We start from the raw sequence: 70,819 nt of genomic DNA on the forward strand, positions 1-70,819 counted from the left end.
ATTCATTGTTATGGGATTATGCTAAATGTTGCTAAATTAGCTGAAGTAATCCATCTCATCTGGTAATGAAAAACAATAGAGTGTTTACATTCCAATTATGAAGAAATTTCTATCCTTATAATGTTGATGGAAGTTTGCTTGATAATTTGTTTGAGAAATCCTTTTTTTTACACAAGAAGGCTGTTTGAGAAATGCTTTGGGATAGAATATCACCAAGTCATCCAAAAAAATAAAATCACTAATAGTGTTGTTGTCGATCGTTTAAAAAAATAAATGACTTTTTCATATAAAAACAAGATAAATAAATTGCACCCCACCCCACCCAAAAAAAAAAAAAAGATAAATTAAATACCTTGTTTGAAATTTTAAATCACTTTTTTTCTTCATATAAAAACTTTATATTTAGTCAAAAGACTTCTGGTGCTAGTGCAGTTTTCTGAACTTCTAGTGTAGTTTTGCATAAAATGTTCATATTCAAATGGACCTAAAATAAAACAGTTAAATGATCTAAAAAAATCTAAGACTAACACAATTTTTTTTTTAGAGGAAACAAAAAATGAATATTATTGAATGTTATTGGATGTCTTTTTGAGAAAATCACTTGGATCTAATTTTGAATATACATAAATTTAATTACTTTTTTTTTTGTTGTGACAAATACTTATTTTTTTTATCAGTATGGATGGAATACTGCATTAATCTATTAATTGTTGATTTTATGCTTTCACCTGGGTTCTCAATTATAAGAAAAAATTATTAGTAATTTTTCAAATATTTTATTTCCATTTTTTATTTTTCATGTTTTAATAGGGTTTAAAAATATATGTTAATTATATTGTGAATCAAAAGTAGAGAAAAAAAATGCATTTGAACTTTTATTATACTAAAATGGACCCATATTTTTCTTCACGTTTTGTGTGTTAGATTTTTGTTACTAGATTATTAGAACTAAAAAAATTATTAAGGGGGAAAATGTAGATTTTAACATAAGAGGAGTGAAGAATGTAATTTAAGCTTTTCTCAGGTGAGGAGAGAGTAATTGTTTCTAATATGTTTTGCATAAGAGGGGAGTATGTATTTTAACATAAGCGGATAAGCGAGTGTAATTTAAACATCTTTCAAGAGGAAGAGAGTGTAATTTACTCAAATAAAAGTAACTAGCTGACGAGTTGACAGGCTGGCCTGTCCAGTTAATATCTCACCTCATTTTTATGCGATTTAAGCGGGACAAACCAACTAAAAAAAAGAGTTTTAAATTTCAATTCAACTCGTCAAAATTAATGAGCTAAATGAATCGGTTTATCGGGTTGAACCCCCATTATACCACTCTTACAATTGATCCACAAATCCACCATCCATCAACCTAACAACACAGTTAGTTGGTGGATTGGATTGAATTCCATCTATTTCTTAATATGGATTGATCACAATCCATCCATTTATATTTTTTCAATCCAATGGATCAACTAAATCTTTTTTGACCAAATAATAATTAATTCCATAAAAAAAAAACTACATATTTTTAAATTAATTTAATTTTCTAATATTAATAATATGTTAAAACAAAAAATATATATTATAATGTTGGTCAACATTGGTGATCAATAGTCTCTTGTTAACTAAAAATGTATTAAAAACTGATTTTTTAGCAACAAAAAAAAACGAATATTTATTTTTCCCTAAAAAACCAAATATTAATTTAATTATTATTTATTTTTATTTGGGAAAAATATAAAAGGGACTGCAGGCGGTCAGTGTTGGAGCTCCGTCGCATGTCACCCGAAGACCATGGTGCACTGGTGTGGGATCGGCTCCATTAATATTCATAAATTATTTAATTTATTAATTTTTATTGACATCAATTTATTTAAAAAATTATAATATTTAACTATTTTCTAAAAATTTGGAAATACTATTTCGGGCCTAGTAAAAAAAATATGATAATTAATGTATCATTTCATAATTAAAGGTCTGATACATTAGTAATTTAATGTATATAAAAATTAGTTTTTTTTTTACTTATAAATGTAACTAAAAGAAGTATAATAGTAGCAATGAATAGATTCCCTAAAAAAAGTTGTAATGAATAGATTAGTTGAATGAATTTTATGTTTAACAATGTACTGGATTGAATCTTTTAAAAGAATTTTTAGTGGATTGTTATTGAATTAATTGATTGTTTTCATCCATCCATTACCATTGTATCCATCCATTTTTTTCACTCTAGTGGGGATTTGGAGAATCAGTCACTTTTTCACTGTCCAGTTTTTGTTGGAAATGAAACAAATCAGATTTAAGGAGTCATGTTCCTTAAAAAGGTAAATATTTGCACTCACAAATTTATCACATTGAACACATTCGCAATAGTTAGGTAAAGATCAAACGATCCAAATTTTAATCATTTTTAATTTATTTTAAAATAAAAAAAAACTTAAACAAAATATAAATCATCTGATCTTAATTTAACCATTGCGATGAGTAGATGCATTTAAGTTTCTATCCTAAACAAACCCTTTCGTGTTACAAAAGACTGAGAATATTACTACTACAAACAAACAAAAGTACCAACATAAATCATTGCACAATCCAAACATTTTTACAAAAGAAACCCTAACGTCTTCTGTCACCTTTTTTTGTTTATACGCGCGTGAGCTCACGCTTTCTTCACACTGAAACAATTCCTTTTTCATCTTCTTCTTTGCTTTGAAGAAGAAGAAGACCAACGTAACAATGGATTCAAATGGTTCCATCAAACCCTCTAGGGTAATACCTGGACCCACAAATCCAATGGTCACACCTTTACTCACAGATCACTATCAATTCACAATGGCTTATGCATACTGGAAAGCCAACAAACATCAAGAACGTGCTGTGTAAGTCATCATCATCATTCATCATTTTCATCCAAATTATTATATTACATGATTTAAATATTATTATTATTATCATTGAATTCTAATAATGTTTTAATTTATGATATGAATTTTCATACGTGGTTTTGGTTTATAATAATACAAGGAGATGATATTTGATTTATAATAATGATAATGTTTTTATTTTTCAGGTTTGATTTGTATTTTCGTAAGAATCCATTTGGAGGGGAGTATACAATCTTTGCTGGTTTAGAAGAATGTGTGAGGTTCATTTCTAATTACAAGATATCTGAGGAGGAGATTCATTTTCTTAAGGATAATTTGCCTGGTTCATGTGAGGTAGCTAACTAAACCATTATCTTAATTACATGTTGTTTTGTGGTTTCATTATGTGTTGGGAAGGGTGATTTAAACTCTGCAAAGAATTGAATTAAAGTCTATAGAAAAAATTTCAATAACAAGATGTAATTAATGTAATTGTAAAGACCGTGTATAGTAAGATTTTAGTTGTTACATAGGGGATTGAAACAAAAGTATAAGATAGATATAGGCAATTTTTGGATTAATAACTTAATCAAGTGATTATGATTATGTATATGCTATTCTATAATAAAAGATAAAAATTCAAGTATTTTCATGTAAGCTATAAGCTGTATTCATAAGCTGTTTTGGAGAGCTTATGGAAATAAGCTGAAAACTATTTGTAGACATGTTATGAGCTGTTTTCAAGAGCTCTTTCAACCACTCTCACAATTGTTTATGTTAACAAATAGTACGTCAGTCCAACATAATTGTATGAAATGTGCAACTTGGCTAAGATAAGCCCTACTCATCTAAATTCCATTTTGTTTTCCACAACCCTATACAACAACTACTAGATAAGCTTGTTAGCTACCTTGAATGTTGAAGCTGCTTTTGTAGTTTTTGTACTCCAGCTTTCAACACTATTTGTTTCTTTTACGTTTTTGTGTTTTAAGTTGTCGGTGACACCGCTTCTGTTAACACTAGTGTCTGCTTTATCTTCGGAACCAGAAGAGAAATTTAAATGAAACTGATGTATACAACAAGAAATCAAGGAACTCGGTTGTTGGTAAATTTTATTATGTTTCTTACAAATAGCTAAGGGCCAAACTACGGATGGTGATATTGTTAACTGTGATTTTGGCGAAGTTTGATGCTGCTGGCATTTTTATAATAGATTATCCCTTCAAAAGTATAATTTGAATTTGCTAATTATGGATTAAATTTAAATCATAGGATGGTTTCTTTGACTATCTTAGAGGAATTGACTGTTCCGATGTTGAGGTGTATGCTATTCCCGAAGGGACTGTTGTTTTTCCTAAGGTTCCCCTGATGAGAATTGAAGGTCCAGTGGCTGTGAGTACTTGCTACCATTAAATACTCTCAATTAGTTCATACACTTGTTACTTTTAGTCTTATTTCTCTCCACATCTTACGTTGAATCGATGTTTCTATTTTTCAGGTTGTTCAATTGCTGGAAACACCTTTTGTCAATCTAATTAATTATGCATCGTTAGTTGCTACCAATGCTGCAAGGCACCGTTTTGTTGCTGGAAAATCTAAAACTTTACTCGAGTTTGGACTACGAAGGGCTCAGGTTACTAACTCTTACTTAAAAAAATGATGAGTTAGTTACGGAAGACTTCTGTTTCTCAATATTCATCAAAAGAATGTTATTTCAATGCAGGGGCCTGATGGTGGAGTAAGCGCGTCAAAGTACTGTTATATTGGAGGATTTGATGGAACAAGGTATTATCTGTTAAACAACTTCAATTCCGGTTTGTTTGTCACTGTAATACGAAGGACATTTTGATAATATTATGTGTATATCTAGAAGTAATCTGGCTTGAGATTTTTTATGGACTATGCTTTTTACAGTGCCGATATTCTGCTGTGTTAGTTTTGGTTTCAATTTAAAATAATTCTAACTAGATTTTTTAATACCTTGCAAAGATTAGAGAATATTTAGTTACTTTCAATTTAAGATGGCAGGGCATGATTTTGGTATGATGGCATGTAAACTAGGCCCTATTAGTTTGTACTTCGTAATTAAGTTAGGTTAAATTGCTTCCAAAAATCTAGATTCTTTTGGGTTTTGTTCAAAAAGTTCTAGTAAATCCTGGATCACATAGCTTGGAGTATGGTAGGATATAAATAAATTCATTGGAAGCAATTAGTATCTGTTACCACATACCGTATTCAGCCATACATATTAATGCATCCTGTTGCAAGAAATGACGGAAATCTGATTTTGAGAGAGTAATTAGAGAAGAGGCAGACTTGCCGGGATAAAGAGTAAGGTTCAAACATTGATTGCCAACTCTTGATTAAAATATCAGCATATTTATTGTGCCATAATCATCAAATTATCATGACATCCTTCAACATTTTGTTTTGCTTTAGTAAACTTTAATTGCTTCTTGTTGCTTGTGTATAATAACTTGTTTTTTCATGTGGCACTTTCTAGCAATGTTGCAGCAGGAAGGTTATTCGGGATCCCCCTTCGTGGCACTCATTCACATGCCTTCGTTAGCTCATATATGGTGAGTTTTCAACCATTTCATCGAATTTTTGATATATTTAGGGAATATTTATGAAGATAATTTCAACGAGTTGTGCTCAATATTTCATTTATAATACATAACCATTTATCGTCTAAAGGGAAAAATTTCGGTTTGATCTATCCATTCCATTCAAAATGCCAAAAGGGACAACAAAAAATGTAATTAACTATTTCCAATAACTATGTTTTTCAAAGGAGAGTTCGAATTTTTATAATGGAAGAAAGTGATGAGGCATGCTATTTAGTGGGAAGATAGAGTATATCCCCTCCTTTTATAATAATAAAAAACCAGTCAAGAATTTGTTGATTCATATTCTTATCTGATTGATCATGTTATGCTTTATTATGATATTATGATCTGAGTCATTTCCTTTGCTTACTTTTGTATGTCCTGCAGAGCCTTGGTGACATTTCAGACAAATCACTGCTTAAAAAAGATGGTTCAAGTACATGTAAAGATTTTGTTGTTTTGGTTCAAAATTGGCTGAACAAAATTAAGGTAGCATCCATAATGATATATTCTCGTGGTACTTAGCTGAATTTTTTGGGGGACTACGGATTTTGTTTGACGTAATCCTGATAGCACTTACTTCTATAACCACGTAACAACAATGATGTTCTATCGAGTTGATGATGGTATACCTATTAGGATTGTCTTATCATGAAAGATGGAAACTTCAATTTATGTCAAAGTTGTAAACTATTACCATCTGATGGAACATGGAATATGAATAGCAGGATATAAAATATGAATACAACATACAAGGATTATTAGGGTTATGAGAATTTATTGTTATTTTGGAATTGGTAATTTTAGGGCTATTAAGGTGTTTTAAAGAAATTTAGGACCATATGAGGTTTTTACTTATTAGTAACTTAGATTGTTGTGTACTTAGATTTCTACATCGAATTATGTTATGGTTTACGCATCACTGTATTGTTTGTCCCTTGTAGGCCTATTACATAGCTTGTTACACTCCCCAATTTCTTCCATATGTGACCATTCTTATTGCATATATGTATGATCTGTGTTGTGTTTCCACTATGCAGTGGTCAAATTCGCTATGCGGCATTTTTTCTGAGACCAATCAAAGTGAGCTGACAGCATTCATATCATATGCATTGGCATTTCCTAATAACTTTCTTGCCCTTGTAGACACTTATGATGTAAGTATTTAATATTATATTAGTTACTTTATATTTCTTACAATAAACACATAATCTTTGCTAGACTGTAACCTGCAATGTCCGATGGTTGTGGCTTAGGCTCAGTTTAGATTAGCTTCTAGCTTATGGGAGCTTATCAATTAAAATAAATTAATGGTTCTTCACTTATAGAAAGTCCTACATTCATGGAGAAATTAAATGAAATGACATTTAAAAAAAAATTGAGATGCAGAAGTTAATTGCAACTTATACGAGAAGCAATTAATTGAAGAATTCATTGCAAGATTCTTTCAATATTTCTTAATTCTTAACCGGAGGGTAAAGACCAAGAAAAAAGTTTATCTGTTTCTGCATTTAATTACATTTGCGTCTCTTGACAGGTCATGAGAAGTGGAATTCCTAACTTCTGTGCAGTTGCATTAGCTCTCAGTGATCTAGGGTATGTCGAAATGTTTTTCATGTTTACCAATATAACTTTGAGTATATGGTTTACGTAGCTATTTGAACTCTTTCGCTTTCTCATTTTGCTTCTATGAGCTGCTTCCATGTTCCTAAGAGTCTACTTTTTTCGCGTATCCTTAGCAGTCTTTCTGTGGCATGCCTGTTTTTTTAAGCAAATGTTTCTTATACTGAGAAGCCTTTACCTATGCAGATACAAAGCAGTTGGTATTAGACTGGACTCTGGTGACCTTGCATATTTGTCTTGTGAGTCGAGGAAGTTCTTTCGTTGCATTGAGGAGGAATTTGGATTGCCTGGTTTCGGGAAGATGAGTATCACAGCTAGTAATGACCTTAATGAGGAAACATTAGATGCTTTAAATAAACAGGTAAAAAAAATTTGGAAGCTGAAACTTTTAGCTTTTTTTCTTATATCAAAATTATAAAAAACTATTTTTTGGTTATTCATTATACTAATTTTAATTGCTTGTTCAATTCAAGCATATACTAATTTTAAATGTAAGAATAATAGTTACATTTAGTTTCTCATAATATCCTTCTTTTTTTGTATTGGATTGGATTTTTCCCTGTAGGGTCATGAGGTTGATGCCTATGGAATTGGAACCTATCTAGTTACATGTTATGCTCAAGCAGCTTTAGGTGTTGTTTTCAAGCTGGTTGAGATAGACAATCATCCGCGTATCAAACTTTCCGAAGATGTCTCAAAGGTTTGAACACATCTAACACAAATGGAATCGTCTATTCGCATTTAATTATAAATCAATAATCTTTCTGTCCTTTTTTTCTTCTGTTTTGCAGGTCTCTATTCCTTGTAAGAAGCGAATTTATAGATTGTATGGGAAAGAAACTTACCCCTTGGTTGACATAATGACCAGAGAAAATGAACCCCCTCCAAAGGTAGTTTTTGACTTGGTTTGTGTGACCCTCTTCAAATGGATTAATAAATTTTGAACTCGTTTGATTATGCGTTGGTGCTTCTAAACTCACGTCTGCATTGTCACTTCTAAATCTTTTTTTTGCATACAACGTGAAAGCTACTATGTAGTAGCATCTCCAAAATCAAGTCCGTGTCCCATGTGACGCACCACCACACACATGCTTAATCCACGTCAATTTGCCATTATGCTGGCTAGTTAAGATTACCAGTCACGTCCGCATAATTTAATCACGGGATTAATCTCTAAACTGAGAGTGACTTTAAAAGGATAAGAGACAATTATATCGATTAACTACCACTATTTTTTTTTTAATTTTAAATTTAATCATTACTCTTTCAATCAATTAATGTAAAATGAATTTTTCGGAAATCAAATCCTTATAAATGTTGCACATATTTGACTTTGCTTTACTACTGTAGGTAGGACAAAGAATATTGTGTCGCCATCCCTTTCAAGAATCTAAAAGAGCATATGTAGTGCCACAGCATGTTGAGGAGCTTCTAAAATGTTATTGTGATGGGAGTTCAGGTAAAAACTAGGACTTAATTGACATAAAGATAAACAGAAGCTTATTGTAACTTTACATGCATTTATCAGTAATTCTGATATACTCAGTAAGTGTAGCTGACAGTAAAAAAATTGTTTTTCCTTTTATAACATGGTTTTTATTTATTGAAGGTAAAAAGAGTGAAACCTTACCACCTTTGAAAGACATAAGAGAGAGATGCATCAAGCAACTTGAACAAATGCGATGTGACCACATGAGGAGACTTAATCCAACTCCATACAAGGTCTGTAGCTTTAAATTATTCTGTAATTTTAATTTTAAACAATTTTTTTTGATATTTTTACTTCAAACTTTGTCCAGGTTAGTGTCAGTGCAAAATTGTATGACTTCATTCATCACCTGTGGCTCAACGAGGCACCTGTTGGGGAGCTGCAGTAACTAGTGAATTGAAATGGCATTGCTCTTTGTGATTTGGGCTAAAAGAATTACAATAGAATTTCGTACAGTCGGAGTATATACACATTGGAGTAATCATTATTCTGTCAAGAATCATGCGCGATAAATTATCTTGGCTCTTAAGGAAATGGCCTGCTTTTTGCAACTTTTTTATTAGATTACATGTAATATTGATTATAGAACTAACTTGTCACAGTAGATGTAGGAGATGCCAACGGTTTAACTCATATGTTACAGAATAATGCTTACAAGATAATGCTGTGTCTGTTAGAACAACACAATTCTTGATTGTGCGCATACACACACGGTGTGTTAAGATTTTGAAAGAAAGAGATAGATGATGGGATTGAAAGAAGAGAATAGAGAGAGTATTTCACTTGAATGAGGTATATAATTATTATTGATCATCACTAGGTATTTATACACTTGCACAAATCCACACACAATTGGATCTCAACCAAAAGGGTTGTAACTAACTAACTAACTAAAAATTGAACTTTGAAACTAACTATGGTTACTTGCACGTCAAGTCATCGACTCTAACTAACTTGAATTGCTCATTTCTCAACATACCACCTTAATTCATGTTAGTCAATGATTCGATTCCCATTAAAAATATCTCAGTTTCTTAAACACTTCGATTGCAACTCCTTTGGTCAACAAATCTGCCACTTGATCTTCACAATGCTCTAGTCTTAGCGTTTATTTGCTTACTTGCTCTATCAAGTAATTACACCTCATCTCTATGTGCTTACTCCTACCATGTGCAATGGATTTTTTTGCTAGTGCATCAATATGATTCTACCAACAAAATAACTAGAACAATAGGAGTCTGATGATGAACAAGTGGCATGTTCAACTTACTCACATTTATAATCAGACAATTCAGATCGCAAATTAACTTTTGGGTTGCACGCTCATTTTACCTGCGGATACTCATTTGCTTTTTCATCCTTATCTGGGTTGTGTTGACTTTTTATTGTAGGATGTTGCCAATATTTTTTATTTTGACCACCATATTCATTTGTAATTTGACATAACGGCCTCCATTTTATAAAATAAACCAGACATACTTCCCAATTTTCTAGAATAAAAACCATAGCTCTTTGGCAAAGACACAGTCCCTGAAAATGTGGATGGAATTTTTTTTCACGAGTTGTGCATCTTTTCGAAATAAAAATGTTTTGTTTTTGTCTGCACAATTGTCGACAACTGACATCGTATATGAATACAGTTTTTTTTTTATTAATTTTTTATCCTTTTTAAATTTGTGCACATATTCATTCTACTTGTATTTTATACAATGTCGACGAATCAGATATATAAATAACACATCTCTTTTTGTAAACATAAGAGTTAGAAATACCTCTCTATGTAGGAGGAAGAATAGAGTAGGCATTGAGTAGTGCAGAGCAAGCCAAACAAAGTGTGTGACATTTTCTGAAACTAGAAGCTTCAAAACCCAACTCCAAGTTGTTGGAGTACTATCTCCCCTCATATTAAGCAACCACTGAAAATTATTTCATAGAACTTCATGATATAGTAGAGAAGGTCCTATATGAAGAGAAATGTAGTTTTGATCATCAACACACTGCAATTGAGAGAAGACAACACAACTCTTGTGTGCAGACCTGCCAGCACAAAGAGATGTTGTCTCTATTAGAAAATTTGTGTTCATTAAGGCTGTCTACGGTTTGGTTTGGATATATTGTGGAAAAAAAAAAAAATCATCTAATTGGTGTTCCTTAAGGTTGTACAAATTTATTTGGGTAAATTACACAAGGGTCCTTAAAGTTTGAGGTTTGTAACAGATGGGTCCTTTAAGTTTGAGGGACAAAAACGGGTTCACATGATGGATCAGATTTTGTACACGCCTAGTTAATTGATTGATAAAATCTTTGTTACTAACTTGTTGATCTTCGGTAAGTAAGGAAAAACGTGTTAATTTTCAAAAGTTTATATTGAAGATTCCTTAAAAAAAAAAAAAAATATTTTTGAAACAAAATAAATATCAACCTTAAAACTTATAGAATTTAATGAAGATCACTAATGCAGAAAGAAGAGTATTGAGCCTGCAGTTAAATTAAAGAGTTAAATATGTTTTTAATCCCCTATAAATATATTAATTTTTTGTTTTAACCCCTCTAAAAAATTTAACTTTCCAATAAAATTTTCAATCACTACTTTTGATCCCTATTTTTATATCAATTTTTGATTTTTTTTTTTTAAATGAAATAGTGCAAAAATGTGTATAATATTGTAAAAATCTTTCCAAAAAAAAAATAGAATTTTTTAACAAAACAAAATAAATATTTTATTAAAAAAATGGAGATTATTATAAATTTTTTATGAATTTTTTTATTCAAAAATATGAATTCTACATGAGTTTACTTTAAAGGAAGGATCGAAAGTGAAGATGAAAAACTTTTGGATAAGTTAACTTATATCAACTACTTTGACATGGTTTGGATAAAACATTTACAAATATTTGTATTGTTCTATGATAATTACACAATCGAGAACAAAAGTCATTTCTGCTCTAATGAACCAAGGATGTGGCTGTAACACTTCACATTCTTTATAATAAGACCATAACTTCACTTGCAAGCTACAACCCCCTTGCTGGTGTGGATTCATATATGAGCATCTGGACAAACTGAATTTGGCATCAAACCTGCAATTTAAATTGCAACAACTAGATCCTGCAGCTTCACCCACCCAAAGGCACAACGGTCCCTGATCTTTTGTATTGTTGATGCAGCAAGATCAACTATTGGCCTGATTTTGATCAACTCCTTCTCTATCGGTATCCTAGACTTTGCCTCCATCTGGAGTAATAAAAACATGAAGTAGCAAAAATAATTAGTGATTAATCAAGCTGAATAATCAGTTGATTCTTATTCATTTATTTAACTTCAATAACATGATTAACAAAAAATTTATAAATTTACAGGTTTACATCAGGTTTTATAAAATATTATCTCCATTAAGCATGTCCTAGAACCCTAGTGACATACCTTTTCTATATAACAAACAGTATCAAACACATGACAAAAATATGAGAGCTGCTTGTACAAGTCCGCTTCAGTGTACTGAAAAATCAAAGAAATATTTCGTTAGTTAATTCAAAAAACCAAAGCATTAAAACCTAACTATTATAGATCGTATATATGAAAAAGCTGTTCATATTTAAAAGGTTTGTGGAGTGAAACCTTTCTATTAAGATGCCCGTTGCAACGAGGATAATTTGGACAAACAGTTCCTCGCTCAGAATCACCAACCAAACGAAAGCTGACACTTCGAGTTGTATGCTTACACGTTTCATCGTCACACTGGGTACAAAAACAGATAAGCACAGCAACATCTAATTTTGCAGGCTATTAATATTCACAATATACTTCAGAGAGGTGACTTACCATTAGTAAACCTCTATAATACATTAAAACAAACTTCTCTGCTTGCCGTTTGACCTGACATGAAACAATAAGCAGATGATCAGAAATACTATTCTATGCTAAATCAAAACAATCATGTTATTAAATGTCAGCCTGATAATCTGCTAAGATCCATGATGTGATATCTGCGTAAAAACCTTCATATAGCTGAAATGGCAGCTGAACACATTTTTAGAGAAGCCTCAACCTTAAATTAATAATACCTGATTGGCTATCATTGCAGCAGAAATTCTACCAGCACCATTTTCAAAGCATTTGGGACAGCAAAGCTTGCGCCAGAAATTGTAGTCAGATTCATCCGTGCCTGAGCTGGTTGGCTTTTCATTTCCCAGCATGCAAATAGATTTAAACACAGGAGGGCAGTCAAATACACTAGAGCAGCTGGGGCATGATAAGACCAACGACTCACATCCCCGATACCTGCATTTAATTTTATATCAATCCAATCTGTTAATTATTTACAGCTAGAGAAACCTCTAATCAAAATGAATCTGGAAATACAAATAGATAAAGAAGCTCAAAAACAGAATTTATAACTACTATAACTTCGAATCTCCACAAAAAAAAAAAAAAAAAAGGTAAGTAGTGACAGGTCAACAAAAAGAAAGCAGCCCCATGTCAAAATTAGCATCATAACAATTAACTCAAATTTTGGAAACAAGATGTACCTCTCCTCATCATCACCAGCAAATAAAAGTGAGCTTGTAGGATCATCACTTGCTTCACTTGATTTATGTTGAAACTGCAAACGCCAATGCAAAAGAACGGTTGATATAAAAAATAATTAAAATAAATTAGCTGCCTCTGAATGCTGACACAAACCAAGAAGTTTTACCTTTGATGTGTCAAGCCCTAAACAATCAGCCAGTCTTTCAGGGCTTGTGCCCTGAATTGATGCACAAAGACGTGATATCACAGGATGAATCTGCAAGAGGAAAAGAAAATACTTGAGCAGATCAGTACAGTACTTGGTAATCAAACACACGCACACAAACACACACATAAAATTAGGCACTGAACTACAATGCACCTGTTGTGACAAATAGTAATCAATATCAATTAGCCATGTCCCCTGTTCTTGTTTCAATTCATCTGGATGTCTGGCACGTAGAGCAATTCCAGTCGCACTGCCTGAACTACCACCCTACTCAAAGAACATAATAATTAAATACAAAGCTGACTAAACTTCAAATACCCAATGCAACATATTTCAAAGTAATCCCAGTCGTACTTCAATTGAGAGCACTAAATGACAAACCTGCTCACAGCAAATTACATAAGGGATTGTATCGCCAACAGAGCAACCAGATGTGTAACCTTGTTGCTTCAATCTTTGTGCCACCTGTATGTTAATCAAGATAGCTATCCTCAGAATTGAGCAGATCAGAATAAATGAAACACAGATCGGATCATTAAGTAAAATAAAATAAAAAATGACTGTACTTACAAGAACATGTGGCTGGTTTTTGGCATCAGGATATGCTTCAGGTGGTTTGGTCAATGTCTTTGTGATGACGTATTTTTCCAATGCTACTTGTCCGTTCCTCATTTCTTCTTGTACCTGTATTAAAACTAGCATTCAATGGTTGGCTGGAAAAATAAACCTCATACTGCAATTTTATGAAAAATTAGAAGGTAGGGAAAGTCTACTAGAACAAAATCTCCAACAAACTCCAACGCCTTCTCCTATGATTAATAATTAGACCAATATACGAAGTGCCATCCGCTAATGACAACCCAATCAAAATTGGATATGCATCAAGGCATCTGGGCAACAAACCACCATGCTATAGCATTTGAGCCCAAAGATCCAAGAAGTTTCTTCCTTTTAAATTCTCAAATCATATGGTAGGTTACTAAAAGCAAATATCTGATACTATAAGACATCACAATTTACCTTCATGAGAGAGTTGTGAATTGATTCGACGACATCTTCGCATGACCTGTAAGCACAGGGCAATATTAAGTTACCACATAAATGAGTAAATATTGCATCCAGAATAGACAGAGTGTGCAATGGTAACATACCCTCCCGACAAAATTTGAGTCAAGCAAAAATCTCCTAAATCTTTTGCTAACAAGCTCCAGTCACGGCGGACAATATCAAGACCTTTGCGTTCAATAACCTGCACCATATGTTAATCCTACAGGCATGTTCTTCTAAAATGTTAGATGATGCAAAATAATAAGATAGACATACCTCATATGGGGTGCCATCTTTAAACTGCACCTTAACAGCTGCATATTTCTTTTTCTTGAGAAGTAGCATCCTCTTGTACAAACCATCAAGATCAATTTCTAAGCACCGATATTTCTTATTGACCTAATGACAAATTAAAGGAGAAATCACAGATCATTCGATCAAAAACGAAAACTAAAATATGGTAAAAAATAACTGTTAACATATATTCTTGAAACATGCCAAAATTATCTGTAATAGCAAACTCGCCGATGGCAAGAAACAGGAAATACAAACATTTTAAACATCAAATGCTCTTTATAATTTTAAGTCTAGAAAAAATCAATAATGTAGTCTATTTCATGGGAGGGATAAAAGGCTGGAAAACTTTGGCTCTAACATACTATGCTGCAAAAGAAAAGAAAGTTGAGGTAAATATCAACCCAATCACCACGAGTTCATCATATAGGTTCAAAGGAACTTAACACAGCTAATAGTCAATTCTTACCTCTTGAATAACTTTCTTAGATATTGAAGTTGCTTTTGCAATATCATCTAGCCCACTGTAAATCATTATTGAATCAGTATCACCATAGATCACCTATAAGACAGTGCAATATTAAGAGCTAATACCACACACAACCAGTCAAATCAAATGACCTTGTATACATAATAAATCATACAATACTTCAAGAAACAGTGTAGTGGAAATAACCTCTAAATTCAAGTTATTTTGAACAAGATCAACAGTACTTTGCAGTATCTCCCTTCCCTGTATGACATCAAACATGTAAGTCAAAATGAACGTGTCTGAGACTATACTGAGAGTATGGTAATGAATAATGACTGGTTTTGTAGAAACAAGCCAGCATATTCTTCTTACTTGTAGGGTAATGAGCTCTGCCAGTGGTTTTGCATAAAATCTTGAATTGGAAAATCCAAGGCATCCATACATACTGCATCATACACCATAACATTTTTTGATTGCAGAAGGAAGACTAAAACGTCAATTTTGAGCACTCGGAACTAGAGGCTAGGAAAAACCAAGGTAAAAACCTGTTGGCCGTAAGCTTCAGTGCTTGCTGCTCAATGTCCAGTTGCTGACGTTTAAGACCAGATGCAGTTTTCATCCATGTCTTTTTTTCTCGCCTCAACTTAACCAGCTTTTTCAGCAACTAGCACAACAAATAAAAAAAAATGAGCATATGCAACTAATATCTGCAATCTTCAGGAGGGGGAAGAAAATCACCATATATAGGTTAAAAGTATCTCAATTTTTAATGCATTAAAAAATGAGCGCAAAACAGACATGTTATTATGTTGACCGGTGTAAATCCTTTCAAATAAATATTCAAGGACCTTGATTGTGCCATTCTTGGTCAATGTAATCAACAAAGGTGCATTCTGACAGAATTCTAAAACGGCATTTAGAGAATTTAAAATGTTTATCATAAAATGCTTTGTTTGAGATGTTACAAGAAAAAATTAAAATTTTAGGGTTCTTTATCATCTCTCTTGGCCCAAAATCATGAATGTGAATTACAGCTCGCTATTTGTAGGTGAAATTTCTAAAACATCCCTCTTACCTCTCCAACTCTAACCCAGACAGCCATGGTTTTACCTTACTTATAGTGCTATACCGTGAAGTGTCTTTCTTTGTTTCTATCTGATTCAATTGTATTCTCTACTTGAATAGTGAGGTAATACATGTATAAAAGATGGGCAAATCCCATTTTGATGCAGAAAAACATCCACCATGGTACTCGAAAATAGTAAAATAGAGATGTCGTTATAAATAGTCTTTCTCTGATCAATTTTTCACCACCTTTTATGACCATTGTAACAATCATGGCAACTAGATTTTGAATCCTTTCCTAATTTTGTGGTATTTCAAACACTAAAAGTTCTACAAATTCTCACTAAAAAGCTGGTCACAAGACTAAGAACAACAGCTAAGATGGAAAAAAAAAAACTAGATGGAGACAACTTGAGAAAATATAATTTCATGCGCAATTATCCAAACATCAAAACTGTAAATCTCAAAATATCATTTCCAAACACAAAACACAAGATACTTCAGCATAGAAGCAACACTAAATCAAACTTAATTGGACCTCGTTAACAAGTACTACTTCCATGCCCCCAAAAAAAGACAAACAAATTGTGAAAGCTGTCATCAAACACGATAACATGGCAGCAGTTGGACACATCAAACTTGAAGTTCAAAAGAATCTGAGAAGTCATATAATACAAAATTATTTTAGAGATAATCTTTGTTTGTGTCTGTGCTTTTTACCTCTGGCAAGACTCCAGTTGTTTTACTAGATGGCAGACGAGGAAAAGAATCATCTGAAGATCTTTCAACAGTTGTGAAGCAGATATTATATTCCTGCGATGCAGTTCAGTAAGTTGCAAAAGAAGAAACTGCCATAAATTACACCATAGAGGTGAAGCAGATAAGTAAATAAAATAGCCAAAATGCCAAAGGAGAGTGAAAGTGTCACAGGAACCAGAAGCACATTTTCAAAGAGAATATTATCAACCTGAATGATGGAAGGGTATAGACTGTTGAAGTCCAGAAGTAATATGTATTTGTCATATAGACCCTTCTTTGGCTCTAAAACCAGCCCTCCAGCATAGGAAGCAGCCTTTTTGTTTTTCTTATGATCACTTTCAGAAGCATCGTTATGATAGTTTGCATCATTGATATCTGCATCGTCAAAGTTGCCATCATCGACACCATGAGTTACTCTGCGCTTCGTCAATTTTGTTTCTTTTGCGTAGTTAGAAAACTTGTCTGGAACAATATATTTCTTTTTATGGAATTCATGCAACAGAAGATACTCCACCCTCTGTGCCCGGGCACCCTGAAATAGAAAACAGTAGATGTCGACCTCTAACTGCTACATCGTATACAATACCAAATTAAGGCAGCAAATAAATGCTGCAAGGGCTCACCTGAAGAGTTTTCCCCCATAGATTGCCACTTAGATTAGTCAACTGGCGTGTGAGAGGAAGGACACTCAAATAAAACATGAGTTCCATAGACAACCATGCATCCGTTTCACCATATTCAATCTGACCAAATCAAGAATACTATAAAAACCAGGATAGAAGCATTTAAGAGAATTCATGTTTGATTAATCAAGTGTCTCAAATGAAAGCATTTAATATATTGTTTATCATGTTTGATCAATCAAGTATGTCAAATGGAAGTAATAAGTTGCACAACTGACACCAATTCTTCAAAACAATTAGTTGAGAAGATCCCTTACTTAACCAACTTAAATTCTCCACTGTACATGATAGTCATTAGACTCTGCAGAATAACTATAAACTACTTCCAACAACTTAAATAATAATAATTGGCCAGATGCATTATCAAGTTCAAGGCTTCAAGCAACTGCTGACATCAACAATAGTACAAAGCAAGGCAAGAGAAAATAAAGTGCTAACATCAACAACCATGACAACTGCCATACTTTTATATCTATGAGTGCAGCATATTGCATAATGTATCTAGATGTTGTGATACAGAAAATCAGAAATGAAAAAAAGTTCCATGTGCAGTAAATCAGAAATGAAAGAAAGTTCTGTAACAATGAAATGTTAATCATTGGAAAAGCAACCCAAGTTTAACCTGCACAATGAGCACCTCCAATAGCTCATTGATTACTTTTTGATATATAAAAAAAAAAAAAAAAAACAAAAAGAAAAAGAAAAAAAAAGGAGATAAAACTGTTCTGGGACAGTGGCACCTACTAGCTCCATCAGGGATTTTGCAGTTTGGAACATTTTTGGAACTTCATGTGGAGCAACTTCCTTCCGAGACTGGTTTAGCTGTGTTTTTGCAAGGTGGGTTAAAGAATAGCTAACCTGGAAGAACCAATGAAGGTAGTTAGTAAGAAATAAAAAGCAGGGTGGTTAGTAAGAAATAAAAAGCAAAACCAAAATTATTGCTTGGCAAGATTTCTCAACAAGAGAAATGCTAACAACAATCTCTTTTCAACACTCTCCAACAATCACTCGTTTATGGGATGAAATCCATATGAATCTCACGACTTTATGTGGAACCCATTTTCAAAGTGTGGGACCCACATCGATTTCACCCAATAAATGAGTGAGTGTGGTGTTGAAAAAAGAGTGTTCCTAGCACTCCTCTCAACAAATATTTTACCTCCTTCAATAGGTCACGAGAACATAAATATGTATCACAAAGAAGCCGACCGGCAACACAAGACATGATAGCAGGATCAGCTCCAAAACCAAATGTTTTGCCTCTTCTATCGAGCTTAGGCATCGTAGAACGGTTGAGACGGCCCAGTTTAGACCACATGCTGCTTGGTACTCTACAAGCCTGCACAAGGTTTTATATGGCTTTAAGGTGCAGCATCTTCGTAGTGTAAAATGCAAGTTGAATATATGATGAAAAGGATCTGATAAGTCCTATAATACTTAATTTAATAATTGTCTGAAGTTGCATAAGTATTCAATTAGCTACCTTCCCTGTATATCCATCATAATCTTTGGTCTTACGTGATTTTCATACTACTTTCAGCCTAGTCGAAACAATTTGAACCAACTGTTTATCATTGAGATATCATCCACTTGAAAACAAAGAATATTTAATAAGGCTATAAACTGAAAGAAGCTATAAACAGAAAGAAACAATTGAGTTAATTTCCTTTTCCTTTTAGACAAAATTCAGTTAATTATTTCTATTCAATGAGAAAGGTCATATAATTGGACACGAAAATGTTACAGAGAAGCAGCCAAATTCCTACCTGAGATCTGTGGAGAAGAACATCGAGGTCGAATCCAGAAATATTATGTCCAACAAGAACGTCACTGTCCATCTTGTGTAATTGTAACATTAGACGATTTAACAAAGCTCTTTCACTGAAAACAAAGTAAATAAATGTGTCAATCCTGAAAGCAAGCATATGATATTCAAGAAATATCTTGCTATTTACCGATAGCATAGTATTTGAATTCATAGGACGGCGTGTGGCTTTGCATAAAAGTAAAATGCTGAAACTATTAACAAATATTTAAGTTTCCACCTGCTTTCAACACACAGAACATTTGACCCAGCTTTTATGTTTCTGTCCGTGACCTCCGTATTGAATCCCATTGGAAATATATTCCCATCAAGTTTGCGAATAACAGTAAAATGGGTCAGCATTCCAGGTCTCTTCCACTCTGAAGCCAGCATAGGAGTGTCAATCTAAAAAGTCAAACAGGAAAGGTTACTGTTGATCATATTTCAACTTTAACTACACTTATACAGTATAGAAAACAACTTTAACTACACTTATATAGTATAGAAAAACTAGTACGTATCTTTAAAATTGATAATAATATTCAAGCTGTCAAAGTATTTACACACAAAATCTTTACAGGTATTAAGTTCATGCATTAATTTGTTTTAAGCTTCAAGGAATACAACGAAAAATTCAGCCTAGTGCCTATTGTATCAGCTAGATGATTATGCACAAGCACAGTCAAGCCAACTATTTGACTCTGTAAGCAGAAGTATGTTAGATTATTAAGAATTTTTTTAGGGCCAAGATTATTAAGAATTTAGTATATATGCAATCATCATAAATTCCAACATATCGTGAAAGGTTCAAAAGAAATAATTAAATATGTATTCTTCTGGTTTGGTGAATATTCCTTACAACAAACAATACTGCATCAGCCTGAATATTTAAACATATGAAACTGAGTATAATTGCCTGAAGCTTAAAGCTCTGTATTGGTATAAGTTCATGTTACAACAAGAGAAAATGATATTTAAATTGAGTCAATAGCCACATTAACTGAATAAAAGATTGTGGGTTTTAAGAAAGTAAATGTGTTTGTAAAAGTTGTTAGTGAACCCTAGTTTGGTAGTTTATTCACCAAGTATGCATCATTACCAATCAAAAGATACCAAATCTATTCAAATCTGAGTCTGAAATGTATGTATGTAGCTCTCGGTATTCTTATCACGTGAAAAGAAATATAGCATATAGAAGTGGCAAAGCAATGATAACTTCGCCAGCCATAACAGACTCAAGAAGCATATTGACAGTAAATCAAGCCTTCCTGAAAAATATATTTGCATATAGAAAGATCTACGCAGAAGGGCTGGTACGCATGTGCAGATATATCAATGCACTTTGAGAAGTGATGGCAAGAAATCTAAACACTAATAAAAGAATTGTAAACAACCTTAACCATATTGCAACTGACAACAGATGCAGATACAATTTCATTTATGTTCTGTTTCTCATTTATGGTGGTCTTCAAGTTTATTGCTGTGACAACCACAGGGGGATTCACTAGAGTGATTTTTGAAGAAGATGGAGAAGAAGCCCTGATGTCTTTAGGAGAGTCAACAATCACTTCAAATTTGCACCAGCTAACCTGTAAGCAAAAGAAGCTGCTAAGACTTCAAAAAAGAAAAGGAGGCCTGTGTATAGAAATAAACTATATCATGTACGTTACTCATAATAGATGTCGATAATAAAATCTCACCCTTTGGGATGCTGAGCAGGTAGAAAAGTTTGAAACTTGTAGCCATGAAGGCCCCTTAATCTTTCTTTTAATCAGAAATAGCTCAAGTGCACTGCATGTGGGGATACAGTCAGTTCATATGTTTTTCTGACAGAAATTAATGTTCAATTTAAGGACACTTTTCAACACAAGTTTGGGAATTTTAGCCCAAAAAATCATTTTGGAAAGCTTGGAATTACTGAACAGAAAATGCTTCATTGAAACAAATTTTTTAAGTACCATGACAGACAAAATAAACACACCCGAAAAATATATTGAGTTTCAAAGTTTCAGAAAGGCTGATTGAATAATCTTCCTTCAATATTGTATACTTTTGTTATAACCAAAAACATCAAAGGATGGCAATACCTGTTTCGAGCTCCAAGAAGAGCACAGAAACTTTTTCCTTTGAGGTCTACTGGAAGTGCTGTATCCTGTAATGGTTAAAATGTTGTAAACATTGAAACAAATTACACACACGTAACAAGCTTGTCGGGAAATAATGAAAGAAATACTTTGACATTTTTAATTTAAATTGAGTATGTTAATAGATTTAACATGTACCTTGAACAGATAATTTATTTTCACCACATAATTTTCACCTGCAGGAATGTCTGTCCTTTCAAATGCATATTTCCTCTGCAAAATGAGCACAGGGTCAAAATAGAAAGATGAACAAGAAATATATGTGGCACGATGGCATCACATGACCCATTTATGATTTGTGGCATCAGAATTTGCTAAGCAGCAAACCTTGACAGGTGCCATGCTAAAGGAAGAAACGCCCAGATCCACCAGATGTTTTGCTATCTCATTCTTTGTATCAGATACTGCGTCCTACAATTTTAAAGAGAGGTGGGACAAAATATACTTTATCAACTCTAGCCAACAGAAATTAAGCAAGAAATTCAAACTAACATAACATAAGAACAAAAATTATATAAATGATGATGTCAAAGAAAGTAAAAACTTACTTGCAGCTTTTTACGGAAATCTGCAGGAGAAATTCGAGACTCTTGGACATCTTTCTCAAGCTGTATCATCTCATTGGTGGAATGCAAAGGATGACTTGGAATTGCATAGACACACCTCTGCATGTTCTTCACAACAACACAGCAACTCTGATACAAAGTCCCTGTTTTGACCTAATTATCAACAAAGAAAACTAATAGTCAAAATCATTTTCTTTATTCAAGTTATACTAATTGGCAGAAATTATAAACTGACTGTTTAATGCAACCCGGCTTTCGGTTGGCCAAGTCCCAAAAACAAAGCTAAAAAATTCAACTTCACAATATGCCTCAACAACTAGCAATGTTGACGAGACCTTGGCACCAGAAAACTATGTTATAGGTGAATAAAAACACACGCCGTATCATGCATCATCATGAACAAAAAGGTTCCTACTTTAATATTATATTCTTGCTCACTAAGGATGGGTGTTAGGAACAGTGTTGTTAAATAACGGCTATGGTTGCGCTGTAGTGCTATTGCATAGCAGAATTTTAACAAATCGCTATTGCTATGTGATATGCTATTTAGTACAAAACAATGTGAAATAGCAGCCATAGCAGCGCTTTAAAGCATTGTTACGAAGCGGAATTTGAACAAGCTGATATTATCAGCGATCCACATAACACCATATGATAGACAATCTGTGAATGTGAAAAATAAAATCTTGCACACTTTATATCAAACAACTAACAGTATTACTTCAAACACATATCTACAGGAGAAGTCATAAAATGTCACAATCTTCTCAAGAGAACCAACAAAAATTGTAATGATATAAGAACTTGAAAACTGAAATTATTCAAATTAACAGAACACTTAAATTCAAATCCAAAAAAATTACCTTGCCAAACAAATAAAGAGTACCCATATTAGCTCCATAATACTCCTCATAAGCATCAAGTATGTAAAAAGGCAACGACCCCTCTGGCTCCAAATTAAACTCCGTCTGTTGTTGATTATTCGTATCAGCAACATTTACCTCCCCACCTCCACCTCCACCACTCCTAGCCGCCTGCCATCCAGCCGTAGCACACAACTTCGGATCCACCGCTTCTTCACTAACTTTCGCATTCAAAGTAAAACCCTCCTTTTTCACAACAGGTTTCACTTCCATTTCTTCGTCTTTCACATACGCCACTTTCTCTTCAACTAAATCCTCGTTACCACATTCATTGTCTTCCACCACCATTCCTCCCTCGCAATTTCCCAAACTCTCATTCACTTCTACTTCACTCTTTTCCACTAACCCTAACCTAGATCCATTATCCCTATCCTTATTAACCCTAACAGATTCAACTTCACCATTTCCACGATTACCAATTTTCGTGAAATTTTCACTCGCAAAAGAGCCTAATACAGATTCAGCAGAGGGCTTAGGTATAGCCTTAATACGTGCATCATTAACAACAGAAGACGAATTTGATTGAACCTTTCTCCGACTAATTTTATCGTTCTCATCCGGCGCAAACTCCTTAAGAACATCATCTACAATACTCTCACAAACCTTATCATCTCTACTTTTCTTAAAATTAGCAGAAGTAAACATCGACGAAACTCTTGATCCGCCCATCATAGCAGCAGCAGCTGATAATTTAGCCGCAGAAGAAGAAACAGAAGGACGCTTGATCTGTGAAGCATCTTTCTCTTTCTTCCGTTTAGGTTTCTCCGATTCACCATCGAATTCTTCGTCTGAGGAAAGGGAGAAACCGGCTTTGGACCAATCCTCTTCTTCGCCTTCATCGTTGTAACCAAATCCGTCGTCATCGACGATGAATGAGCGGGATTGTTCGCGGCGGCTGGCGACTAAGGCGGTGTATTCATCCTCAGGGATTGTGTCGTAGATAGGGTTTTCGAGTCGGATTTGTGGTGTGGTGGTGGATCGAGGACCGTTGGATCTGCGGGATCGGAGAAGTTCTAAGGCTTGGCTGCGTGCGGTGGCGTCAGGGCCTCGAGTTGGTCTTCGCTTCCTGCTTGAACCGTCGTCGTCCGCCATTGCTGTCTCTCACTCTCTCTAACTAACTTCGGTGACTGTGATTTTAGAAATTTCAGAAATGAATGTGACGATGATGCGGCGCGAGGGTTTTTACATTTTGAGCATAGCGCGGGAAAATGTGTCGATTTTGGCGCGCTTCTGAAACAAAGGCATTTGTGATTTATTTATTTTTTTTCATTAATTAAGGGAACAAATATAATAACTTTTGCATTAAAAACTGTGTAATCAAAGCATTAAAAGCTTAAAAAGCAATATCTTTTTTAATTTGCAATTTCTTTTTTTTTTTGGCTTCAGTGCCCCAACATAACCCTTATTTTTTTTTTATTTTCTTGGTCATGCATTTGTGATTTATTTATTGACAAACAACAGCAGCAAAAAAAATCTTATATATATACTTAAATGTATTATTGGTCTACCAAAAAGACTCCGATAAGATTGTAAGAATCTTTTGTCAAACAACACAAAATAAGAATCTCAAATGTTCTTGATTTGAATTGAGTAATATTCGGTCTATTGAAGAAGGGTTTAGTCACACGTTTTCTCGAACGAGTAAGTCTTAGCTGATAACAAACATAAATTACGGATAATTTATAATCGTGGCTAGAGCTCACACAATTTAATTGTGATTAAATTATAAGGTAAATTCTTTTTTCACTTTATTCTCTTCTTATACATCATATTTAGATTATAAAATTTAAAATGTTTGATGTGTTTTGAAGGATTTTATCTGATGTTTACGTTGTTCGGATCATAGAATCATAAATTTTCTATCTAAATTTAGAAAATTAACAAGATAGAAAAGAAAGTGCTAAATTACAAAAGCGGATTACGCAAGGGTCCGTAACCATGAAAATAAAAAAATAAAAACTGAAAGTGGTTATGGACTTAAAAAAATGAAAGTGGTTATAAATTCTTCAACTCACACCAAGCGCCTAAGATCTTTGTGATAAAATCCATGTGTTCTTACTTACTTCCTTCGTTTTTAAATATAAGAAAAATTGATTTTTTAGGTTTATTTATTTAATGATACATGTGGTTAATAATATAGACCACATACATTATTAAATGAATGAACCTAAAAAATCATATTTATTTATATTTAAAAATGGAGAGAGTATGTGAATTAAATTAACGTAATTTATAACTAATTTATAAGAAAATTAGTGTTGTTGTGCAGTTCCTCTTTATACATTGAAAAATGTTGTGTTCCAATCTCCTTAATTATCGACACTCACCACACAAATTGAAACTTCAATTGCATTAATTATTAAAACTTCCAATTAATTTGTGTGTTTTTCAACAAGGGTAAAATTAGATAAAGATATTAAAAATCCTAAAGCATCAAATATTTTAAAATAAAATTGAAGTCCTAAAATATTAAAAGGAAAAAGTGAAGGGAGTACACACTATGAGAGAAAGAGATAGGAACAAGTTGTGTGATGAATGTGATAAGCGGGTAATGTATAAAAGAGTGATGGATGGAAAATAAGCCGTAAGAAATTAACAAATACACACATCATAGTTGTTATATATACTAGAGAAAAGATGTATATGTTTTTATTGTGCTGACATTTGTAGAATATCAATGATATTTTATAGAAATTTTGTATGTAAATTACAAACGATATTTTATATAAATTTTTTGATATAGATAGAAAATTATAAGTATAGATATTCGTGACATTCAAATGTAATAAATTCAACAAACCATATTTATATTTCTCGATGACAATAACAATATAATAAATATAACATCAATAATATGATATTATTATTATTATATAAAAATTTGTTTAAGAGTATAATTTGAATAACAAAAAACCCAACCCAAAATCTCCTCGAAACCCTCTATTTTCTTTATTTATCTAAGTGTGAAGCAAAACTATAAGTATAACTAAATGGATAAAGATATGAGAAGAAAGAAAAACAAAACACCAATATTTGTTTATTGTTTACTCATTTTGGACTAATATGTCTTACATCCATCGTGAAAATGAGTGTTACAATAAATTATATCCCAATTTTTTAAAGAATAAATCATAATTTCTGTTCATTTATCGAGTCACTCAAACCAACTTTAAATCTTAAAGAGAAAACAAGAGATAAACTTTTCGATCATTTCTTTAACGATATCTCACGAGAAAATAAGAGACAAGCTTTTCTATCATTTCTTTAACAATACATCACTACCCACAAAATCCTATAAGTTGAACCACCACAAAATTGTTTTACGAGACCGTGGCTCATCATCAACTTCCGCATTTTCACCCTGAACTCCCCCATAACCACCGCAATCCATAGCAACAACAACCGCTCCGTCGTTACTCCTTGAAACTCATAGGCAATGCCAATGTCTTCTCGTACATTAAAGTTTAGACAATGACCCATCACCAACTTTTGTATTTTCATTACGAACAATCCATAGCAACCACATCACCTACGTCATCAGCCCCCTTCATATTACACTATTATTTAATGATTATATCTTGTTATGTGTTACAATTTGCAAGCAAGCAATCTATCAATAATAGAGTAGTCCCTTAAAGAAACCAGAATATAGTATATTTTTAAAAAACACTAATAAAAAATGAATGATATCAAGTTGTTTCCAGAAAAAATGAAAAATCAATAACATGACTCTTATATGTTGACTACATCTAATTTCTCTAAAAAAAATGTTGACTACATCTAATTGTTAGTGTCTTTTGTAGTCAATATAATTATGTACTTATTTATTTTTTTCGAAAATGATAACGAGTGTGGTTGATGCACTTTTATTATATACATGGTTTTTTTTAAATTACTTTTGAAGAATAGTGGGTAATTTACCCACCAACCAATTAAAATGAGCAATTTATTTGGGGGGTCAAAATAGTTCATGAATATGTGCTTATGTGGCTAATGTGTATTGGTTGGGGTAAATTACCCATCATTCTTTCATAAGTAGGCTAGTTGTCGATTGTCACCTATATACATATAATAAAGGTTCTTTCTATCTTTAAGAGTCTCAACTCTTTCTCTCTTATGTTATTTCGTACAAAAAAAAAAATTGAGAGCGACACACAATGTTGAGTGAGTTAATAAGAGTGGAACTTAATGTATTATAAAAGAAAATATTACTTTTAAAAATTATGTATTTTACTTTTTAAAACTTGAAAAAGTGTTTTTTTTTTTTTTTAATTTGAACTTTGTCTTTTTTTCCTTCTATTTTTAAATTGTTTAACTAGTGTCATGGGAACACTTCTTAGCGTACCATATTTTTTAAACATGCTGGCTCAAAAATATTTTTTAAATAGACTTAGTTTTTAAATATTTTTAATTGGTCAGTTTGAAACCCAGTGGGATAGGCGGTGTTAAATATTGACGCGGTGAATCGTGCCAAAATCCTCCATCCATTGGATTGGATCCTCTCATTCCCCTTTGTTCCTCTTTCTCCCTCATTCTCCAATCCATGTCTATCTCTCTTGATCATCTTTTTCTTGATCTTATTTTTATTTATTTTTTCTCTTTTTTAATCTTATATCTAAAATCTAGAGAGAGATATGTACAATCGGTGAAGAATGAAGAAGGAGAAAACGAGGAGAATGAGAGAATCCAAATCTCTCTCAATTCACTTCATTCCTATCAAGGATCAAATCGAATGATGATTACAAATTCAAGGACTAACTGTCGTAATCACTTTCATTTTGTGTGTTTTTGACTTTCGTACTATCTAACATGTGATTATAAATAAAGGTTGATGATCGATATGATAAATCAGCTCCATTTTGACAACTTCAAATATTCACACACATTTTGTATCATCATAATCTAGAATTTAAAATCATATTCAAAACAAATTAATATAATTTTGTGATAACCGACTTTAGTTTAATGTCCAAAATGGAATTTGGGTCCAAAGAAGCACTTATGACTAGTACCTCTTTTATTGTTTGACTAATCAAAGCACTTATGACCCATTAGAGAGAGGAAACTATAGATTACTCTAGATTTGAGTAATAATGCAAGTAGCATTTTCCAAATAAAGAATCTCTACTGGTTAAACTAAACCACACATGCAACAGTAGTTCCCACTCACTCACTTCAAAGACAACAAAACACACTGCAATTGATTCACCACCACCAACAGACCCCACCATGCCAGCTGCCATTGCCTCCTTCTCCTCCTCTTCTTCTTCATTCATCTCTCATCCATTCACACGTTTTTCAACCCAACTCAACACAACTCTGTTTCTTTCTCTAACCACACACACATGACTCTGTTCTTCAAAAAACAGAGCATTCTTCTTTTTTCTTCATAGAATGCACAACACCGACACAGCAACAATGAACGACCAACTCTCAAACCAAACCTCAATCTTCGGTCTCCGTCTCTACGTCATCCTCGGCATCATCGTTGGTGTCATCATCGTCCTCCTCCTCTTCTTCATCTCTATCTACCTTGCTTTCAAACACAACAACTCCAAAAAAACCAAAACAACTATCCCAAACATCTCCAAAGATGTTCCAGAAATCACTCTCGATGTTCCACCTCAACCCGACCCGTCTCCTCAACCCGACCCACCTTCCGAACAAAGTCACCCAGAAGAAGAAACTGCTCCTTTGAGTTACAAGAGAATTCAGTTTGAGATAGGAAAGAATCATAGAATATCTTACCCTGAACAACGTGGCTCTGTTGAACATAGTGGAGAACGAGAATCTCGACCGTTGGATCAAGTTAATGCTGTTATTCCTCAAGTTTCTCATCTGGGTTGGGGTCATTGGTATACTTTAAGAGAATTGGAAGATGCTACTAATGAATTTTCACCTGATAATGTTATTGGTGAAGGTGGTTATGGAATTGTTTATCATGGTATTTTGAAGGATAATACTAATATTGCTATTAAGAATTTGCTTAATAATAGGTTCGTTTCTTGGCCACACTTAATTACCTTCCGACCGAACTCTGGATTACCAGAGAACCACAGGGAGGTGTTAATGTCTTCTACATTGGAAATAAGCTTAACTAACTTTGGTTTTTTGGTTTGTGTAATTTAATGGATTTTGTTAGGGGACAAGCTGAAAGAGAGTTTAAGGTTGAGGTGGAAGCTATAGGAAGAGTTCGTCATAAGAATTTAGTGAGGTTGCTTGGTTATTGTGCTGAAGGAGCTCATAGGTACTACTAGTGTTCTTCGATTTAATTTAATTTACATGCTTTTATTTCTGCATTATTATCATAATTATAAGTATAAACTGATGGGGTGTTTTTATTCTCTTAACAGAATGTTAGTGTATGAGTTTGTTGACAATGGTAACTTGGAGCAATGGTTACATGGTGATGTTGGACCTTGTAGTCCTTTAACTTGGGAAATTCGAATGAACATTATTCTTGGAACGGCGAAAGGGTAAACACTAAGCAGCGACATCTTTTGATTTTATTTTTGTGCATTCTGTCTTGGAACGGCGAAAGGGTTCAATGCACAAATTTATTGGTGAAAAATGCTTTTCCTGATATTATTTTTTGACAGGCTGACTTATCTTCATGAGGGGCTAGAACCAAAAGTTGTTCATCGCGACATTAAATCAAGCAACATTTTGCTTAGTAAGCAGTGGAATTCAAAAGTTTCTGACTTTGGTCTTGCCAAACTCCTTAGCCCTGAGAGCAGCTATATTACAACCCGGGTCATGGGTACATTTGGGTTTGTACATTCTCCTTTGTCTTTTATTTGTCCTATTAAAAACCTAGAAGAACTATGCATGAATTATGAGTTGAAAATAATTTGTACGTATTTGTTTTATTTCCGCAGATATGTAGCTCCTGAGTATGCAAGTACTGGAATGTTGAATGAAAGAAGTGATGTATATAGTTTTGGAATTCTTATTATGGAAGTGATTACTGGCAGGAATCCAGTTGAATATAGCCGTCCTGCAGAAGAGGTTCGGTTTGGTTTATTGTTTTTCACTATTGTGGACCTCACTGTTATTGTTCATTATGTTTGAATCTGAAAAATCAAGATTTTCAGGTGAATTTAGTTGAGTGGCTCAAGAAGATGGTCAGTAACAGAAATCCAGAGGGAGTGTTGGATCCAAAGCTTCCAGAGAAACCTACTTCGAGGGCATTAAAGCGAGCTCTTCTTGTAGCCTTACGCTGCACTGACCCTAATGCACAAAAGCGGCCTAAAATGGGGCATGTAATACACATGCTTGAAGCTGAAGATTCACCTTACAAAGAGGTAACATCATTTCTGTTTCAATTAATTCAACCTTAGTATAGTTATAGTTAATGAATAAAGAAGCATAGCATGTGGATATATAGTTCCTTTTATTTTATTAATTGAGATGTTAATATGAAATATGACAGCTAAAAGGATTCATATCATTATCTTTCAATAAAGCCTTGATGACAAGCGATCACTTGCCCGCTAAATTAAATTACCAATTTATCAAATTTCTATTTACCGATAAATTTAGTTTCTAATTTTGTGTCTTGATTTAAGTTGCTAGTACTAGTGTGTATCATAGTTTATGAGTGAATTATTGTTATGAAAGCCTCTTCATTATGGAAATCATGTGGCTAAATATCTCAACACCTAAATGGATATTCGTATTCATTTATGCTGATAGCAAGTAGTAACTTCTTTTCCACGTGTGGTCCTTGGCTTATCTACAAGCTTTACGTTTGATCATGAACTAATATAAATTCAACAGTGTCGTTCTTTGCGCACCAACTGACTGGTCCCCCATCGAAGTTTAATAAATGAAACCAAAGTTAGAAGGATCACTTCCAACACGATAAAGAAATAGCATTACTTTGCATCCCTGATTTTCTTATGTTCCTACTGACAGTGTTTGATTTTAACTTTATTGATATAGGAACGTCGAGTTAGAAGGGATCCAGGCGTAGGAAGTTCACCTACCACCAGTATAGAGGATAGATCGAAAGAGGAGGCCGCTGTATCAATTGATGATGGTATGCTTGAAAACGAGAAGTGTACTAATGAGACAAGTTCAAATCATGAAGTAGAGAAGCAATAAATTTGCATAGCTGTCTCTTTAATGACAACAAAAAACTTGTGCTGCTACTCCTTTTACAACCTGTCATTGCAAAAGGCCAACACAAACGTGCTTTTTGCTTTAAGATTGTTGGAACCTTCTATACCTCAGCGTATACTCGCATAACCCCGCATTGAGATTTCTTCATTTTCTCTGTCCCATGTCTTTTTTAAGGGGATGATTGTATTTTAGCTATAGGTTTGGTCATGTAAATTATAGTCATATGGTTCAATTCATCCAATAAATGACTGTTTTGATCTCTTTGAAGTGTTGAACATTTTATTGTATGATTAAAACATAGAGAAGCCAGTAACTGGCATTGAGATGTACATACATACATCACATTAACCGCTAATACTAATTTTTTTGGACTTTGATCTCTACATGCCACAACTAAATCTGAATCGAACCATTAAACTAAACCGAACAAAAAAAAATTGAGTTATAACCGGGAGTTTATGATTTGGTTCTTTTCAGTTTAATGATTCGGTTCATTTGTTCATACAATAATGTTGGTTTTTTTTTTTCTTCCAACAATCTTAACTACAAGTCAATAGCAATTTGGTTCAGTTCAATTCTGAAAAATACACTCAGGTTTTTTTGTGTTTTGGTTCGGTTTGAAACACAGAATCAATGTACCAAATCTTTATACCGGTTCAAGACAAACCAAAAAAGTTTCAGTTTTACCGAACTGTTATAATGGTTCGATTCAATAAACTTTTTGAACTAAACCATGAACCGCCCTACACCTAGCCACAACACAATGCAGCAGCTATAGATGATGCGCACACTTTTTTTTTTCTTCTTCTTGGTGGACAATTACTACTATGATACATACAAGTGAGACACATAACAACACATTCATGTTAAATAGTTGTCACTAGATAACAAATTATCTTCACTTCAATACAGTGGTCCATTAGCTCCATGTGTCACTCAGTGGGGAATTTATGTTGTGATTTAGAAAGACCATGACAGCTTCTTTTATTTGACACAAAGAAGAGCCCCTGACAGCTGTATAAAGAGTTCCATAAATCGATTCATCTTTATAAGGTATCTCATAAGTGGCCACCATAATTCAACTTTTTTCCTGTGAGAAATATGAAGCCCCACAAATACAATTGATGCCTACCTCATCTCACAAATCTTCACTAGATCTCAGTTGCATAACCTGAAAAGACATTTTTGGCATGGCTTGCTCCAGCTCAAATTTGGAAGTTCACCTAAGAAACTTGTCGGCAATAAATTGAACTTAAACCAAAAACAGCTTATGCTATGTAAGTAAGCAACCAATAGTTGTGAATCATTCAACAGACCAAGTCAAAACACAACCATAAAGTGCCGAGTGATGAAAAAAGACTCAGATTCCATACAATAACACTAGGAATCAAATGACTCAATGTGTACAAAATACAACATACATATACATATTTTCACATGATTAAAAACACTGCAAAACTGGTAGCATTTTATAACCATGCCAAGAAAGTTGTGGCAACCATAGTTAACACAACCAATTGCATCATCATAGCTGTTCTACCACTATATGCATTGCTTGCTTGACTATTATTAGGAGATTTCTGGTTTCCATTAGGTGCAGCTTCTGAAGCAGGTGGAGGTGGAGAAATTGGAGGGACATCACATGAACCAAACGTACCATTTGCCTGAACATATACATTAGTACACAGTTAAATACAATAAGGTAAAGTTTTATGGTAAAAATGTTTCCAATGAATATGCAGCATATGCTATTGTTTAATCATTTTGGGATGCAGGAATCAAACCTTGCAATAAGCAATGCTGTCACATCCACAAGTGAGACGACCATTTGCTGCATCAACAGCTTGTGGTACTCCTCCACCATCACTCCTCTATAACATCATAATCATCATTAACAAATCATTAGTATAAATTAACCTTTGCGATTAACGATTTGATGAAAATTTAGACAAATACTATATAACTACCAGATAATAATCAACAGCAATGAAATTTGGCCATCGGTTGCCGGCCGCTTCATGGCAAGTCTTCAACATGCTGAGTAATGGAGCTGAATTGTCGCCACAGGCCTGAGAACGATTCGGTGTAGAATGAAAAAAGTTCATCAGAACTAATGACCTAGATTTTGTGTTCATTGGTGGCGATTCATTTCGATTCGGACAAGAACCCGGCTGCATACCTTCATCTCCATCTAAAATTCTCAAACATATACAATCATAGTTCATTAGCTTCCATAGTCGTATTATACTACTAATAAAATACAATTCACTTATTTACTGCACATGCATCACATGACAACGTCTTCATCTATCTTTTATATACACTGCGTCACGTCACATGACAAAAATAAGTCCAACTAGTTAAAACATGTTTTTGTGGCATGCAATTACTCACATTGGTTTTCTACGACGTATTTCCACGTGAAAGGAATGCCTTCAGCTGCTTCCTTGGAAGATCTCGAGGAGAATGCGATAAATCGTTGATTGTTCAGGATCATGTCATCAACAGTAGGCCAATCGCTACCGTTCTTGGGCAACCGACCAACCGGGAACATGTACTTGTTAATCCCTGAAGCTTGGATGACCTTAGTTAGGGCTGCAGGAGCTCTAACATAATCCTCAATAAAGATGGTGATTATTTCAGATGGATTTGCGTCCAGAAATGAACGCATGTCCCTAAGCGCGTTTACTGCAGGTATCTGCCGATCATTGATAGACATAGACAAATGGATGTTACAAAATCAACCAAACACCCCAAAGTTTATGTTATGTCATTAATGATTGATGAAGTAATAATATAAGCAGATAGTAGAGCCACGCACTTACGAATGAACTGAAGTTGAAACATTTGCCTCCAGTAGAATGACACAACCATACATCGTTTTGAAAATCATACATATCTAACATAAATCCTCGAACACCATTCTGTTAAGATACACAAATAGATACATAGATAAGTGAATAAATAAACTATAAAGTGAAGAGTTAGTTAAGTTAGTTATCTTATTATCATTATCAGTTTTATATGAACTCATATGTATAAATAGAAAAATTGATCAAACTGTCAATAAATGAGATGTTTCAGTGTAAATTCATCTCCAAATTAGAATACAAAATAGTTTTCTTTGGTTTATAAAATTGCTAATCTGATGTGTGAATTATTCAAATGGAGTACCGTATCATGTTGTAATTGTGACTAATTTATTCTATTATTAAAAATGTGACTATGACTAATTCATTCATCACATCAGCATCTAAACATAAAATATGGTTGTCTCATTAATAAAATGATAATTGAAAAGGCATGTTAGTAATAGTAATATTTTGCTTTTTCAAGCAATATATTTTATAGTGGCTGTTTCCCCCTTTTTTTTAATAATAAAACATGAGACAACTACTGCTTACATGAATTATTGTGCTGGTAGCACATGATTCATTGATTCCCATTGAACAGGTATATTTTCCTTAACAAGTAAGATGTGTTCTTTCAAGGTTGTTCATCATGAGTTTTCTTTTATGTAAATTTCGTATTACTTTACAGCTTTAGTACACCAACTAATCCAACAACTACTATCGTTTAGATCCTTTCCAATCATTTATTTATTTATTTGCTTTCAAAATAAACTTTCACTAATTTTACTTCATTAATGTGGTCAACATTTACCCCTTTAAGTAAGTTTCTTCAGATCTATAAACTGATGTAAAGAGACATTATATAATGATTTAAAAAAAAAGAAAAAAAAAAGACATTCTATCAAATTTTATCATTTTTTTGGTGCTAAATTTTATCACGCTTTATGACATCAAAACATATATGAACTAATTTTATATTATATCCTACGATGCATCATATTGAAGAAGGTCCACGGGAATTATCAATAGAAAAGGCCCACAGGAAGAGAAGGAAGGATCAATCCCAATCCCGTGTATGCATGGACTTCCATATTTTATCAAACCTATTGTGTTTGTTTGACTGTAGAAACTAGAAAGGTAGAAGTGTACAACAACATTAAAAAATAAAAAAAAAATAAAACTAAAACTAGTTGAGCTAGAACCTCAATTTCAATATTCAATCTTTGTTCTTTATTCACATTCACATTCACATACTAAACAACATCTTTATCCTATGTTTTGACAAATTCCAATAGACTATTCACATTCAAAAGCTAAGCTAAAACATTATATTATGAATCTATTATAATAAAGAAATATGAAAAGGGAAAGCGAATCTTACTTTGAGTTGATCAGCGATAGTGTCATCCTGGTTCATAGGTGCAAGGATAATTGAACCTGTGGCTGATCTTGCACCAGCCATAGCAAATGAATTATGTGTCGTTAACCATGAATACCGATTAAACGGTAAACCCTTCACCTTCACATTATCATAAAAAATAAAAAAAATTGAACATAAACATCATAGATGAAATTTCAATTAGAATTTAGGAAAAGATACAAACTTTGTTAACGGGATTTGAAGATAGTATCCTGCTACATCTGGGTCGTGTATTTCCATTTGCAGGACATGTTTGACATGTAAGACCGGCATCACATGAACCGCATGTTTCTCCGATCTGCTACCTCGTACATGGTTAGAAACAACAAACGACAAAAACAACAAAATAGTAAATATCGAATATTAAAAAATAATAAATTAATTATTACCTTCAAGCTGGATGAATATGTGAAGAAACAAATGACGATTAATACAAAGATTTGGCTCTGCAGAAAACGAGACATTGTATGAATTAAAAACAACAGGAAGAGAGAAAATGATTAATGTATAAGAGAAATTAAACGAAATAAAAAAAAGTATGATTAATATATTTAATGTAGATATAAATACAATTAATGAATGCAATAATATGATTAGTAGAAGATGCATAGACATATAAATTTCTTACCTTCATTCTACTTTTGTGGTTAGAGATGAATTTTTTTTTTTTAATTTTTTTTTTAGAGAGGGATTGAGTCACAGACTTTTTGTTGTTGAAGGTAAAAAGTCTGTGACTGTGAGAGATGAGAGAAGAGCAGTTGAAGATAGCAACAGAAAGGATATGGATTTGGTTAAGGGAGAGGAAAAAAGCAGATTAAGGAAGAAATAATGAATTCATTTCATTCGTAAGAAGTGATTACGGAACAAACGCGCGTTATATTCACGTCTTGCTACAAACAACCCCTTCCTTCGTTAGGTACATCGCCCGACTTTAAATATAATTATTAACAAAAATAATTATACAAAAACTTAGACTATAATTTTTTTGAAGAAACTAAAACTTAGACTATAATTAAGAAAGAGACTATCCTATCCTTTTTCTTAATTTGATTTTCTATATAAATTTGTTTCATGATAATGTTAAATATGATTAAGTGGTTAAAAAAAACCTTAAACTTAAAAGTACCGAGTTCGAGTCCCAATAACGTTTACGGAAGTAGACATAGATGAGTTGTTCAACTGATTTGAGTTAAAAAGTTGGTGGTCCTGAATTCTAACTTGAACGAATGATATATTGATAAAAGTTAAATGTTGTGATGATGATTAACTTTATCAATTTTAGTGAGAGAAACTCAAAACTTCTCTCTAAACTTTATTTCTCATTCGTTCATCGAGGATGGGTGGTTTTAGGTCATTCTTTGACCTAAAATCATCCATCTACATTTGTTTTCCCCTTTGCTTTCTTTCAATCTAAATAAGTGGTTTTCACATATATCAAGTTTTTCCTTTTGTGTTTTTTGTGATTTCGTCGTCTAAATGCGGCGTTATGTTGTTCGTCGTCTTGTGCGGCATTTGATTTACATCTTGTCGCAGTGTTTGTTTAGTTTCTATTGAAAGATCTACATCAATCAATTACAAATTCAATCAATGATTTGGGCGTCAACGTTGCAGATTCGGAAGCATGTGTATTTCGGTGACTTAAATTTTATCATATTATTTGTAGGCATTTAAGTCATTGTATGCTATTAACTTGAGTGCTGTGAGTTTGTTCGCAGATTCACCTTTGCGTTTTTAGTGACGTTTGTATTTGATGCACTATATCAATTTGAATGAATGAATATCGTTTTATTTTTGTTAAAAAAAATGTTGTGAGTTTGAGTCACACTAAGGGGAGAAAATCACGGGGTTCAATTCACTAATAAATGTAGATTGTTTTTATTAATAATAAAGTTTATATTAATTAATGTACTTTAATGTATAAGGTAATTAGAAGATTAAAAAATAAATAAATTTAGAAGTTCTCCTCATGAAAAGATGGGGTAATAGTCAATTTGATTTTTGAATATGTAAAAAGTAGTTACAATAGTCACTTAATGTATCAAAATTTTAAAATAATATCTGATTGTGCATTTTGATAGTTAAAATAGTCTTTGATGCTAAAATAATTCATCAATACTCACGATCTTTTCATATAGAGACTGAATTGATAGTTAGTAAATACTTATAAGAATTGATACGACACTAAGTAAGTATATTAAAGGACTAATATGACAATACTAACCTAATATTTTAAATGTCAAAGACTATTTTGACTAACGAAGTGCATAATCATGGACTATTTTGAAATTTTGATACATTGAGGGACTATTGTGGCTATTCGCTACACATTCATGGACCAAAATGACTATTATCCCAAAAAGGTTATTTAGAAGTTGGTGATTTTTTTTGGTTTACCAGTATCTCACGTTATCTGACACCTCTCTGGAGCAAGGCTTTTTTGAAGTAGCATGGCTGAAGTAGGTTCTATTAAAGGTTTCAATATTTGTTTGGAGGCTCCTTCGCAATAGACTACCTACCAAAGACAATCTTATCCGTAGGAGAGCTCTTCATCATGACGACATTTTTTGCATAGGTGGATGTGGGTGTTCGGAAACGGCGAGTCATCTTCTTTTCCAATGTGACATCTTTGGCAGTGTATGGCACGGGGTTTATCAGTGGCTTCAGGTCTCATTCATTTCTCCTGACTTTGTTCGTGAACATCTTATTCAGTTTGGTCACATGGCGGGGTTACCACGATTTACACATTCTTTCTTCAGAGTGATCTGACATGCTTACGTTTGGACGGTTTGGAAAGAAAGAAACAATAAGGGGGCGTTTGTTTGACGGTTTAAAATTTCATTCCTGGGATTAACCTTTCCTGGAAAATAATAATGGGCATCTTATTCCTGAGTATTTTTAAAAAATTGTGTTTGGTAAATAATTGTCAGATTCATGGGAATTGTTTGTGATAGTGGGTATATGGGTAGTTATTTCCATTTTAGTACCATTTACATGGGAATCTTTTATTCCCGCCCACTTTCTTTGGGAATAAAATCATGGGTAAGTGGAAGTTATTTTTTTCCTAGGAATTCTTTATTCCCGGGAGTTATTTTTTTAACTTTGTAACAAACATAGGAATCTATAATTCCAACCTCCATATTCCTGGGAATAACTTTTTAAACCAGGAAACAAACACCCCCTAAGATCTTCAAAAACAAAGCACTGGACTTGGTTCAATTACTAGACAAAGTAAAGTTTGTATCTTTTTCTTGGTTAAGGGCGAATAGGCTCACTTCAGCTTTCAGTTATAATGACTGGTGGTGACACCCGTTAATTTGTATAGGTGTTAGGGAGTAGTCTTCTTGTCCACTTTTCATTCTATTTTGTGTAGTAACAGAAACTTAATCTTGTATTTTTGGAGGAGTGACTCTCTTTGCACACCTTGTGCGAGATGATTTACTCCCGGTGTTTAATCTAATTTCATTTTGGCTGCTTAAAAAAAGTTGGTAATTTTAAATTTATCAATCAAATATATACTTTTTTATTATTATTAAATTAGTTTCTATAATTGTTAAAAAAATTAGCATATTTTTTTTTTACAAAAAAAAGTTTCAGTTGGTCTAAGTTTTATTTTATTTTTTATTTGCATATTTTCTTATGCAAGTACATATTTTGTTTGACTTAGTTTTGTTTCTTGTTTATATATATATATATATATATATTTCTTGTATGTAGTGGTGAATCGTACGCATACATTATTATCACTCTTATTTTTATTTTAAATTATAAAGGGTAAAAATAAGTTTTTTTTGGTAGATAGACGAAATGGCAAAGCCATTATAAACTCACACACACAAATGGAGTACCAGGGTTCGAACACCGGTCATGACATCCGACCTAACAATTTCGGCGTTTTACCAGTTAAACTAGGACTTCTAAATGATAAAAATAAGTTTTTAGTAAAAATAATAACGATAAAATTGAGATAAAAATAAAAACACTATAAACTCAAACACTACTTAAAACAACATTTTAAGAAATACTATAAACTAGTGGGAAGAAAATGTTATATATCATGAGGTAATAAACATTATGAATATAGGCATCCTTCACAACATTCTTCTATATGAGTTTGAAGATTATTTTAGTTGATGATACCTCTGAAGTCATTATCTGTACACTTGTTACTATTTCATTTTAGTTAGTTTTTAGTTGTTTCTTCTTTGGGTTGTTAGTCTCCTTTTTTTTTGTGCAAAAAAGTTGAAGTGAACGTTACCACACATTTAATTGTGATATGATTTTTTTTGACAATTTATTATATGAATTTATAAGCTAAAAAATTAGCCTTTACAACCATAAGCTAAATTGAATATTGCATTTCTATTTCAACCATGCTTAATGGACACGTAATGACATAATTTATATTTTTTTTTGTTTACAAGGCTAAAGAAATAAAAAATAAAAGTAAGGAAAAAAGAACAGAAACAACACTCAACGAAATCGAGTTCCATTAAGTGGAGCGCAATATGGGAAAGATGGATAATGTAATCTGTGCCAGAGGAAGCACATAATTTAGCAAAAACATCAACAAATCTGTTTCATTCTCAAAGAATGTAGGCAATGTCGATATGTCAATATCGATGAAGTGAATCTTTAATGTCTTGGATCAAATTAGCAAATTTGTGGAATCTTCGAGTTAGATCATAGAGGATGTCAATACAATGAAGAGAGCCTTTGAAGCAAATTACATAATGGTGATTCAATTGCTTAGCCAATAAAAGCCCATCATAGGTGCCATGAAATTCGACTTAAGAATTTTGGAGGATTCTGCAATGAGCCCCGAGATACTTGAGATATGATTCTAGGAAAGGTGACGAAGAAAAACCCCAAAATTAGTTCTAATGGCTTAATTGGAGGAGTTCCATTTAACCCATATATCATCCTGCGTCACTAATTGAGAGTTATATGGAAGCAAGAGATGGAGGTGAAAATCATATTGCGATCTTCCATGGTAAGACGATAATGAAGGATTGGTGAGTTGGAGAAGCAATAAGCATTAAAAAAATTCCAAGACCACGAAACACATGTGGACAAAGTGTTAGAGTTGAGCGAAGATAAACCATTCTTAGCCAGCTAATCGGATCCATGTTGGCAAAGAAGTCAATCAATATTTGAGAAACTATAAGGGCATGGCAAAGATTTCTAGAGGCTAAATAGTCTCTAATACAATGAAGGAAAGACTCATCATGAGCATTACACCAAGTGTAAAGACAATTAAGATCCAAGTACACCCAAAACAAATCTAATTAAGTACGCAATATTTTTTTTTAACAAATCAAGATGGAATATTCAACATTAATTTCGAGAGGGGTATGTCCATGTCTACGAATATTTTCACAATGCGATAATAATTCAAATCCCACCATGCTAACTAAGAACTTGATCATCTTCTGCCACATGAGACATGAGTGCAGTCCATGTGGTTTTTGTGAGTGAAGAGAGGGATTGAAAAAATAAATTATTACAGTGGGTTAGAAAAAATAAATAATCAGAACATGCTTCATCTACTATAAGCTTTAGTATATTTTTTGTTTGTACAATCCGACAATGAATGGTTCACCTATGAATTAAACTCAGGTTTTCTTGAAGGAATTCTTTTTAGGTGGAATACATTAACAATTGAGATCAATTGTAAAAATTTATATTTTGTTCGAAGTTCAATCTTCAATTCTGCCATGAGATATTTCTCTAAACTTTGAATATTCCTATTTCCTAAGTGACACAAAAGCAAGCGCATCCATTTCTGCAGTTCATACTAGTAATGTCAAGGGCATAGTACCTCTTGAAGATCTTTATCGGTTTATCCTTCTGGTTAAGATCTTAAAGTTTTGGGAACAATATTCATGTATTGTTTCTGAAATGCTGCCAAAGTTCATTCATAATTATTGCTTGAAAACTAAAACATAAAGCAAAAAAGTAAATAAAAAACGTCAATGAACATAAAAGAACAAATCAATTTCGGTATATTCACTTGCCAAGGTGGCGTCAAAACAATGAATCTTTATACTATTATAACTGTTCTAGCTTAAAAAACAAAAGGAACAAAATTTTAATTTGACCGAACAAAACACCAAGCATCGGATTCTGACCAATCTAACGGTCTTTCATTTGTGACTAGTCGTTGAAGACTCTCGCCCGGTGAACAAAAACCTTGCTCAAATTTCAGTTCACATACTTCCTTTGCATCAGGAGGCAAAGTCGTAACACTAGAAGAAGCCCAATGAGGAAAATCGAAGTGAGTTCTCGGAGATGGTGATATTGACAATGGCAACTCATTGATCAACTCTTTCACCAATGAAACAGTTTCATCACCTGAGATAAACTCATGTTTCAAAAGCATCTCTGCCGTCCATCTTTTTGAAGGATCCTTGATGAAACACTTTTCGAGAAAATCTTTTCCGACTTGTGATAATTCATCTGGAATCAACGGTGATTCGTCTTCTGCCCCAATTCGAATTAACAACGACCACATATTTGAACCGCTGCTTACATTCCATGCATGTTTACCCGTAGCCATCTCCACAATAGCGCAACCAAGAGCCCATATATCTGCCGGTGATTCATAAACACTCTCGTTCACCGCTTCTGGTGACATATACAATGGAGTTCCCCTACATTCCAATTTTCCACCATGTTTTAGACCTTTCTCCTTAGCAAGGCCAAAATCCGAAATCTTAACTTCGTCATTCTCAAATACAAGAATGTTTTGTAGCTTCACATCGCAGTGAACAAAACCATTTTCATGAACATGTTTGAGTCCTTGAACGACTGATCTTGTGTAACGCCGAACGAGATTCTCTGGTAACTTACCACCATGATTCTTGAGTTGATCGGAGAGAGTACCGCCAGCAGCATATTCTAGAAAAATATTATAACACTCTTCACCATTTTCGAAAGTTTGATCATGACCAAAATACTTAATAATATGTGGGGATGATCCTAAACTTTCAAGTATTTGTTTCTCGTTTATGAGAAAATGGGAGCCGTAAGTATCAGAGGTTTTGACTGCGGTGAGAGACGGAAAGATACCGGAATTCTGTGGGTGTGTGGCTAAGTTGACGGTGGCGAAGGTGCCACTACCTAGCATCTTACCTCGAACCCAGTTCTTCATGTTTTTGATACTACGAGATTTTTGGTTTGGTTTGGTGTGTTACTCTATTTTGTTGGAGGAAGGAATAAAATAGAGAAACCTTGAAGAGTCGCGTCTTGTGTTAATAAGGAAAAAAATATTTGGGAAGTTTATATACGAGAAAAATTTATGTTGATAATTCAATTCAAAGACCTAACAAGGAAATTTAAGATGGTGGCTACTGGCTAATAAGAATAGGAAATATTTGAAACACGTGTGTGTATATATAAGGCGAAGAAAGCGTGTTTTTTAATTGGAAAAATATCTTTTATATTGATTCTCAATCTCAACCGTACCGTTTCGAAGATATAATTTTTATTTAGAAGATCCTAATCCTAATTAACTGCGATCAATAACTAATAATTAGTTTTCTTTTGACGGGTAACTGTTATTTATACAGTTTAATTTGATGATTCGGATAATTGGATGTACTTGGAAGTTTTATCTTTTGTACTTTTTTGACAATAGAAATTTATCCTTAGTTCAAAGTTTCAAATTTCAGTCAATTTATTCATAAGATATTCCTTTATGTTTTGAAGATTCCTATTTCCTACCATATATGGAAAGGTCAAACACGTTTCCATGAAGTATAGTACTCTTTCACCAGGACTTTAGGAGTGTGATTATAAGCATTATTCATTGATAACAAGCTCAAAACTCTTCTGCTAAGCCTTTGAAATCATTATTTCTGCATGAATATTATTCCTTTAGTTCTTTTTAAATTTTGAATTAAGTTTAAGGTTGATGTCTATTTTGTTTTTAAGTACTAGAACTTAAGGAATATTCTTCTATATAATCCTTTTAAAATCAACAATTTTTTCTTTAGATACTCTAGTCCAAAAAGAGAGATTTGGCTCAAATTCAGTGTTTATAGTTAAAAATAAAATAAAAGATACTACTTGTATCATGCCATGAAAATTGGACTCCCTCATCACACGGAATCCTGCATTTGGAACATTAGTCACCATTCGATCAACATTAGATGGTCTAAAAACATACATTTTTTTTAGTTTTAATATTAAAAAACCGAGCTTGAATTCCGATCTTTTGATCATAACTTAGCGGTAACTGATGTCCCGAACTCGTGAATGCGAAAAAATACCGACTATATTCATCGGTGGATTTATCATTTATTGAGCAAACAGGATTGTGCTTTGGCATCTGCATAACTATGCAAAGTGGTTAAATGGTAAGGGTAATGCTTGGAGATTCTATCATGAATCGGAGGCTGTTGATAATTATGAGCGAAATTGGGATTTTAAAGGTGGACTATGGAAGAGTACTGCAAAGTCTGATGAAGGTTATTGGTGTTCAAGGAAAATTATTCATTGAAAATTCTAATTAAGGCTATATAACTAAAATATCACCACAGAGGTGTATTTGTAATTTTGTATCAATAATGTAGCTTATTTTAATGTTTTGAATTTGGCAGCTATAGGTATAACTGAACATCCTATTGAAGTATATCATATGTGAGAGGTGGTCAGAAATTTGTTGATATCTCAGCTAAAAAAGTATGCTGTAATGCGTGTACATTTTAGTACACTGTACTTTGCTTAACAGTATTGCGGGTTGGCTTTAGCAGAAAGATTTTGATGCACATTTAGTGGGTGCTTTATGTTGTTGTGTACAAGTGTGAGTTATATGTCCCACTTCGGATAAAAGAGTAAAGGTTGAACACCTTATAAGTAAGAGGACCCATAAACTCATCGCCTTAAGGTTTTTGGTAAGAGTGTGGTGCCTCAGTTGCTTGTGCGGTTGGTCTAGCCTCAATATGGACGGTCCCCCAGGCTCCCCTCGTGTTCCTACAGCAGTATCAGAGCCCGGTTCGACGAAGGGTACGACTGAGGCAGTCGGTCCGTTTGCGCAAAAAGCGGCGGTACAAGCAAGTGTCGGTCCGTTTGTGGAGGGGAGTGTTGTTGTGTACAAGTCTGAGTAAAACCCCGCTATCATGGGTCTGGGGAAGGGTCCGGGTAATACCCACAAATTTTAATGGGTATGGGCACGGGTAAGTACTATACTGCCCAGCCCCGCAACCCCGCATATACATATTTATTTAATATCATAAGTAATTTATTTATTTTTAGTGTATAATTAAATAATTTATTTAGCTATTTAAGCCTAAACTAAAACCTAAACCAAAAAACAGCTTAATACAATAACAACTCCATCCTGCTGGTGTACAATATTTTAGAGATATTTTGGATGTTTTTAATTGGACTAAATACTACAATTCGTATTATTTTATGAGTTAATTTTAAAATATTTTGACCATAGTTTTATTTCAATTGTGATGTTTTTATTGTCTTTTCATAGTTAAAGTGCGGGTATGGGCACTTGGATACCCATAGGGTATGGGGAAGGGCACTAAAGTTGTTGCCCATGAGGGTACGGGCACGGGTACGAGTAATTTTTAAAAATGCGGGTATGGGGATGGGCATTGTAGTACCCTACCCATTAGATACCCATTGTCATCCCTAAGTCTGAGTTATATATCCCACATCAGATAAAAGAATAAAGGTTGAACACCTTATAAGATGATCCAACACTTGCAAATGTTATCTGTTGCTACTGATATTTGTATAATCATTTTCATTCAATAGTGTACATAATTGGTGGAGTCCGATCTTATAAAAAATATTTCTTTAAAGAAGCAATTCAAATTAAACTCAACTACAAGGTATTTTCACCTTTAAATTAGAAGATTTTTTTCCGATAAAATAAATCCAAACTAAACCACAAACACCCTTAATCGACATACGTTTATCAATAAAGATAGCATATCTGTTTGATTTATTGGAGAACCGACCGATGAATGATTGTGGCAAGAGTGTTTCAGTTAGGTTTGGGGGAGTGAGGTCAACCTTGGAAGTGGTGTCGTCGATTGTTGGCGTGGAGGAGCTGTTAAGGAAGTAGGAATTAGCTTGACAAGTGGCTCTGGCAACTTAATCCAAGTGCAGGCTATAGTGTTCATGGTGTCTACCGATTTCTCACTATCCAGGAACCGACATTATACTCGAGTTTCTAATTTCATATGGCAAAAGGACGTCCCTTTGAAGGTATCATTGTTTTGTTAGCGTCTCTTTCATAATATAGATTGTTAGCTAATGATATTTTTTTTGAACAAGCAGCTAAGGACAATTTGTCTACAAGAGGAATAATTTCTCATGATGTTCAGTTATGTGTTAGTGGTTGTGGCAACATTTAATCAACAAATCATTTGTTTTTGGGTTGTAATGTCTTTGGTTTTATTTGGCATCTTGTGCGAAATTGGCTTGGTTTCTCTTCGGGGGATCCTTTTGGAATTTTGGACCATTACCTCCAGTTTAGTATTTTAGCAGGTATCTCTGAAGCTCGGCGCTCTATGTTGAACTTAGTTTGGCTCTCTTGCGTTTGGGTAATTTGGAATGAAATGAATAATAAGATTTTTAAAAATAAACTAACTTAAACTCATCGGCTTTTGGATAACTTACACTCACGTGCCCGTCTTTCCGCTCTCTTTATTGTGTTAACGTTTGAAATTTTAATTTTGATTAAAACTAAAAATATAAATGTTTGTTGCTTTCAAGTTATAACAAATCAAACCAACTATGATTATCTATTTCAATGATAACAACAAATATAACAAAAATATAATCAATTTTTTTAATGACATCAACAATAATTTTTATTATAGAAATCATTATTTAAAAAAAAAATCTTTATTATAGAAAAAATTGTTTTGTGGTAGTGATCGATGTTTGAAACCCGGACCTTGCAGATATTAGGCATTGTCCTTACCAACTGAGCTAAATTCACGAGAAACGTTTAGAGGTATAAATATACCCCTAAATATCTTTATTTTCATATCATGTTTGTTACATTTTTTTTAATATTTAAATTTATTCTTGTCTATTTGTTACATATGTTATTTGTATTGAAAATTGATAATTTTTTTTTGAAAGAGATTATTTTCTTTCTATATAATATAGATTAGTGTAGATATTCTAAATTAATTAAAAACTGAAATAAATTATTTAATAGATATTTTACACTTTTTATTTCAAAAAAAAAAGGAAAAATATTTTACACTTTTATATTTTTTTATATTTTAACAAACAATACTTGTTCTTGTAAAAAAAAACAAAAAAACAATACTTGTTTTTTTTTTTTGTTTTCATCTCTTTCATGATAGCAATAATATAACAAATATAGCATAACAATCCTCCTTTATAAGCAGCAGGCAGAACAAGATGAATTTACATTCATCCATTCGATATACAAGTAACGCTATCCTCCGATCGAAGATAAGAAGAGCTTGGAAAGATGGCAGCAATTGAGATGAAAACGATGAAGTCACGGTGTGGAGACGTCGGCACTACGATCTCCTCTGTTCGCGATCCCTCATGGTGGTTTGCACATGACAGTAAGGATTTCGCTTTTCCGTTTTTTCTATTAGTTATCTCCCATATAAGTTTTCACTATTTTGCAATCACAATTTTCATGTCAATCAATCTAATGATCTGTATCTATATATCTACAGGTTTCGGCAATGAGCTTGAGTTTCCATTACCTTGTCCAACACGTTGTTGTCATACTGTTTATCATCCAGTTATTCGTGTTGATTATACACCTCCGATTGCGGGTATGTTTGTACCTCCATACCTGAAGGCTTTTGTGAAAGAGATGACTACTCTGTCCTCCGATGACAAGAACAAGAATTCTTTTCTGGTAGTAGGAGGCAACCTCCCACCCGAGACAAGGAACCATGATTTGCTTCAACTTTTCCAGCCTTTTGGTCATGTCATCGGTGCCGATATTGCTATTGCTCAACACACTGGCCTTAGTGGCCGTTTTGCCTTTGTTAACTTTGCCACCAAGGAAGCTGCTCAGAGTGCTATTGAAAGACTCAATGGGATCGACTACCACAATTTCATCCTTAGAGTTGAATGGTCCACCCCAACAACAACCTAAAAGTATACATTTCCGGTACTGGTTTATGCATCTGTGTGTTTACGTTAAATGATAGTTGTTTCTTCTTTTTGCTTGCATCTGTACTATGGATCCTTATGTACTTTTTTGACAACAGAAATTTATCTTTTTAAGTTCAGTTTATTCCTTTATGTTTTGAAGATTCCTATTTCCTAACATATATGGAAAGTTCAAACATGTCCAATGAAGTATATATTAGGAGTGTGGTTATAAGCATTATTACTTATTGATTGTAAACTCAAAACTCTTCTGATAAGTCTCTGAAATCATTATTTCTGCATGAATAATATTCTTTTTAAATTTTGAATTAAGTTTAAGAATCATACCTATTTTGTTTTTAAATTGAAAAAAAATCTTTATCTCATGATATTCTAAAAAACTCAATATCACTACCGAAAAAAAATCTAAAAACTCAATATCAAAATTTACTCTAAAACAAATAAATAAGAATAATTTCTTGATAAGAATCACCTAATTAATTTCCGTCCAAAAATAAAACAACGATCACATAATGAAACGAAACTACCAAAATAAATATTTACAGAGTTATCGTATGTCCTCTCAAAGAAATTTATTGTATGTAGTTAAGATTTTAACTTAAAAAAGAAAAAAAAGATTTCAACTCAAACTCAATGATATATCCATGATCCATCCAATTTGATTAAAATCTCTTGTTCAAGATTTTTTTTTTATAGGTTAGTCATCATTATTTATTAGTTGATGTCGGTTGCTAGTTAGTAAATGTGTCTATGGATAGATAATAGATTTATGTTATGGTATATGACTATATGTGTTTGATAAATTGACACTAGATTGAATTCAAATGTGGTTAATATGATTTTAGGTCGTATTTTTTCATTATTTCAATTATATCCTCAAACAAATTTTTCTATAATAATATATTATATTGTTGGTGTCATTCAAAACAGTGGCGTAGCCAGAAAAAAAAATAATTTTCTATTATAATATTATATTGTTAGTGTCATTAAAAACATTGGCGTAGCCAGAAAAAATAGTTCGGGTGAGTCACTAAAATAAACTATAAACAGTAATATGTAAACATAAAATTAAAGTAGTAATAAGCATAAGCATGAAGTTGAAATTGCAAAGTTTGACTAAAAAACTCGGGTGGATGCTTTAAAAAAATTAATTACATAGTTTACTAATGCTATAAATTATGATTTTTTTATAATACAACTCTTAATTGGGGGAATTTTCAGTTGACAAGATAATATAAACGAGGTTTGAAACCCCCAAAAATTAGAAGGTCGGTAAACCTCCGTTAACCAGTCAAAGTATATGCATGAAAAAAATCGCATATGTCACTTTTGGAATCGCCGAAAACCTAAATTGTTGAAAAAATGTTTAAAACCTCACAAAATAGTCCTATAATTTTTATTTTTTTTATTTTTCAGGTGGACCACTAAACCAATTAATGGGGATTTGAATCTGCCGAACCCTAAAATCGTAGCAAAATTGTTTAAAATTCGCAAAGTAGACTTATGGTTGTTGATTTTTTAATTTTTTAGGATCCGGGTGGGCTGTGGCCCACCCCAGCCCATGAAGGGCTCTCAGATTAGAAAAGACAATGATTTATATTATAATTGCTATATTGTGAGTGTCATTGAAAAAAATAAATATAATTTGTTGAGTTTGTTATACTTTGAAATTCTTAAACATCTAATCTCTATTTTTTAATCAAAATTTCATAAAAAACATTCCTTGTTAAGTTTTGGCTTTGCCAACACACTGACGTTAATCAAAATTTCATAAAAAACTCAATATCAAAATTTACTCTAAAACAAATAAATAAGAATAATTTCTTAATAACATTCACCTAATTTTTTTTGGTACATATTCACCTAAATCCAAGTATAAAACAACGATCACCTACTGAAACCGCCAAAATAAATATTTAAAGAGTTATTGTATATGTCCTCTCAAAAAAAGTTACCGTACGTTCATAAGATTTTAACTTTCCCTCAAAAAAAAAAAAATATTAACTAAGAAATTCCTCAAACAACGATCCATCCAATTTGATTAAGATCTCTTGTTCGCAAATTTTTATTTATTTTTATATAGGTTAGTCATTATTATTTATTCGTTGATGTCGGTTACTATTTAGTAAGTATCTATGGTTAGATATGAGATAATCAAATTGTAAGTAACGTCATCATTTATAATATTTTAAAATTAAGTTTACTAGATTTATTTTAGGAATAACTTTCCTAAGAACGATGAGACTTTTATTTAAGGTATTTTTTAAAAAAGATGTTTAACGTGAATAAATGAAGTGTCTTGGTTCGAATCTTAACTCCTATGACATGGACAATTTATTGGGGCTGTTTGGTTCTAAAGATTGAGGGAGGATGGATAGCAATATCATGGAAAGTTTTCTGCAATCTGTGCTTTCCATTGTTTGGTTTGCTATCAGAGAGGAAAGAAAGGTTCAGTTTATGTGGGACCCATGCGTTAAAGATTTCCGTCCAGTGATGCAAAGAAAGTAGGGTGAAAAGTTTCAATGCACTGAAATGACATATCTACCCTTTGTTTTCCACATTTACATTTTACATACCACTTTTATTTTTAATTTGGGATTTTGGGTTACACGTGACTTGTTTTTTGTTTTTTTATATTACTCTTTCATAAACATTTTTGACTAGTGCTAGTCACACAGAAAAAAACAAGTTACACTTAAATTTATTTAAAATTTTACAATAATATTAAAATTGCCCTCTTCATGTAAATTTTTAAAAACTCATATTTTATGATCATTCTGAACCCTTATCCCCTTTCATCCACAAATCACCATAGATGTGCAACCAATATCTGAATCAACATCTTTGTTATTGATCTGTACTATATTCATAAAGGTTAGTGAATTTCATTTTCGATGAGTTTCTATTTATTTATTGTTTGTTTTGGTATGAGATATGCCTGTCAATTTGATTTTAAGTGAGAGGTTAGTATAAATTAAGTTTACGTGTATGTATATAAAAGGGGTTAGTGTAGTTTACGTATGTAGGTTAATGTAAATTCAAGTTTACGTATGTTCAATTTAGGTTAGTGTAAATTCAGTTTACTTACATTCAATCTAGGTTAATGTAAATTAAGTTTATTTATGTTCAATTTAGGTTAATGTAAATTTAGTTTACGTATGTATATAAGAGGTTAGTGTAAATTCAGTTTACTTACGTTCAATCTAGGTTAATGTAAATTAAGTTTACTTACATTCAATTATGTAAATTAAATTTACTTATGTTCAATCTAGGTTAATGTAAATTCAGTTTACTTACGTTCAATCTAGGTTAATGTAAATTAAGTTTGTAAATTCAGTTTACTTACATTCAATCTAGGTTAATGTAAATTAAGTTTACTTATGTTCAATTTAGGTTAATGTAAATTAAGTTTACTTATGTTCAACTTACGTTAATGTAAATTTAGTTGATTTGAAATTTTTATTTTAGTTAAAGGGTATATTAGTCATTCTGGGGTGTAACTTGTTTTTTTTTTGTGTGACTAGCACCAGTCAACATTTTTTTATGTATATTACTGGTGCAGTTGCAATTTTTAATAAAACATAATTAATTACAAAAATAAATAATAATCAAATTAATATTTATTCTATAAATATATACATATATAAGGATAATTATGTCTTTTACTAAATATACATCTTTCTTTCCTCACATAATCTAGCCACTTTCACTCATACCAAACAACCAAAAAAATCATCTAACTTTCCATTCACTTTCTACTCATTTTCATTCCTTCAACAATCTTTCCTCTTACTTTCTTTTCTCTTCCAAACAAAGCCTTAAAGTTGGTGCCGTTTAGGGTGGGAGACCTTCTTAGATCTCCTACTGTAGGAGACCTCTTTTTTTTTTTTGCAACTAATATGATTTTTTTTATTTTAGAATAATATGTGTGCTTATTGACCCTTAGATAAGAATTAAATGATTGAGATTAAAAACCCTCTTTTAAACAACACATGTTCCTTGCTACATGATATCTTGTTTGTATGGATTATTCATCTTCTCCATATCAAAAGTGCAGATTCTAAATCAAAAATATATGTTGAAAGTGTATGCATCTTGTAGGGAACACACGAGGATGGTGGGGGTAACATTGTAGGATTTATAAGCTTCTTAATCCTTCATGACAAAAAAATTCGTTACAAATTCACTTGCTTTTTTAAAGTTCAAGATTAATGTTTTAAATATATCATCCTAGTGGGTCATGCTGCAAACAAATCTATGCCATTCAAAAGCTTCTTTCTAAATCTAATTAATAGTTGGCATCGATTTTGAAATTAAAATAAAAATAAAAATTGTAGTCTCCTACGATAGGAGACCCATTAAGGTTGTCTACCGTAGCCAACACCTTTAAAGCTTTCTCTCGACTCTATCCGTTATGCATGTTTCATAACATGGTCAATGAACATAAGGTAGAAGCACGCTCCACAATTCATTGCTTAAGTTATTGATAGGAAAAAGCGACATTGTTTTAAGAATGTCCCACGATTCTCAAGAATTCACTCGTAATCATCGCGTGGAAATTAAGGAGTAAAGAAAATAGAAAACCACAATGAACAAAAAAATAACATGTGATAAAAACAAACAAATGGAGAATTCTAGTGGAAATTAAGGATTCAAAAAATAAAAAACTATAATGAACAAAAAAATATGTTGATGAAAACAAACAATAAGATAATTCTAGATTACATTAGAATAACAGTGGACAATTTATCCATAATGTAGCCTCATGTGGCATCAAAACAACGAATCCTGTGATCTACTACTATTCCTAGCTTAATAGAAAAGAAGAATGAACCAAAGTGATTTATTTTTTATTCACTCCATTCATTTGAAATAGGAGGCAATGTCGTACGAGTAGAAGAAACACAATGAGCATATTGAAGTAAGTTTTTGGAGAAGGTGAAGACAATGGCAACTCATCAACTAACTCATTTACAACTGAAACAGTTTCAACATCGGAGATAAACGGATGTTTGAAGAGCATATCTGCTGTCCATCTTCTCAAAGGATCCTTAATGAAACACTTTTCTAAAAAATCTTTTCCTTCTTGTGATAATTCCTCTGGAATTTTTGGCAATTCTTCTCCAACACCAATTCGAATCGTCAACATCAACATATCTGATTCATTCCATGCGGCGGGTTCTCCGGTAATCATCTCCACGACGGCGCAACCAAGAGCCCATATATCGGCTGACGATTCATACACACTATCATTCACTGCTTCTGGTGACATAATCATCGGAGTTCCTCTCGGTTGCCACTTTTCACCTTGTTCTACACCTGTCTCTTTCGCAAGCCCGAAATCTGAAATCTTAATGTTTCCGTTCTCGAATACGAGAATGTTGGGCAACTTCAAATCACAATGAACAAACCCTTTTTTGTGAATATACTTGAGTCCTTCAACTACCGACCTCGTATAACGGCGGACGAGGTTATCCGGGAGCTTACCACCATGTTTCTCGAGTTGATCGGAGAGAGTTCCACCGCTAGCGTATTCTAGAAAAATATTGTAATACTCTTCATCGTTTTCAACAGTTTTGTCTTGGCCAAAACACTTGATAACATGTGGGGATGATCCTAAACGATCGAGTATTTGTTTCTCGTTTTGGAGAGAGTACGAGTCGTGAAGATTGCTGGATTTGACGGCGGTGAGCTGCGGAAAAGTAACCGAGTCTTCAGGATGTTTGGCTAAATAGACGGTGGCGAAGCTTCCACTACCAAGTGAATGACCACGAACCCAATTCATCGTGTTAGGGTTTGGTGTTTTTTGGAGGAGGTTTGGTGTGTTACGTAGGTTAATTTGGAGGAAATTAAATGCTGCGAATAAAACAAGTTTTGAATCTCTTATTTATAAGAGAAAAATTGAAGATTAATGATAATATTTTTTGAAGGATGATTAAGGATAAGTATGTGTGGTAACATATAGGAGGTTTCTGCTCTCCTTTTGTGGAACAAACTATTAAGTAATTAACAAAATAACTTTTTTTATCCTTTATTCAAATATTCCTTTACAATCATTTATGCAACGTTTGAACACGGTTTCAATATTGAAGTAATCTTTTTTTTTTTTTTTTACTAACTAAATTAATCTCTTTTAGGAGAGTGATAATAAATATAACATTATAATATTATGCTAGCAACAGACATTATGTTTTATAATCCTTTGAATCCAACTTCTATATAGTTAGCAACTCACTATAAACATACTATATCAATCGTTAATTAATAAATTAAAAGTAATTATTATAAGTAATTCATAAAAATCATGAGTTTGTTAAAATAATAATCATTGATTTTCTCATTTTAGAGGATCCTTATCCAATATTTATGATATTTAAATAGGAAATAGGAAGAAACTTAATTATGTACAATTTCTTAGATATTTTTGGTATGGTTTTTAAAACTAACTTACCTTGCTATGTGTGGGGATATTTGATTCGGATGGTTGGATGGGTTTGTTGACTCTTAGAAATTTTATCTTTTGTTCTTTTTTGACAAAATAACTTACCCATCTTCAAAGTTTCAAACTTCTATTTATCCATAAAATATTCCTTAATGTTTTGAAGATTGCTAGTATTTCCTACCAAGTTCAAACACGCTTCCGTTGAAGTATAGTCTCTTTTAGGATGCGATAATCATAATTGTAACTATTAATTAATCATTAATTAATATTTATTTAATTAACTATAGGCTCAATACTTTTTTTTATTATAGAAAGGCTCAATGCTCTTAATTTAATTAACTATGGTTTAATACTTATTTTTTATTATAGAAAGGCTCAATACTCTTGTTTTTTTAGGGATGGCTCAATACTCTTATGCTAGCCTCTGAAATCACAATTGTTTGCATAAATAATCTTCATTGAGCTCTATATAATTTTTTAATTAAGTTCAAGGTTGATATTTATTTTGTTTTAAAAAAAAATGATATTAGATGAAAAATGGCTCAGTACTTTCGTTTTCTCTTTAGAAATATGTACAAATAAAAGGTACTTGCATTGTGCGTATTGAAGTAGTTGTGTCAAATAAATATGTACAAATATTACTAAGCCAAAGGTATTAATGGAGGAAGGCTTGGTGAGGATTAAATGAGGAAGCCAAAGGTATTAATGTGTCAAGTGTGGCTTTTATTCTAGAAATCGAGAAGTATATATTTTTTTTTTGTCAAGTGACCTCCTAGTTGCCGGAGCTCATATATTTTAAATGTGTAGAAGTGGTGTGTTTGGAGTTCGAACCCAATCCCTGCATATATTATGCATTGTTCATACTAACTGAGCTAAGCTCACGGAGATATCAGGAAGTATACCTAGTTAGTTTGATATAAACAAAATTGTTTGTGATACTAAGTAAATTAGTGTGTGAATCCGTGCATGCACCGGATAATATATAGGTGTTGTGATGCAATTTTAGAGGCGTGAAGTAGATAATAATATCGACAATAGGAAGTGAGACTTTTTAGTATAGAATACATTTTGTTTTAATTATTGCAAACCAAACACTAAACTGGAGTATCTTGTTGATTCACATACTCCAAAGAATGAAAAAAAACAAAATAAGAAAGCGAAAGATTGAGCACTGAAATCACATAGGATTTTGTTGAGTTTCTCATATTTGTATCTTAAAATTATGATCAGCTACTAAAAGTAAAAAATTTGTATCTTGAGCCCATGATCATAAAATTAGACCAACTATAAGAATCTGCAGGGAACTCCACATATGAAGGAACATGATCAAATACATCAATAATTAGATATAAAAAATAAAAAAAAAATCCTAAAATGCAGCAACATAAAAAATAAGAGGATACAAAGAAAAGAATAAATGTAATAAAACAGATATGATTATGCTTTAAATATAAATGTACTCAATCATAAAACATACTCATTTTCATATAAATTTCTTTTTGATATCAACGGTTAAAAAAAATTATGTTCACTGGCTAGGATTTACACCAATTTGAGTTGCATATCAAATTATTAATAGTTAGGTAGCAGAATAGCACATGATGATCCATTAAATCTCAATACAGATGCCTCACTCCTAGTACCATTGTGCTTATAAGGAGACAATATAATTTATTCATACCATTGTACTTTAACAAAGGAATTGTGCATCCCAACTCAATAGGTTTGAATATAATGACAACATCAAAACAAAGATATAATGTTAAACAAAGCAATGAACAAACACGTACCAGTGACATTATCTTTGATTGTGAAACGACCGATAGCTTTGCCGTACAATTATTCCAGCTTTGTGTCACCGCATAGAACAGATATGAAATATCCTACTTCTTGGTCAAGCCAGCCAATCTTTATCTTTTCCCATCTGTTTCAATAACAAAATAACTTGTTCAGGACTATTTTGTGAAGAAAATGTTATATTCTAACTCTAATATGAATGCAGAGCATAGTCATTACTTAGCCCCATAGCTAGTGCAAACCAATAATAATAGAGTAACAATATTTATACATCTCAATTTTTAATTTTCAACTCATTGAACAATTCATCATCATCAATGTATCACAATTATCATATCACTTTCTCTATTTTTTTTTAATTTTTTTTTATATCTTGGGTGTAGAATGGGTGTTTGTGTCTACGTAGATTATTTTCCTAATCAATGTCACTATGTTTTTTGATTTATAAGAACGAAATGAACAAGAAATAACACAAAAGGTAAACACATCCATATCTACAGGGCTCACTGCATATAGTAGTAGTACTAGTTCTTTGACATGATGTTTGTTCACTGGTCAAGGCAATATATCATGGTGTTTCTAAATTTTAGTGTTCCCACATTCAACAAAAGTAGAAGAAGTCTACGAAACCATATTTCCCCTTTCGCTTTAGTTAATAGAAATTGAAAACCTAGGTGATAGGTGAAAATCTAATTTTTTTTTTTTTATCAAGCGAAGAAATTCAATAAAACTGAAGAGGGCCAGAACCCATAACAAAGTCTACATCAGGAAGAAACAAAAATAGAAAAGGCAGAATTACATCAAAATCCTATAATAAGGAAGTCCTGAACCCTCTCTAGAGAGAAAAGAAGCAATAAAGCAGGGTGGTGAGATCCTCCATTGAGAAGAGAAGGTAGGTAAACTCTTCGTATTTTTCGCCATAGCGTCAGCAGCTGCATTCCCTTCCCGGTGTATGTGAGAGCAAACACAAGTGAGACTTTAGATATTTAGATAGGTGAAAATCTAATCAAAAATTAAAATGTTTGATGAATTTAGATATTTTTTTTAAACATATAAACTTGTGTTCTGAATTAAAGAAAGTGATTATCATCTCAACTAAGTTGGCAGTACAACAACACAAAACCGAACGACCAAAAATATTTTAATAATTGTTGAAATTGTGACTAAAAATTGATGATTTGGATTTGATGAAATTTTGAAAATTGGCAATAGTCCAAATATCTAGTGGGGGTAATTGTTGGGATTGTGAGGTGATTGGTAGTGTTTTTTCATTGTCCCGATACTTTCTAGATCGTGAGGCAATGGCATGCGCATCACACCGGATTTTGCACACTATTTCATGATTTTGCTAAGCAATATTGTCAAACCAAAGGAGATGATATTTAGGAAACTTAATGCTAAAGGTCGAGTGTCTTCACATTTAGAACAAAAGGTGGGTCACTAAATGGAGGAAACAACGTAATTGCTCGATAAATCATGGAAGCTTAGTTCGCTTGCTACAAATTAATGGTTGTCGGTAGGATAAAAATGACTTAAACGATGGAAAATAAATATTACTTAACGCGGACTTCAATCTTGATATTTTTTTTAGAGAGGTGCTAAATATTAAGAATGGTTTTGGCCACACGAATTGTAAAAGTAACATGTTTGTCTGTTTTTTTCCTTTCAAAATGTGCATTTGCTTTCATTGTAAACACAAGGTTACATTTGCCAAAATAAAAATAAAAAAAAACAAGGTGGTTACAAATTACAAGTGCGTTTGGCACAAATCACAAATAGTGAACAATTAAAAGAGTCGAACAATTCATTCTTGACAGGGAGAAACAAACAGTGTTAAGAGAGAAGGAAGTGTTTCATGCATTTGATGAAAACTTAAGGAGGTTAGTGTCTATTTTAAAATTAGAGGGGATGTTTGTGTCTTTTTTTTTTTTTGTGGTGTATGAGTTTCGAACCCCGAATCTTGCATATATTATGCATTGTCCCTGCCAACTTAGTTAAACTCACGACGACGATGTTTGTGTCATTGAAAGAGATCTCAAGAGAGGTCAATATCATATTCGTTATATTTAATTAAAATATCTCCTCACCCTTCCCCTCCTCTCCATTAAAAATCTTTCCTCCTCCTATGTTGAACCAAACAGACCCTTAAGTGTTAAAAGCGTTACAAATTTTAAAATAAAAGAAATGATGGAAACAATAATAATTTATCATTAAACTTAAATGTGACTCTCGCAGTCTTTCATATAAATCACCAAAAACGCCACTAAGCAACTACACACACATCAGTCACCAAAAACTTTATCGATCAACTACATGCATAAATTTTGAATCCATTCTTCCTATTTTTCATGTATTAAATATATATTTTAGAATCATACCTAGAGCTGTCAAAATGGGCCGGGCCGTAAGGGCCGGCCCGAAAGCCCGAATAAAATGTAGGGCTTGGGCCGAATAATTGGAGCCCGAAATTTGAAGAGGGCTTTTTAGCCCGGCCCGTAAAAGCCCTTGGCCCGTTAGGGCTAGCCCGTCCGGGCTCCGGGCTGCCCGGAAGCCCGCAAAAAATACAACTTTTTTTTTTTTTTTTTAATGTTACTATGGATAATTGTTATTATCTTGGATCAATCTTAATTTATCTTTTGTTCACTATTAACCTATTTGTGTATATTTAAGTTATTATGTTCAATCCTTAAAGAAAGGGAAGGAAAAAAAAAAAAACTGATACGGGCCCGGGCTGGCCCGTTAGCCCGGCATATTTATGTATGTTTCGTACTTAAAAGAATGGAAAAGGGAAGAAAAAAATACGGGCCAGGGCTGGCCCGTTAGCCCGGGAGCCCGTATAGGGCCGGGCTCGGGCTCATTTTTTGCAGCCCATATTCAAACCGGGCTTTTTAGCCCGGCCCTTAAAAGCCCTTGGCCCGGCCGGGCCGGGCCTAAACGGGCCGGGCCGCCCGTTTTGACAGCTCTAATCATACCTGTGATGTGATGACGAATATTATATATGTTAGTTAGAAATACAAAAAAAGAATGTGAATTTTAACACTTATTATATTCATGTATTATGTATATATTATAACTTATTAATTTTTTTTTTAAAGAATTATAACTGTTTTTTTTTTTTCTTCCATAAATTATAGCATAGAATTTTATAACATTTCATTCTTTTGGATAAATTATAATTCTTGTGATTACTACTTTGAACACAAAGATTACAAATTACTTCCCCTTTCCTACAACGTTTATAACTGTTTTTTTGATACTATTTTAATCATTTCACACATATTAAGAATATATAAATAAAATAGAGTCTTTTTTTTTTTTTTTTTACTAAAGCACTCTTATCAAAAGTATTGGTATATTCATCCTTACAATAAATGTAAAGGAGAAAATATTAAATTAAAAGTGATGCAAGTAATATTAATTAGAGGCTCCATATTTTATTTTAAGTCACTTTGAAAAAATATTTGTGTTTTATTATAAGTCACTTTACAATATCAATGCCTCATTAATAAAAAATTTCTTATGATACCCTTATAATTTACTACTATTTCTTCTTTCTATTCTTTTAATTTATTTTTTCCCATGTCATTAATATGGGACAATATTGTAAAAACACTCATTTTTTTATCTCGTTAACATGTGTAAATTATGAACGGTATTTTATGTGAAATTTTAATTTTGTTTAAAATTATAAGTACAAATAGTTGTGACCTTCAAATTATAACAAACCCAACAAACCATGTTTATCTTTTACAATGGCAACAATAATTTTTTTGAGCAAATGAAAATGATATTAACACACAACGGTAGACTCTCCCGCACAAGGTGTGCAATAGGAGAAGCACCGCTAAATATTTACAGAGTCAATGTGCTCCAAAGGGAGCACCAACAAAAAATAATTAAGATTACACCCTAACACCAATACAGAGAAGCGGCTGTGTTATTTCAACCATAAGAATGACAGCCGCTGAATTTTTTCAATAGACGTTAAACGATTAGAAACCGAATTTTGGAAGACACGGCTGTTGCGATCCTTCCAAATTATCCAAACAGTTGCGAACCAAATAATATGAAGGTAGTGGTGTAAAAAATGAGGCATAGCCACCATATGATGAACTGAATAAAGTGGTGTCGAAGATCACCTGATATGCGTTCAAAAAGAAAGATTTTGTTCAAATTTAATGTAATAATTCAATAATGAATCATTTTTCCCTATAGGTTTATTGGATGTGGCTTATTTTACTTTATCATATATGTTGTCAAACTTTATTCACCTAATTGTAATTGAAACTTTAAATGTTGATTGTGTAAGTTGTGTTCCATGATATAGTACTTGGATGCAAAAAAAAAATAAAGATATTTGCTGAAAAATGGCTTAGTACTTTCTTCTTCTTTTTAGAAATATGTACAAATAAATAGGTACTTGCATCGTGCGTATTGAAGTAGTTGTGTCAAGTAAATATGTACAAATATTACTAAGCCAAAAGGTATTATGGAGTCGATATCTCAGCTTTAAAATATGCAGTAATATGGGCATATCAAAATAATTTTGTCCTAGTGCCGTAAAATTTGATTATTTTCCTAATCAACATCACTATGTTTTTTGATTTATATACAAACAAATGAACATGAAATAACACAAAAGGTAAACACATCCATATCTGCAGTGCATACACATATACTACTAGTACTAATTAAATCCATAAAAGAACCCATCATACACACAAAATAAATCGAAGCTTAAAGTCAATTCTTTGACCAAACATTACACAATATACTTACTACAAGTGCTAACACAAAATTAGCACAACTAATTAAACCTTAATTAATTTCATAAATAAAGCTAACACAACAAACTTACATAAATTTCAAATCTTTTCTCGATCTGAGAATAAAATTGAAAAAAATAAAATAAAAATTCAACCCACTTCTTCATCTTCTGCAGCGTGTGATAGCAGAACAACCTCTATAGTAAGGATGAACAGGGCCTCTAGCTTCATAACATTTGTGAGTGTAGTAAGATCTACCAGAACGTGGTGGACATGGGATTCTGTTAGCAGAAAGAGCACCGTAAGAGATATAGTACTTCACTCTGCTCCAGAACAAAGATCTTCTACTGAAATCACTGTCTGTGTCTTCTTCATTGTCTTCTTCTAGGTCATTGTAAAGTGATGACATTGTTGTTGGCCATTCTAGAGTGTCTGAGATGAGGTTCAAGGTTGGTTCTTCGATCTGTGCATCAACGTGAGTGTTGAAGAGGGTAAGGAGGAGACAAAGGAGAAGGGTGAGAGTGAGGTTGAGGAGAGTAGAGGAAGCCATGAGAAAGAAGAAGAAGAACAAAAAAGAGTGAAGTTATGATGTTTTTATCTTGTTTTGTTTTTCGTGTAAATGACTAATATGTCCCTGAAATTGTAGGGCTAGAACATCTTTATCCTAAAATCTACAAAAAAGATAGAATAAATCTGATTTTAAATCCTTCTGATAACTTGTTAGGAGTAGTTTGAGAGTAAATGATATAATTAAATAATTAATTCACAAAGGATATTAATTATTAACACTACATTTGATCTGTTCACATGACGTATACTACTTCAGTCATATTTATAAATAAAAAATAATTTTTTAAATACATTGAATAATTAATATATCTTACATATAAATTAATTGGATATATTGATTTTTTTTTTTTAGAGAACATTGATTATTGAATATGCCTAAAAAGTTATTGTTTTTTATTTATAAATGTAACCAAAGGAAGTATGAGTCAAACCAAGTCTATGTATATTATTTTTTTTAAAGAAAACAAAGTCCATGTATTTGATTGGATCAAATACATCAATATTTTTATGAAAAATGATATTTGAACATTTATTTTGTGACAATTTTTATGACAACTTTATCTCTCATACTCACATCATATTTTCATTTTCTCCCTCCATTGTTTTGGTTTTTGTGCCTATACTCACATTTCTTTGTATATTTTGGTTGTCCTATAAAATGGTTGTTCAAATAACATTTTTTATTTTTATTTATATTATTTTATAAGAAAACATCGTATAATATGTAAAATTGAAGTTTGAACTCTGAACATATGCTTATTCATTTTATGAGAAAAATATCCCTTAATTTTAAATGAACTTCTAAAATTTTAAGGGGTAAAAGGTAAATAATTGTTTTGTGAAGGAAAAGTGGTTAGTCTATAGGACAGACAAGAGCAGAGGTAGTCACATGGTCTAAGCGCCAAAAATGGAACCTTTAATTATTTACAGTTGTCATTCATTAATGTTTCTATCAACTGTGCCTCTACTCTACTCTCGTGTGCCCCTACATGTTTTATTCTATGCACTAAACTCCATGGTGTGACAGTGTAATGTACTCTTTACAACGTCGATTTGTTTTATGTATATTGTGGGGACCATGTGTTTGATTGATCAACGGTGATGAGAGGAGTGGTGTAGTAGAAGGTTGTGATGGAGAGTATTGTAGAATCTTTTGCGTGTTACCATATGTAACGGTGTTGAGTAAATACGCCGCAGATGGCACTGTGAATAACGGTGATTTTAATTGCCTCTAATCACGCACCTAACTCCTATCCTCTCTCGTGTCTGTGTTTTTATAGGGTGTTGGATAACTTAACTCGAGTGTGCAAGGGTCATTTATATGCTCTGAAGCTCGGATACGAGATACGATAATGTACTGATACATTTATACGAAAAAATTTCAAAAATCAAGATATGATACAGCTGAAATACGTTAATAAAAAAAATTATATAATTAAATGTACAAAATATAATTATAACCTTTTTTTTTTGAAGAAGTTAAAATGAAATTTATTAAAATCACAGTGAATCCTAACCAACACAAAGAATGTTAGACTAGGTGTCGTATTATAACCATTTTTTTAATATGCAAATATATTAACAAACACAAGAAACCAGTCATAGACTCATAGCACATCAACATTAATATAAATAATATTGACGATTAAGAGAGTGATGATTAGTCAATTACATACACAATATATACCAAAAAAAGCACCATCGGTGCTATACTATATCCAAAAAGAACATTGTTAGTGTTATACTATATATCGATCTAAAAAAGAAGCACTATATAAAAAAAAAAAAAAAAAAGAACACATCAGTATTTAAGAGTTAAATTGTTTTAGTTAACATTAATCGTCTCAATCTCCTCTCCTCCATTTCCATCAACAAGATACACACCAGCTTCAAAATCTGGTTCATCCAAAGACAACTCTACTAACTCAATTACAAAAAAAACAGAAATTAAAATAATATAAAAAAACACACGTATCCGTGCGTATCGGAACAAATATAAGTATCCTTCGCGTATCCGGGACGTATCGAAAAATATCGGATAATTATTTTTTTTTTAAAAATAAAATTTAATATTCGGATACTCTCCGGATACGTATCGGAAAGTATCGGTGCAGGATACGCAGAGGATACAATACGTCATCCATTTTGAAGTATCGGAGCTTCACAGTTTATATGTCTTAAGTCGGATAGAAAAGTTAAGGTTTAACATTTATAAGTGAGATGTTCCATAAATTTATTGTCTTAAGAAGAGTGTATTCCAAAAACTAATAGAAAAATAACTTAAAAAATAAAGGTTAAAGTATGCTTTTGGTCTCTGCAAATATGACTCATTTGAGTGTTGGTCCCTGATAAAATGTTTTTTTGAAATCAATCCTTGCAAAAAACATTTAACATATTTAAAAAACATTTTTAAAAATAAAAAATACATAAAATAATTTTTGATTTATTTAATGATAGTTTTCAATTGGAAATTAGAGTTTGTATATTCTTCACCCCTTCCAAGTTCCAACCCCAATCTTCAACAATGAATTCAATCACTAAACCCCAAAAATTCAACACTAAAAATTGATCCAAAACAATGTCAGAATCATTCTCTCACAAAAATCTTATCATGAAATTTGGCCTTAGAAGAGAGGTAGAGAGAATTGGTTGTTGCCTTGCATTTAAGGGTTTGTGTGAGAATCATAAGGAGGTCAAAATTAATTGAGACGGTTAAATGGTTCGACAATAAAAAGAGGTTTGGGTTCATCACCCGTTGTTTCACGATGCTGTCGTAACACCGCCGCTGCCACCACCACAACTTCAACAACAACCGCGATACTAGAGGCTATAGTGGCGCTTCTTCTCTCTAAATACGCAACCACCGTCACCTTCAAAAACTCAACTCGAACCTGAAAAAATTACCCAGAAACAGTGATAGTAGATCTGCAAGTTTTGAAGAAGGAGAAGCAATTAATGGGAGGAGGGTAGCAACTGAGAATAGTGAGGATGTATTTTGATGAATTTGATTTGGGATATTGGTAATAGTGAGTGTATGAATAATGGGTTGATTTGAGAATGAAATCATGTTGTTATGTGATTGTTGTTGTGTTGTTGTGGATGCTGATGCCATGGAAGGGGGAAGGGGGAGAAGAAGCTGAGATAAATGCAGCAGAACAAGAAGAGGAAATTAATTAAAAAAAAAAAGAAGAGGAGGAAATTAATAAAAAAAACAAATAATTTTTTTAAAAAACAAATTTTTTTGCAGGGATGGATATCAATTTTTTTTTTACCAGGGTCCAATATCCAAATGAGTCATATTTGCAGGGACCAAAATCATATTTTAGTCAAAAATAAATTTAGAGTACAAATACAAAAACACAATCTATTTCTCTCCTTAGTGAGAAGTGAGCGAGCTTTCATCGTTGTGTTACTAAAAATTGAGAGTTTTTCCCATTATTTATCAAACTGGAGAGGTTGTCATTAGTGAACGGAGGGGAAAGGTCAAACAAGTTATGTTACACACGGTTCTTTTTTGGATTCAAATTCACAATTTACCTGTGGGCTACATGGCAGAGACAGTGGGACGAAATGTAGGAAACTATGTGGGAGACTTTTTGGAATACGATGAGAAGGACAGTTCTGACTTCAGAAGATATATGCACATCAAGAAGAAAGGGGTGGTGCCTGTCATGGTAAACATCAAGTATGAACGCCTTGGTATTTTTTGCTACTACTGCAGATTGTTAGAGCATGATGAAGATTCGTGTGAGAAATTGACGAGGAATCTAAAGACAATAGTGTGAAAAATTGGGGACCAAACATCAAAGTTTAACGGATGCCAATCAAGGAGCGGTTTTGTTGGGAAACCCAAATAGGAAAGATATGATGGCGGGATTACTTAAGGAACAAGCAAAACTGAAAACAATAAAGAAGGAAAGAATATTCAATTATGCTCCAATAATTCATGAGAAATAGCAAGCGGCAAAAAATACTTTAATTTTATAATTAGTTAGGAGATTAATAAATTATTTTTTTGAAGGAAGGAGATTATCATTTTATGTTGGTATTTTTTTTGTACCTAGTTAATCAAAAAGTTTTTCTAATTACACCCTGTTTAATTCTGGTTGCACTCTAGAATGACAAAATTACACTTTCATAAAATTTAATTTTCAAAAAGACTCTTCCTTTTTTCTTGGTTACACCCTAAAATCCCTCTTCAGTTTAAGTAGATCATGTAAACTTAGTTTCAGTAGGTCATGTAAACTGAGTTTAAGTGTACATACTTAAACTTAGTTTAAGTAGGTCATGTAAACCGAATTTAAGTGTACATTTAAAAGTTCAACATTGTTCGATGATTCTACGTAATCTCAGTTTAAGTATGTACATGTAAACTTAGTTTAAGTAGGTCATGTAAACTAAGTTTAAGTGTACATACTTAAACTCAGTTTAAGTAGATCACGTAAACTTAGTTTAAGTAGCTCATGTAAACTGAGTTTAAGTATACATACTTAAACTCAGTTTAAGTAGGTCATGTAAACTCGGTTTAAGTAGGTCATGTAAACTGAGTTTAAGTGTACATCTAAAAGTTCAACATTGTTAAATGATTATACGTAATATCAGTTTAAGTATGTACATGTAAACTTAGTTTAAGTAGGTCATGTAAACCGAGTTTAAGTGTACATACTTAAACTCAGTTTAAATAGGTTATGTAAACTAAGTTTAAGTAGATTATGTAAACTAAGTTTACATGAACCTACTTAAACTGAATTTAAGTTAACCTCAACAATGTAAAACTGAAACTGTCGTACAGTGCAGTTGAACAAGAAGAAGAAAATTGAAACCAGCGTTATTGAAAAAGAAGAAAAAATTCACTTATTTATATGCAATCGGGTATGAATGAAAGATGTTTTGATTCACTCTTTAATCTTCCATAGAGATTAATTGAACATCAGGATTGTTTGATCGTTGGTGGGTGAAAGAGAATGAAATTTTAGAGTGACAATGGATGAAATCAAGATTTTAAGAAAATTTATATAAAAGAACAATTTTGGTATTATCAAATTGTTTTTAAAAAAATAGGGTGTAACCAAAAATATATAAGGTGTGAATAGAAAAACTCTTAATCAAATTAGTTTTACTTCTAAATGAAAAATAAGTATTTTTTTTTTGTCTGGAAATCAAATTGGTTTTAGTTGAATAGTTTGTTCTTTCTCTTTCGTGATTAGTTTTTGATTCGTTTATATATTTTGATTTGATAACATTGTTATCTAATATAATCGTTTTGTAGAAAGCCACAATAATAGGAATTTAAAAAGCCCAATCAATGATAAATATCGTAACAAACTTTAATATATCCAAAAAAACTAATCATATAATTTTTTTTAAGGAACTAATCATATAATTTGTTACGCTTTATAAACCCCAATTCTCTTAGATATAAGGATAATATTAACCAGTGCCCCGGACACTAATTAAGAAGTAAATATAGTATGAATTAGAAATTGTGTTGTATTGTCAATCCCTAAAAGTTAATAAAGTGTCTTTTTTAATTTAAAATTTTTCCTTTATAGTTTTCATAACTAGTGCCCCGCACCGGTTAACATGACCCTAGTTATAAATACCCGTCTATCTCTGACAATAAATAAATAAAAAATACCCATCTCAAACAACAAAGCACTCACACATATTTTTGCTCGGCTTTAATACTATCTATCGATCTCAAACCTACGACAAAGCTAAACCTAATTTGTTTCTTTTCTCTCCAAACCTAAACCTAATATAACTCTCTCCAAAGTTAAACCTAATTTGTTTCTTTTCTCATATTATTATATTACTCTTCAAAGGGCTCAAGAAAATAAGTGTTGAACCGCTGGAAGCTTCAATGTCAGGTGAAGGTTCATCTCGCAGTCGCGGTAAACGCCCTCTTCCCGAAGACAATGACGATTCCACCAAAAATCCACCAGCTAAGAGGGTTAGGTTTCCCAAGGGGAAGAAAGGGAAACCAGTTGATGTAATAGTGGAGAAAGTATTTGCTGAGGAGGATGTGAATGATTTGTCGAATCCGGCTGTTGCTGCCAAAGAGCAGGTAAAACGGAGGAATCAAATTACTGCTGAGCTTTTTAGTGACGAAAATGGAGGTATTTCGAAGGTTGCTGAAGTTATATACAAGGAAAATGAGAATTTTGTTGAAGACGGAATTCAGATTGAGCCTTTCAACCTAGACAAAGAAAGGGAAGAAGGTTATTTTGATGCATCCGAAAACTTTGTTGAATATGTCAGAGATAATGAGATTAAGGATGCATGGCTTGATAATGTTGAGGTTGATCCTAGATATGCTAGATTAAGCTCCGCGGCAACAAATGATGAAGAGGAGGTCCAAGAGCTTTCTTCTAAAGATGTGGCAATCATGAAGAGGCGCATTGCCAATGTTCTTGAACCAGAGGAAACAGTCTTGCAAGGTTTGAGAAGATTAAAAGCTATGAAACACGGATGCGGACACCGGACACGATACGCACACTGACACGCCGACACATCTAATAATTTGAAAAAATCACATAATTCAGTGTAATTACAAGTGTCGGTGTCGGACACGGCACGGGACACACCTAATCCGAGAAGTGTCTGTGCTTCATAGGTTAAAAGGCAACGGTGATAGAAAAACAAAAATGTCTGGTGAGACTAAGATTGTATTTGACCAGCTAACTGAGTTTTTAAAAGTCACCTAATAGGATACAACAATATATCCAAGCACTCCTAAAAAAGAGTATTTAAGGTAAAGAGTATTTAAGGTCTAAGTCATAAAAGAGCTGTTAGAACTTTTTTTAAACTGAAAAATACGCTTCATTTGATGCTTGGAGAGGAAGTGTGAAAATTGTTCACTGAGAACGTTTTCCAGAACATTCTCTCTGTCCAAATCATTCTCAAGAATGATTTCTTTGTTCCAACCTCATTTGTGCAAAGAATTTTATTATCCACAATTTGCACAATGCTCAAGGATATAGAATTACTTTTTACCGATTATGAAGTGGTAGGAAATGCTTGAGATTTTACAAGTCATGATAGGGTAAAACTGAATGGTGGGGTGATAGAGAAATACCAAGCGGAAAAAAATACGTGAATTTTATAATTAGTTTGGAGATTAATATATTTTTTTTCTTGAAGGAAGGAGATTATTATATTATGTATTTGTCCTTACCAACTAAGCTTAGTTTACGAGGACTTTTTATACCTAGTTAATCAAATTGGTTTTACTTCTAAAAATAATTGGTTTTTTGGTCAAGAAATCAAATTGGTTTTACATGAATAGTTTGTTCTTTCTCTTTCCTGATTAGTTTTTGATTCGTTATATATTTTGATTTGATAATCATTGTTATCTAATTAATCATTTTAATTTTAGAAAGCCACAATAATAGGAATTTTAAAAGCCCAATCAATAATAAATATCGTACAAACTTTTTTTTTTTTTAGGGAAAATATCTTAACAAACTTATATATATATATAATTGCATGGTTCTCTTAGTTATAAATATTTACCTGTATTTTTTTTTTTTGAAACAGCCAATATATTAAGCAAGGTTAGCACAATGTTTACTTAACCCGCAAAGGAGGAAACAGCCATATGAAACAGCCAATATTACCTGTATTTGTTTGTTACGGTTAAAAAAACCCAGTTCTCTTAGTTATAAATACCCACCTATACAAACAACATAGCACTCAGACTTATATTTGCTCGTTTTTTTAACACTATCGACCTCAAACCTACGACATCAAAGACAAAGTGATTTTCCACCAACAAACTAAGATGACCGGAACAACTAGGCCTAGCCACCATCAAATTTTCGACATCGAATGGGAGATAATTTCACAATCAGATAGTGATGATGATGGCCGTCTCAAGCGAACCGGTACAATACTAAGCTAGATTCTTGAAGAGATGTCCAATATATATATATCCAACGTTACCTCTTCACTTGATTCGTACAAAAAAAATCGAAAAAAATCAGTTGCTAACAACAACCGACTTAGCGTACGAGTTTCTAAATCAGTCGCTAACTCTAGCCTATAAAATCGTAACAGTGTTACTAAAGCATCGGTTGATAATGTAAGCGATCGATTTAACATTCTTGTCTCTAAATAAATTGGTCACTACATCATAGTTCTTTTAGATATGTTACTAAATATGATATAATCAATGTATTTTTATAACTGGCTTGATTAATTGAAATGATATGCATGGAAGTGTTTTGACTGCAATTTCACACATAATAACAGCTGTGATAGGATCAGGGGTGTTGTCTTTAGCTTGGGCCATAGCTCAGCTAGGTTGGGTTGCTGGTCCTGCTGTCATGATTTTATTCTCTTTGGTTACAGCCTATACTTATTGTTATCGCACCGGTGACCCTGATTCCGGCAAGAGAAAATATACTTACATGGACGCTGTTCGCTCCATTCTTGGTAATTAAAACTCATTCTCTTTGATTTTATTTTATTTTATCTTACTTTTGAATGAAATGCATTGAATTCTTATTCTAAAAGAACATGTAAAAATATGCCCTTATATCAATACATGCGCGCGGGATAACGTGGACTGAAATGTATTTTGCAGGTGGAGCAAAGGTTACGTTTTGTGGAATATTTCAGTACCTCAATCTATTTGGAATTGTGATAGGATACACAATTGCGGCTTCTATTAGCATGACGTGAGTTCACATTTTTTTATACTTTATACAAGTAATTTTTAACAACATAAACATGTTTAGGTCTTTTTAGGGAAGTACACATTCTAATAATAGTGTTACATCTTGTGCGTTTATTTATATCATTATATATTTTGGTTTGTTCACAAGAAAAACAATAATATTACATACAATCTCAAATTAATATGTGGTATGATAGGAAATTGGTTTAACTTCAGTTTCATTGGTTGTTTGGTTAACAGGGCTATCAAAAAATCAAATTGTTTCCATCAACATGGGGACAAAAGCCCATGTCACATGTCAAGCAACCTATACATGATCATGTTTGGTGTGATACAAATTTTCCTTTCACAAATTCCAGATTTTGATCAAATATGGTGGCTCTCATCAGTTGCTGCATTCATGTCTTTCACATATTCCTTAATTGGTCTAGCTCTTGGAATTGCCAAAGTTGCAGGTTATATTTTTGGACCCTTTAGTTATAATTTTTGTCTTTGGATTTTTCATCTACTAATAGAGACTGATAATAATATGGTTGATTTATGAAAAGAAAATGGTACTATCTTGGGTAGCCCTAGCAGGAATTGGCATTGGAGCAGTTTCAGATACTCAAAAGATATGGAGGATTTCTCAAGCTCTTGGTAACATAGCCTTTGCATATTCATATGCCGTGGTTCTCCTTGAAATTCAGGTATAACTTTCGACAATTGAATTGCTATTAGGTGTTAGATGTTGGATGAAGATCAAATGATTCATATTTCGAGTTTATATTTACTAAACAAACTTGAACTAAGTTCTGAGGTTACAATATGAATCATCTAATCTCCATTCAATAGTCAAGACGGTTCAACTAGTTAAACTTTGAACCAATATTTATTTAGAACATTTGTGTGGGGACTTATATCAATTTAATATTCTTAATATTTTAGGACACGTTGAAATCCCCACCATCTGAGGT

At 32.7% G+C, this 70,819-nt stretch overlaps 9 protein-coding genes and 1 pseudogene across 10 annotated transcripts; 5 read left to right on the forward strand and 5 right to left on the reverse strand.

Moving 5' to 3' along the window:
* The first annotated feature begins 2,615 nt into the window (after positions 1-2,615).
* LOC11410925 (nicotinate phosphoribosyltransferase 2) lies at positions 2,616-8,971 on the forward strand. The gene is made up of 15 exons (XM_003611667.3): positions 2,616-2,873; positions 3,065-3,212; positions 4,131-4,250; positions 4,357-4,491; positions 4,582-4,643; positions 5,362-5,437; positions 5,855-5,956; positions 6,508-6,624; positions 7,005-7,063; positions 7,277-7,451; positions 7,656-7,790; positions 7,882-7,980; positions 8,441-8,549; positions 8,700-8,812; positions 8,890-8,971. Exons 1-15 carry the CDS (start codon positions 2,731-2,733, stop codon positions 8,965-8,967), a joined length of 1,671 nt encoding a protein of 556 aa, XP_003611715.1. The 5' UTR covers positions 2,616-2,730; the 3' UTR covers positions 8,968-8,971.
* Positions 8,972-11,391: 2,420 nt separating this feature from the next.
* LOC11410926 (DNA polymerase alpha catalytic subunit) lies at positions 11,392-24,264 on the reverse strand. The gene is made up of 31 exons (XM_024783381.2): positions 23,015-24,264; positions 22,134-22,304; positions 21,913-21,996; positions 21,724-21,798; positions 21,529-21,593; positions 21,142-21,232; positions 20,836-21,030; positions 19,683-19,846; positions 19,404-19,518; positions 18,797-18,976; positions 18,382-18,495; positions 17,578-17,697; positions 17,163-17,486; positions 16,916-17,008; positions 15,676-15,794; positions 15,503-15,575; positions 15,335-15,391; positions 15,128-15,220; positions 14,641-14,763; positions 14,469-14,566; positions 14,338-14,383; positions 13,888-14,001; positions 13,699-13,782; positions 13,471-13,584; positions 13,276-13,365; positions 13,109-13,182; positions 12,644-12,860; positions 12,402-12,455; positions 12,198-12,317; positions 12,003-12,077; positions 11,392-11,813 (listed from the first exon to the last, which is right to left on the reverse strand). Exons 1-31 carry the CDS (start codon positions 24,164-24,166, stop codon positions 11,667-11,669), a joined length of 4,641 nt encoding a protein of 1,546 aa, XP_024639149.2. The 5' UTR covers positions 24,167-24,264; the 3' UTR covers positions 11,392-11,666.
* Positions 24,265-27,929: 3,665 nt separating this feature from the next.
* LOC11409896 (probable serine/threonine-protein kinase At1g01540) lies at positions 27,930-31,465 on the forward strand. Of its 2 annotated transcripts, XM_003611670.3 has the most exons (7): positions 28,425-29,070; positions 29,217-29,321; positions 29,428-29,550; positions 29,674-29,844; positions 29,953-30,082; positions 30,169-30,378; positions 31,019-31,465. In XM_003611670.3, the coding sequence occupies exons 1-7, from the start codon at positions 28,469-28,471 to the stop codon at positions 31,178-31,180; spliced, it is 1,503 nt and encodes a 500-aa protein (XP_003611718.2). In that variant the 5' UTR covers positions 28,425-28,468; the 3' UTR covers positions 31,181-31,465. The 2 variants fall into 2 exon arrangements, with proteins under 2 accessions (XP_024639150.1, XP_003611718.2); XM_024783382.2 differs by having other exon boundaries at positions 27,930-29,070; positions 29,674-30,082.
* Positions 31,466-32,416: 951 nt separating this feature from the next.
* LOC11405797 (PI-PLC X domain-containing protein At5g67130) lies at positions 32,417-36,375 on the reverse strand. Its single transcript, XM_039834162.1, has 10 exons — positions 36,150-36,375; positions 36,099-36,116; positions 35,860-35,916; positions 35,655-35,768; positions 35,432-35,569; positions 34,024-34,122; positions 33,593-33,896; positions 33,166-33,389; positions 32,983-33,069; positions 32,417-32,862 (listed from the first exon to the last, which is right to left on the reverse strand). The coding sequence occupies exons 2-10, from the start codon at positions 36,102-36,104 to the stop codon at positions 32,668-32,670; spliced, it is 1,224 nt and encodes a 407-aa protein (XP_039690096.1). The 5' UTR covers positions 36,105-36,116; positions 36,150-36,375; the 3' UTR covers positions 32,417-32,667.
* Positions 36,376-41,449: 5,074 nt separating this feature from the next.
* LOC11407345 (mitogen-activated protein kinase kinase kinase 20) lies at positions 41,450-42,809 on the reverse strand. The gene has a single exon (XM_003611672.3). It carries the CDS (start codon positions 42,618-42,620, stop codon positions 41,559-41,561), a length of 1,062 nt encoding a protein of 353 aa, XP_003611720.1. The 5' UTR covers positions 42,621-42,809; the 3' UTR covers positions 41,450-41,558.
* A 4,134-nt stretch (positions 42,810-46,943) lies between these two features.
* On the forward strand, positions 46,944-47,591 carry LOC11405479 (eukaryotic translation initiation factor 3 subunit G). The gene is made up of 2 exons (XM_003611674.1): positions 46,944-47,043; positions 47,161-47,591. The coding sequence occupies exons 1-2, from the start codon at positions 46,944-46,946 to the stop codon at positions 47,589-47,591; spliced, it is 531 nt and encodes a 176-aa protein (XP_003611722.1).
* Positions 47,592-52,451: 4,860 nt separating this feature from the next.
* Positions 52,452-53,393, reverse strand: LOC11407346 (mitogen-activated protein kinase kinase kinase 20). The gene has a single exon (XM_003611675.3). It carries the CDS (start codon positions 53,391-53,393, stop codon positions 52,452-52,454), a length of 942 nt encoding a protein of 313 aa, XP_003611723.1.
* Positions 53,394-60,478: 7,085 nt separating this feature from the next.
* On the reverse strand, positions 60,479-61,182 carry LOC11409897 (protein RALF-like 34). Its single transcript, XM_003611677.4, has one exon. The coding sequence runs from the start codon at positions 61,161-61,163 to the stop codon at positions 60,777-60,779; it is 387 nt and encodes a 128-aa protein (XP_003611725.1). The 5' UTR covers positions 61,164-61,182; the 3' UTR covers positions 60,479-60,776.
* A 5,860-nt stretch (positions 61,183-67,042) lies between these two features.
* On the forward strand, positions 67,043-69,086 carry LOC11415524 (CD2 antigen cytoplasmic tail-binding protein 2). The gene is made up of 2 exons (XM_024784174.2): positions 67,043-67,656; positions 69,037-69,086. The coding sequence occupies exons 1-2, from the start codon at positions 67,047-67,049 to the stop codon at positions 69,084-69,086; spliced, it is 660 nt and encodes a 219-aa protein (XP_024639942.1). The 5' UTR covers positions 67,043-67,046.
* A 409-nt stretch (positions 69,087-69,495) lies between these two features.
* LOC11426276 (amino acid permease 3-like) overlaps positions 69,496-70,819 on the forward strand; it is a 1,910-nt pseudogene continuing 586 nt past the window's right edge.

Source organism: Medicago truncatula, chromosome 5 (genome assembly GCF_003473485.1).
Source record: "Medicago truncatula cultivar Jemalong A17 chromosome 5, MtrunA17r5.0-ANR, whole genome shotgun sequence".
In the NCBI taxonomy this organism is placed as follows: domain Eukaryota; kingdom Viridiplantae; phylum Streptophyta; class Magnoliopsida; order Fabales; family Fabaceae; genus Medicago; species Medicago truncatula.

What these genes read in the sequence shown, in the direction of transcription:
- LOC11410926 (XM_024783381.2), bottom strand. Translation starts at nt 24,166, where the DNA reads ATGGCGGACGACGACGGTTCAAGCAGGAAGCGAAGACCAACTCGAGGC. An exon ending in CTTCTTGGAGCTCGAAACAG is followed by an intron (nt 21,233 to 21,528) that starts GTATTGCCATCC and finishes CCCCACATGCAG; the next exon opens with TGCACTTGAGCTATTTCTGA. An exon ending in ACTCAAATTTTGTCGGGAGG is followed by an intron (nt 14,384 to 14,468) that starts GTATGTTACCAT and finishes CTGTGCTTACAG; the next exon opens with GTCATGCGAAGATGTCGTCG.
- LOC11405797 (XM_039834162.1), bottom strand. An exon ending in CATATTCATCCAGCTTGAAG is followed by an intron (nt 35,769 to 35,859) that starts GTAATAATTAAT and finishes ACGAGGTAGCAG; the next exon opens with ATCGGAGAAACATGCGGTTC. An exon ending in CTTCAAATCCCGTTAACAAA is followed by an intron (nt 35,570 to 35,654) that starts GTTTGTATCTTT and finishes GATAATGTGAAG; the next exon opens with GTGAAGGGTTTACCGTTTAA.
- LOC11415524 (XM_024784174.2), top strand. Translation starts at nt 67,047, where the DNA reads ATGTCAGGTGAAGGTTCATCTCGCAGTCGCGGTAAACGCCCTCTTCCC. An exon ending in AAAAGCTATGAAACACGGAT is followed by an intron (nt 67,657 to 69,036) that starts GCGGACACCGGA and finishes TTTCACAATCAG; the next exon opens with ATAGTGATGATGATGGCCGT.
- LOC11410925 (XM_003611667.3), top strand. Translation starts at nt 2,731, where the DNA reads ATGGATTCAAATGGTTCCATCAAACCCTCTAGGGTAATACCTGGACCC. An exon ending in GAATTGAAGGTCCAGTGGCT is followed by an intron (nt 4,251 to 4,356) that starts GTGAGTACTTGC and finishes TCTATTTTTCAG; the next exon opens with GTTGTTCAATTGCTGGAAAC. An exon ending in AAAATGAACCCCCTCCAAAG is followed by an intron (nt 7,981 to 8,440) that starts GTAGTTTTTGAC and finishes TTACTACTGTAG; the next exon opens with GTAGGACAAAGAATATTGTG.
- LOC11407346 (XM_003611675.3), bottom strand. Translation starts at nt 53,393, where the DNA reads ATGAATTGGGTTCGTGGTCATTCACTTGGTAGTGGAAGCTTCGCCACC.
- LOC11405479 (XM_003611674.1), top strand. Translation starts at nt 46,944, where the DNA reads ATGGCAGCAATTGAGATGAAAACGATGAAGTCACGGTGTGGAGACGTC. An exon ending in ATGGTGGTTTGCACATGACA is followed by an intron (nt 47,044 to 47,160) that starts GTAAGGATTTCG and finishes ATATATCTACAG; the next exon opens with GTTTCGGCAATGAGCTTGAG.
- LOC11409897 (XM_003611677.4), bottom strand. Translation starts at nt 61,163, where the DNA reads ATGGCTTCCTCTACTCTCCTCAACCTCACTCTCACCCTTCTCCTTTGT.
- LOC11407345 (XM_003611672.3), bottom strand. Translation starts at nt 42,620, where the DNA reads ATGAAGAACTGGGTTCGAGGTAAGATGCTAGGTAGTGGCACCTTCGCC.
- LOC11409896 (XM_024783382.2), top strand. Translation starts at nt 28,469, where the DNA reads ATGCACAACACCGACACAGCAACAATGAACGACCAACTCTCAAACCAA. An exon ending in AAGAATTTGCTTAATAATAG is followed by an intron (nt 29,071 to 29,216) that starts GTTCGTTTCTTG and finishes GGATTTTGTTAG; the next exon opens with GGGACAAGCTGAAAGAGAGT. An exon ending in ATAGCCGTCCTGCAGAAGAG is followed by an intron (nt 30,083 to 30,168) that starts GTTCGGTTTGGT and finishes CAAGATTTTCAG; the next exon opens with GTGAATTTAGTTGAGTGGCT.